This window comes from Cynocephalus volans, chromosome 1 (genome assembly GCF_027409185.1).
Source record: "Cynocephalus volans isolate mCynVol1 chromosome 1, mCynVol1.pri, whole genome shotgun sequence".
Lineage (NCBI taxonomy): Eukaryota > Metazoa > Chordata > Mammalia > Dermoptera > Cynocephalidae > Cynocephalus > Cynocephalus volans.
The window spans coordinates 282,637,263-282,698,210 of record NC_084460.1 but is presented as its reverse complement, the minus strand read 5'-3'; the positions used below and the strand labels follow the sequence as shown (position 1 = coordinate 282,698,210).

General features: G+C 54.3%; 3 protein-coding genes across 3 annotated transcripts; all 3 read left to right on the top strand.

Moving 5' to 3' along the window:
• Positions 1 to 365: 365 nt before the first annotated feature.
• CFAP65 (cilia and flagella associated protein 65) lies at positions 366 to 35,347 on the top strand. The gene is made up of 33 exons (XM_063086555.1): positions 366 to 376; positions 3,703 to 3,946; positions 5,718 to 5,902; positions 9,240 to 9,342; positions 9,852 to 10,018; positions 10,195 to 10,394; positions 10,644 to 10,789; positions 11,306 to 11,528; positions 11,894 to 12,159; positions 13,126 to 13,326; positions 13,542 to 13,901; positions 15,373 to 15,510; positions 16,919 to 17,164; positions 17,756 to 17,980; positions 18,869 to 19,027; positions 19,254 to 19,404; positions 19,805 to 19,933; positions 21,007 to 21,220; positions 21,544 to 21,672; positions 25,742 to 25,918; positions 26,193 to 26,259; positions 26,438 to 26,548; positions 28,682 to 28,873; positions 28,975 to 29,133; positions 30,340 to 30,483; positions 30,682 to 30,795; positions 30,954 to 31,061; positions 32,329 to 32,373; positions 32,586 to 32,788; positions 33,254 to 33,385; positions 33,895 to 34,350; positions 34,968 to 35,105; positions 35,236 to 35,347. Exons 1-33 carry the CDS (start codon positions 366 to 368, stop codon positions 35,345 to 35,347), a joined length of 5,655 nt encoding a protein of 1,884 aa, XP_062942625.1.
• A 10,274-nt stretch (positions 35,348 to 45,621) lies between these two features.
• On the top strand, positions 45,622 to 48,538 carry CRYBA2 (crystallin beta A2). Its single transcript, XM_063079929.1, has 4 exons — positions 45,622 to 45,782; positions 46,517 to 46,658; positions 47,792 to 47,934; positions 48,391 to 48,538. Exons 1-4 carry the CDS (start codon positions 45,622 to 45,624, stop codon positions 48,536 to 48,538), a joined length of 594 nt encoding a protein of 197 aa, XP_062935999.1.
• A 4,437-nt stretch (positions 48,539 to 52,975) lies between these two features.
• Positions 52,976 to 56,982, top strand: FEV (FEV transcription factor, ETS family member). Its single transcript, XM_063086543.1, is given in 4 exon segments — positions 52,976 to 53,266; positions 53,375 to 53,657; positions 54,381 to 54,455; positions 56,399 to 56,982. Coding segments are annotated over 4 exon segments (1,233 nt in total).
• The last annotated feature ends 3,966 nt before the right edge of the window (positions 56,983 to 60,948 follow it).

The following is a 60,948-nucleotide window of genomic DNA, read 5'->3' as shown; positions in this document are numbered from 1 at the left end:
TCGTAGGGAGTGAGGTTCTGGCCCTATGCCATCATGCATGTCGGGGAAGAACAGAAACGACTTCCATTGGGGTGACGAGTCTACCGAGTAGCCTCCTATGAATTAGGTCGTGATTGCAACTAAAGTCATGATTGCTGGGATGTCACGACAACTAAGGGACTATACATGTTATGTTGCTACTAATAGAAGTTACTACTAGCAGAGAAAGTCGGGGTTGGGGAGAGTACTCAAAACTGAATATAGGGATTAAATTTGGGCGGTGCATTCGCCTTCTATGAAGCTTGACTTATTCGGGCTGCCGTCGTTGCCCTGGGATACCAGGAGACGCCGCGCCCTGCGCGTCCTGTATCTATGGAGACGACAACATGGCGGCAGTGTGAGTTCTGAATTTTAGTCTCGGGGTCCCAGGGAAAGGCGCGGGTGACCAGGGAAGGTATCTGTCCAGGGAGACCACCTCCTCCGGGAAGTCGTGGCCAGGGGTCCTCTCTGTGTCCTTCAGAGAGCCCCAGGGGACTGAGACTTGGCCGAGATCAGTCAGACTGGGGATCCGGAAGAGAAAGGAGGAACAGCCTTAAATATATTTTGTCCCCCTTCATTTTACCTAATTTTTCCTTCCTCAATTCTACACGACGACCCGCCACTTTTTCTACTGGTCATCTCGGGAATTTTTAGGCTGGAAATTAGGCAAATAAAGCCGATAGGGCTGGACAGTTAGCTCAGTTGTTCAGACCGGTGCTCATAACGCTAGGGTCCGGGGTTTGATCTGTGTACCGGCCAACCCCAAATTTATTGATTGATTGATTGATTTAATAGATGACCGGTAAGGGGGTCTTAACCCTTGACTTGGTGTTATCAGCACCACACTCCCCTAAGTGAGCCACGGGCCAGCCCTCAACCAAAATTTTTTTTTAAATGAAGGAAGTTGATGATATATTTTTAAAGTTCTCAAAAGAAGAAAATTGGATTAAAAAAAGAAAGAAAGAAAACAAAAACAACAACAAAACTTCACTCGCCCAGTCTCTTCACAATGATCGCACGTGTGTGAGTCTTTTGGAAGAGTAGTTCAGGCTAGTATAGAAGTCATAATTGTTAATTACATTAACAGTTTCGTTTGGTACTTTTTCCAATTCCCGATTTTATTCAAGCTTTACACCAACTTTGTGAAATAGTCAAGATAACCCTTATTTTACAGGTGAGGAGACCAACACCTGGGAAGATGGAGAAACTTGCCTATCCTGAGAGAGTCTGAGGTCGGAGAAGATGCTGGAACCCAGCTTCCCTTGTTCTAAGGGCCAGTGCTCACTCCCCTAAGCCCTGTGACCTGGGCTGGACCAGCTTTCTGCCTCATTGTCTATCATCTCTTCTAAGCACTCTCTGGGATAGTTTCGTGTGTTTAGTGGAGACTTTTTCAGATCCTTGAGGCAAGGGCTGTCAGTAGAATCCCCTGAGGTCAGAGGCATTAATAAGTTGGGGCAGGACTGCAAGACCATCCAGTGACAGAAAAGTAATGGGACTCTCCTCCCTGTCTCCTCAGCTTGCATTTCTTTGATTCCATCTGAACATCCACTTCAAAATTGAAGGTAGGAGCCTTGCCTGTCTTGTCCTGTGTCTACCACAGTACCTGATACATAGTAGGCACTCAGTAAGGGCTTTGTGAATGAATGAATGAATGAATGAGTAAATCTAAGATAGTCCCCTCCAGAGGGTTTGGAGATGTTGCCAACTAGGAAAAACTGAGTCAGCAGAATCTTATGCTTCGAATGTGTGGTGAGGAGGAGATGGGAGAGTGTCTGATGGAAGCATATAAGTTCCTGGGCTGGCTGCTTAGCTCAGTTGATTAGAGCACAGCCTTGTAACACCATAAGTCATGGGTTTGGATCCCCTTACCCACCAGCCACCAATTAAAAAAAAAAAAGAAGAAGAAGAAAGAAGTGTATAAGTTCCTAAAGGATGACCATAAAATTGTTTACTAAATCTGAATACTTTATAACAAGGAGCTGAATCACAAACTTGAAAAGAGGTCGTTTTAGGCAAAATAAATGACAGGTTACATTTAATCATGAACTGCTGTAAGGATTAAAATACAAGGGTACTTCATAAAGTTTATAGAAAGATTCATATTATCTTTTAATTCTATTTTTTCCACAAACTTCCTGAAGGACCCTTTTACCTGTGAAGAACTTACAACACTGCCTGGCATATAAATTCTCAGTAATGTCATTAGAAATTGTTATTTTTGAGACTACTAATCAAAGAAGTGAGGAAGGATACTGAGTAGTCTTAAAAGTATACATATGTTCAAAAAAGGTATTAGAGTGATGCTGTCCAACGTGGTAGCCACTAGCCGTATGGAGCTGTTGCATACTTGAAATATGAGTGGTCTTCATTGAGATGTGCTGTATGTATAAAATGCACACCACATTTCAAATACTTAGTACAAAAAATATAAAATATCTCATTAATAATTTTATATAGGTTACTTATTAAATGATCGTATTTTGATATAGTGGATTAAATAAAATATATTATTATAATTAATTTCACCTGTTTCTTTTTACTGTTTTTTTTAAACACATCACTACACTAATGAGGACTTTTTACTTTTTTAATGTGGCTGCTAGAAAATTTTAAATTACATTTGTGGCTTGCAGTACAAGGGTACTTCAAAAAATCATGGAAAAATAGAATTAAAAGTAATACGAATCTTTCCATGAATTTTTTGAAGTGCCTCCATATATTTTGGAGTGCAGTGCCGTGTTTGGTGATTTCATGGATGATGGCTCTGTACAGAACGTAAAGGAAAATTCGAGCTGAACCTTTCAAAGTGGATTATCATAGCAGTCTGCAAACCACTTTCACGTGTGCCTGAGCAGGGCTGACCATAGTTATAGTGTCTGAGTATGAAAATTGCTACCCTCCTGTATAGGTGGCAAATTCACACTTGGGTGTGTTTGTTTGCTGAAGGAAACCCGTTAAAGGAAGAAGGGATTTGAGGTGATGGATCCAGAGCTAGTCTGAGACACTTTGTGTCCCTGGGAGCAAGGTCAAGCACCCTTTTGAACATTTGGTGAAAGCTGTGGGTGCTCTTCTTGGAAAGCAGACATGTACATACACATGACATCTTGCATATAATGTGTATACAATATTTGCATTTGTATTGCATATATTTATATGTGCTTTCCAGCTGCAATCCATCCAGGGATCCCTCCACTCTAGAGATTGATTCATTTATCCTTTGATTCATTTGTTATTTCAGTGAGTGTTGACTTTGAACCTGGACTGCAGGTTGTGTACTGGAAGTGGAAACTTAGCTGACCGAGAGCCCTCCAGTCTATTTGCCTCTTCTTCCCCCCCGCCCCCATTCCTCTTCTCACAGGAGGCAAGACACATTCAGAGGAGACAAGTAGAGAGTAAAGCCAGACAAGGTGATGCACAGGCTTCCGTGCTTGCATGACACCCAGTGGGGGCTTGCCGAGGAGTGCCAAGTGTGCCTGGAAGGGCATGGTGGGTGGGCCTTATCCCCGAGTCCCAATTTCAGTGAGTCCCTAGGTTCACAAGCAAAGCTCTGGATCTTGTGTCCAGTCTTGTTCTCACCTCACACCTGTTGCCAGACTGGGAAGCAGGCCCTCTCCTCCATGGCAGTGATGGCCATGGTGAGTCTTCTCCATTGTCTCTCCTGTCTCCCTTCTTCTCCCTTCCCAGCTCCAAACTCAGACCTGAATCTGGCAGGGACACCTGGCTAAGCCAGAGTCTTCCCCTGGACTTGTGTTCCTGGCACCTGATGCTCATCGAGTCCCTAAGCCCCATCATGAGGCCCAGGGACAATGGAGAATATATGGTGAACTCCGGTGGGTCCTGCCTGAGTACCAGCACAATGGCCATGGCTTCCATCAATGGCAGCAGTGCAGTCGTGAGTGCCTTCAGCAGCAGCAGCATCAGTGCCCGGGTGAGGATGTGGCTAGGGCGTGTGGAACAGGGCATGGCATGGCCAGCATGGGGTGGTGGGACAATGGGGTGCCTCCCCTATGCACCCCTGCATTAGATGCTGCATAGATGGAGCAGGGAGAAGTTGTGGGGGGAAGAGGGCTCCAGGGAGGAGCAAGTCTGAGGCTGGTCCCACAGAAAGCTCTTTTGGCCTTGAGCCCTAGAACTTTGTGTTCAACCAATGTGTGGATGTTGTTAACTTTTGCAACTCTTGTGGTTCTCTCTGTGTGACAGCATAGCTGTCCAGGGGTGTGACTGTGGAGTATGATTTTGTGCTTGATGCAGTGTGTCTGTGTCATGTGTGGGTGCCACATGCCTCCTTAGATGTGATGGTGGTTGCATTTGCCTCTCTGTGGACTGGGGATTGTATTTGGAAAGCATCTCACCCCTCCATCTGTGCCCTTCTTGGCCTGTTTGCCCTTGGATTCACTTGCTGCCTTTTCCTGCTCTGCTCTGAGCTGGCAAGAGATTGGAAAGTGGGAGGAAGGGAAAATCCAGGGTATTTCTCTTCTTCTGTCTCTGCTTTTGACCATGTTTCCATCAGCAGCCGCATCTCCCCTTTGGTTCCAGTTGCCACCAGACAGGCATCGGTGCTCTAATAACCCCACCTCCTCTAACCTAGGTGTGGTGGCAGCTTCGTGATGTTGCTAACTCCTGGGTTACTTCACTACCTCCTGGTTGTGCATTAAATTCCCTGTTTTAAACACCAAGAGTGGCTTCTGTTTTCCTGGTTGGATCCAAACTGATGCACCAACTGCTATTTGTGTAAATTACTGTCCTTCACCCATGTCACATTTCCTCCATGGGTGCATCAGGAAAGAAAATACTATATTGGCCATCGACACTCTCTGTACATACTGAAAGTGAGAATATAAGCTCCAAGAGAGAAGAGATTTATCAGTCTCGTTCACCATGGCAGTCAGAGCACCCAGCACAGTGTATGGCTCGTAATAGGTAGTCAACAAATATTTGTTGAATGGATGACTACACCCTTGTGTTATGTAATGATATAAAAGCAATACTTGGTCAAAGATAAAATGGCAATGAGTTGAGTGTTCACAGCAATGACTGTGATAGGAAGAGGCACCTGGTTCGTCCTCCCTCCACCTTACTGCCCCAGGAGAGTTTTCCGTCTCCCTCTGTCTTCAGATAGGTAGGAGTCAGCCTATGAAAGGAGTTGCCATTATAAACAAGGTACATTGGCACCTTACATCACTAGCATCACCAGGAGCGGCACGTGGGGAGGCCCCAGAAGTCGGGGCATGGCTGGGGATTGCAGGCAAATTGGCTCCTTTCTCTGCTCTGCCAGCCTGTTGAGGGGTGGGAGAGGGTCCCTGTGGTCTGGAAAAGTGCCTGTGATAGGCCACTCCAGCTGGGAGAGGCTTCTGTAGCGATGGGCAGGGTGGGGAGGAAAGCAAGGGGGAGAGGCACCTGAGAGGGAGAGGCACCTGAGGGTGCACGTGTGCTGGATGGGATGGCCAGATGGGTGGCCCAGGCTTTAGGGGCAGGGCTTCTAGTTAGAAAACTGTTCCAGCGACCTTGGAAGAGATAATGGCTGACTCCAGGGCCTGCATGATTCCCACTGTCTCTCTCCAGACTATCCCCAGGGGCAAGAGGTGGTGTAATTCATTACTTTCTGGAGTTGGGAAGATCTTTGCCTGTTCTCAGGGTCTTTGCATTCTACCCTGCTAATGTGTCCTTTCTTTTCCCTCTTCTCCCCGCCAACGGACCAGCCTGCCAGCCCCATGGACATTCAGATATGCTCCCGAAAGAAGCAGGACAAAGTGAAGAAGAGGGTCATCTGGGGCATTGAGGTGGCTGAGGAGTTGCACTGGAAAGGCTGGGAGCTAGGGAAGGAGACCACAAGGAACCTGGTTCTGAAAAATCTATCCTTGAAAATCCAGAAGATTAAGTACAGGTACCAGTATGACGGACCAGGGACCAGCCCCTGAGCCCTCAAGCCCCCAAAGCAGGCTCTCTTTAAAAAAACATTTAAGGGCCGGCCTGTGGCTCACTTGGGAGAGCGTGGTGCTGACAACACCAAGTCAAGGGTTAAGATCCCTTTAAAAAAAAAACAAAAACCAAAAAACTTTAAAATTGTCATATAAAATTAGAAAAATGTTTAAAATGTTCAGTTTGAAGAATTCTAGAAAGTGGACCAAATGTTCAGATTAAATCATAGAATAATAACAGTGTCTGACCTCACCTTCCCCCATTATGTGTCCCTTCCCTGTCCGAACACTTTTCTTACCCATAAGGATAACCACTATCCTGACTTTTATGATAACAATTTCCTTGCTTTTCTCAAATGGGTGTACTACCTATGTTTGCAACTCTAAATGATACAGTTTCATTACTTTCTTGCAAACTGTATGTAAATGGAAGAATATGGTATACTTTTGTAACTCTTTTATTTTCTTCAATTATATTTGTAAGACTAGCTCATCCCTTTTCGTTGTGGTATCGTGTCCCAATACATGCTTGTACCATAAGAGTTCATCCACTCTTCAGCTGAGGGACATTTGGGTTATTTCCAGTTTGGGACAGTTACCAGCATTCAGGTGTACATCGCTGGTTGCACAAGGACCAGGGGTATTCCAGAGCAGATACATAGGAATAGAACTACTGGGACTTGGGACATGTACATGTTCAGTTTTTGTAAATAAAGCCAAACTATTTTCCAAAGTACTTGTATCCATTTAGATGCCTACCAGCAGCAAGTGAGAGTTCCCATTTCTCCACATCCTTACCAAAAATTGCTATTGTCAGGAGTTAAAATTTTTGCCAAAAATGGTAACTTGTGTTTTTAATTTGCCTTTCCCTGATTATTAATGAGGTTGAGTGGGTTTTCATAGGTTATCGATCATTTGCTTCTCTTTATTTGTGAAATTCATATTCAAGTCTCTGCCCACTTTTCTATATTGTCTTTTCTTTTTCTTTTTTGTGTATAAGTTCCTGTCCTGGATACTAGGACAGGAACTTATCACAATCCTTCATCAGCTATGGGTTGTAAATACCTTCTCTTGCCTTGTTATTTGTCTTTTCCTCTCTTTATTGTGCTTTTGGAAGAATAGAATTTCTTAATTTCAAAGGAATCAAAGTTATCAGTCTTTTTATTTTATGGTTGGTGGTTTTTTTCTACTTTGCTTGAGAAATCCTTTCACTACTTCTGGGTCATAAAGTATTCTCCTGTAGTATCTTCTAAAGACTTCATAGTTTTGCCTTTCATATCTGTCTTTTATCTATATGGAATTGATTCTTGTGAATGGTTTGAAGTAGGAATTTGATGACATGTTTTTCCTCAATCAAATGTCCGATGGTCTCAACACTATTTATTGAAAAGTTCGTACGTTATCTGATGATCTCCCACACCGCTGACACATGTCAAGTGTCTCTACGTGTACAGGCTCATTTCTGGACTCTCTGATTTGTTCTGTTCTTGTGTATCCCCGGGCCGGTACCAGCCTGAATTAATTATTAGAGCTTACAGTAAATCTTGATATCTGGTAGTGTAAGTACTCCAACTTTATTCTTCTTCAAGATTGTCTTGGTTATTCTTGGCCCTCTGAACTTTCATATAAATCTTCAAATGAGCTTATCACACATACCCATAAAGAACTTTTTGAGATTTTGATGGGGATTTAATTGAATCTATAAATCAATTTGGGGAGAATTAACAGCATTACAATATTGAATCTGTCAATCCACGAACATGGTGTATCTCTATATTTACTTTTATGTCTTCTTTCATGTCTCTCAATAACGTGTAAAGTGTAGACATCTTGTACATCTTTAGGTCGATTTATTCCTAAGTATCTGATGTTTTTGATGATGTTATTATGTATGATATATCTTAAAGTTGTTTTCATTTTCTGTTTGTTGCTAGTTTTTTTAATGCCATTTTTAAAACTCGGTATTGTATCCAGCAACCTTGGTAAATCTTCTTACTAATTCTAATAATTTATTTGTTAATTTTTTTCCATGTATGCATTCATATTTTGTATGGAAAATGGCACTTTTCTTTCTTTCCTTCCATCCTTATACCTTTTCTTCTTTTGTCTTTCTTTACTTCACTGTTGAATAGAAAAGTGTTGAACAGAGTGGTTATAGAAGGCATCTTAGTTTTGCTCATGATCTCCAAGTGAAAGGTTCCAATCCTTCATCATTAAGCTGACATTTCCTGTAGGAAAATAAATTTATTTATTTATTTCTTGGTAGACTTTATCAGGTTAAGGAAGTTCTCTCCTACTCCTGCTTGGCTGTGAGTTTTTCTCATTAAACATATGTTGAAGTTTAAAATTTTTCTTCATCGAAATGATCATTCGATTATTCTCCTCTCTTAATTTATTAATTTGTTGGGTTATATCTACTTATTTTCTATGTTATACCAACCATATATTCCTGGAATAAACCCAACTGGTCACGATCGAGCGTATTTTCTATACGTTGCTAAATTCTTTTTGCTAATATTTTGTTTCTAAGTGAGAGTGGCCTGTAATTTTCTTTTCTTCTCCTGCTTCTGTCAGGTTTTGGTAAGAACGTTACGATGGTTTAATAGAGTATGTTGAGGAGAGTTTCCTTACTTTATATTATCTGGAAGAGTTTAAGACTGGAATTATCTCTCCTCACACACTCGGTAGGGCTTGCTGTGAAGCCGTCTGGCCTAGAATTTTCTAGTGGGAAGATGTTTGACTCTATTCCATTTCCTTGATGATTCTAGGTAGGGTGGCCATAAAATGTATTGTATAATTCTTGAGTCCGTTTTAGAAAGTTCTCTTTTCCCAGGAGTGTGTTTATTTCATTTAAAATTACACATGCATGAGCATAGAGTTATTGACAATATTATCCTTATTCATATGCTTAAAGTCTACAGCATCTATCGTTCTGACCCACCCTGGGAATCCACAGCTCTGCCGAGGTCTGTGCTCAGGAAGGCACCCTTGGCACCTCTCTTCTCAGCCTCGGTTTCCCCAGCTAAGTGGTCAGGGATTCAATCAGGGCAGCCCTTCCCCCTCCCTGTCCCCATGGGCCATCCTGCTCGTCAGCGGTACAAGTGCTGTTCCCTTTCCATTCAGAGCGAAGGTCTGCGAGAAGAGGAGGAGGAAGACGGAGACGCGTCCTCTCGTGACTGATGCCCGTGTTTCCCTCCTGGGGACTCAAGGCCCCTCACCTCTAGAGTCTTCTCTAATCTTTCTGTCTCTTCTGCTGCTTCCGAGCTCTGATCCAAAGTGCTCATCCCCTGTTCTCTCCTTCAGGCCTCCCAAGACCAAGTTCTTCTCCACGGTCATCCCTCAGCCCATCTTCCTGAGCCCAGGCATAACCCTCGTGCTCCCCATTGTCTTCCGGCCTCTGGAGGAGGTACGGTCTGCCACAGCCAGTGGGACATGGGAGGGACATGGGAACGGTGAGCCCAGAACAGGAAGCAGGCAGAGCAGCCAGGAGCTCCCCCCACGACGCACACACCCTCCCAGGTAGAGCAAAACTCCAGCTGGGGAAGCCCTCAGAAAGGGCTCAGACCCTGATCTTATTAGACAGAGGGGTATCCCCCGTGGATACGCGGGGGTAAAGGCTGTGATACTGTATTAGCCATCAGAAAGTACTAGAGTCTCTGGCCCCTCCTGTTCCCTCAAAATTTCCTCCATGTACCTTGTTCCCCATGAAAGAGGCCCTCATCTCTGAAACCAAGATAGTGTAGGAGTGCAGGTAGCAGACCCTCTCCTCAGAGTCTGAGGTGGTGGTCATGGCCAGCCCACCCTCGGTGGTTATGTTGGAGTGATGGCTGAGGGTGGGGTGTGATGTGTGGTCCCTGAGTAGCACCGAGGTACCACTGGTTGGCGACTGTCTCTGCCTCTGTCCCCACACTGCAGAAGGAGTACACGGACCAGCTGTGGTTTGAAAAAGCAGAGGGGGTGTTCTGTGTGGACCTGAGGGCCACCCTGCCGTGCCACAAGCTGATCTGCCCACCATCCCTGCAGCTTCCCATGTGTGCCGTGGGGGACACTGCCGAGGCCTGGTTCTGCCTGGACAATGTAGGGTGAGGTTCAGAGGTGGGAAGAGCAAGAACTGGGAAGAGGATCCTGGGAGCAGGAGAGACCAGCACATCCTGGGGGGGCATAAGCAGGCTGCCCAGAGCCTCTGCCTTTCTAAAGCAGGAGCAATGGTCACAGGGAGCCCAGGGGCCCTGACTTGCCCCCCCCTTGTCCCCCTCAGGGACCTGCCTACCTTCTTCACCTGGGAGTTCCCCAGCCCATTCCAGATACTTCCCACTACGGGGCTACTGGAGCCAGGCCTGGCCTGTCGGATCAAGGTGACCTTTCATCCCCTTATCGCTGTCATCCACGAAGTGCAGGCCACATGCTGGTACGGGGAGGGCAGCAGGCAGAAGAGCAGCATCCAGCTGCAGGCTGTGGGTGAGCCCTACCTCTCACCTGTTCCCAGAGCCCACCTGCTGCCTGCCCTTCCCTCCCCTCCCCACCCCTGGCCTGGCCCCCACAGGGCCTCCACCGGTCTCCTGCCCTCCCCGCAGCCCCACAGGCATTGCCCTTTACCTTCCATGATGTTGCAGCCTAATTTTTCCCTGGGACACCTGCCTTCTTGGAGGGGGACTGTTGAGCTGGGACCCAGAGGCTGCCCCCAAGACTCTGCCATCTCTACCCCAGCCAAATGTGCTCAACTGCTGGTGAGCATAAAGCATAAGCAACCAGAGGACCAGGATGCTGAGGGCTTCCAGAAAGTGTTGCACTTTGGCTCTGTTGCTGTGGGCTGCACTGCTGAGAGGCAGATCAAGCTGTATAACCCATCATCGGTATGTACAGGCGAGGGCGGGGGGAGGCAGGACTCAGGAACCCTGGGGTTGGATGCTCCTAAAATCCATCCCCTTTCCAGAATGCTCCCCTTTCTTTCCACACCTTTGGCCCCAAGACTTACATAACCCATGTTCGTTGATAAATACACATATCAACAGCTGTCAAATAGGTGTCCTTCTCTCCTCTCAGTTGGGGCCTGGGCTGGGATATCCACCGACCCCCCAGAGCAACCTGGAGAGCAGCCCTAAAACTGTTTTGACCTGAGGACCACAGCTAGCTGTGATGGTACCTTTGGGAGAGGAAAACGGTGCTCCCCTCTGGGCAGCTGCAGTGCAGAGCACAGGGCCTGGCCCCTTCCTCCTGGTGGAGGAAGCGTTGATCCATGCCCACAGCTGGCTGGTGGGGCACAGGCTGGATGCCAGCTTCCCTCACCCCCTTGACTGGGCACCTCAGTGTAATGCACAGACTACCCCACCCTGTGACCTGACCCCGCATCTCTCCACCTGGCCCCACAGGTGAACGCCCCCTTCAGGATCGAAGTGGCCCCAGACGTGCTGGCCAAAGACCAGGCTTTCTCATGCCCCATGGCCCATGGCATTGTGGCCCCAGGAGAGAAGAAATGTGTGTCAGTGTTCTTCCACCCTGAGACTTTGGACGTCAGGACTATGGACTACTTCTCCATCATGACTTCTGGCTGTGCCTCCCAAACCCTGCTCAAAGTCGTTGGTTTCTGTCGAGGTACTGGTGGCCCCAGGACACTGGACTCCCGCAGGACAGGAACAGCCCACCCTTGGGATTCTAAAGAGCTCCTTGCCTGCTCCCAAGAGCCAGGCCTCCCTGCCCCTCAGTCTGGGTGTCTGCTGCCCCCTGGTGGCCCAGTGGGGAATCGTTTTTGGACACTTGGAGATCCCTGTCCCGCCATCACACCTAGTGATGCCAGAATTCTGCTCATGCTGCCGGGCCCTGGGCCTTTCCAGCCTGTCTCCAAGTGGCACCACCTCCCATCAGCGGGACCTCTTCTGAGACATCCTTGGGGAGGCCGATACCCCACCCCTACCTAGGTAGCAAGGCCCACTCACAGGGACCCCATCTCCTATGCCCAGGTCCTGCTGTGTCTCTGCAGCGCTACTGTGTCAACTTCAACTGGGTCAACCTCACGGAGCATTCAGAGCAGCCCCTGTGGATTGAGAACCAGTCAGACTGCACAGCCCACTTCCAGTTTGCCATCGACTGCCAGGAGAGCGTCTTCAGCATCAGACCTGCCTTCGGGACCCTGGTGGGCAAGGCCCGCATGACCCTGCACTGTGCTTTCCAGCCCACTCACCCCATCATCTACTTTCGGAGGGTGGCCTGTCTCATCCACCACCAGGTGAGTGGCAGTGGGGGGGTGGTGAGGCTGAGGGGAAGAGGGGCTCGCTGGGGCTGATCCAAAAGCCAGTGATGAAGACAAGGCTTGGCGGGCACTCCCCTGCATTCTGGAAATTCTGGGGCTGTCTGCCTGGGTCGTCTCCTCCTCTGGGTCCCCAGCTCTGGCTTTTGGTGCCAGAGCATGGCCAGGAGCACAAGAGGGCTCACTCTGAGCCAGGTGGGTGTGCCAGTCCTGCCCTGACTGCCGCCAGGCCAGGGACTTTACTGCTCCTGTTGCTAATGGGCTGGGGAGAGAGCAGTTTGGACATCACTCCACATAGCTTGTGCAGGGCAGAGAGCTTTGAAGTTAGAATCTGAAACCAGATTCTAACGCTGGTTTGACCCTTGGGCAAGGTCATACACATTAAGTCCTGACCAGTGGGTGCCTGGCCAAGATGGCAAGTGGGGACTGAAATCTGGCCTACGATCCCTCCTCAAGCTGGCGTCCAGCTCTGGGCTGTCTCTGTCCACCTGGAGGAATGGATGACTCTTTATAATTCTCTTGAAAGTGCAGTATGGGCTAGGGGAGGCCTCAGGAGTGGAAGGAAAGAACAGAAGAATAGAGAAGGGCTGGAGGAGGCTGTACCATTTTCTCCTTCCCTGAGGGATGGGGGGCTGAATTCTGGTCTGGCAGTCCTCCTGGCTGACAATAGGGTGGGCAGTAGAAGCCCAGGAGCCATGGGCAGAAGGGAGAGGGTGGCCAATGGCTGAGCATCTCACGGGCTGAGCAGCTGTAATCCTGACCATCCCTGGACTACCGCTGTTTCCCCAGCTAAGCCAGGCAGCTGTTGGTATACTCATGCCACCTGCCACCCTGTAGCTTCTGCCCGCTGTCTCTGCCATTCTGTCTGCCCAGCTTGTCCTCGGTTCAGCCCCCAGCACCCCACCACCCCTCCTATGCCCCGTCACACATGGACAAATGTTGCAGGACCCGCTGTTCCTGGACCTGTTTGGGACCTGCCACTCGGACAGCACCAAGCCAGTCATCCTGAAGCCTCATCATCTCACTTGGTACCGCACACACCTGGCTCGGGGCCTGACGCTCTACCCCCCTGACATCCTGGGGGCCATGCTGAAAGAGAAGAAGCTGGAGCAGGATAAGAACGGGGCCCTGATGATTCCCCCCGAGGTACGATGGGCCCTCCAGAGGCAGGCTACCCTCCCTGTGCTCATGGCCCCTTCTCTTCTCTAGCAATTCTTGGGCAGCCTTGTGGCCCCAGAGCCCTGTGGTTGGGGATCACCAGTGTGGAGCTCTTGCAGCCTTTTCCAGAAAGGAGTGTACAGAGGAGGGGTAGCAGCAGGAAGAGTGGCAGGGGCCCCGTCCACCTGTCTTTCCCCATGCAGGGCCTGGAGGACGTGTCAGTCCCGCAGTACCCTCACATCCCCGCCATGACTGAGTACTTCTTCGACGGCACCAGCGATATGGCCATCTTCCCCCCACCTGTCAGTATAGAGCCTGTCGAGGTAGACTTTGGTGCCTGCCCCGGACATGAGGCCCCCAACCCCATCCCCCTGTGCCTGATGAACCACACCAAGGGCAAGATCACTGTGGTCTGGAAGCGCAGGTCTGACTGCCCCTTCTGGGTGACCCCAAACACCTGCGATGTGCCCCCACTCAAGTCCACGGCCATGCGCCTGCACTTCCAGCCGCCTCACCCCAACTGCCTCTACGCTGTGGAGCTCGAAGCCTTTGCTGTCTATAAGGTACATGCATGCAGATGAGAGGGGGAAGGTGGGTCCTCTGCATGGAGCCTGAGCATCAGGGTGGGGTCACAGGTGGTGACAGAAGGCGCTGCAGCATCCATCCTCTCCATGCCGGGCTGTTCTCACTTTCTCATTGGCTGGACAGCAGCCCCGACTGGTTTGTCTCCTCCCAGGCTCATTTCCCAACTTGGCTCATGTGATCATGTCTCATTCATATGTGGCCTCCCCTCCCCTCCAGGGAAAACTCAGTTGGGATCAAGCCCTTTGGGAGGATTTGGTGCACAGGGTGTAGATTTCTGGGGCTCCTAGCTAGGGCACCTCCTGGCTTCTCATCTTTGAAGTAGATAGTTGTCCCTCTAAAGGAGCTGTGAGCAGGAACCTGGGCCTGGGGGACAGAGTCAGGGGTGTGGATAATTAAGCATATCAGAGGAGGGGTTTCTAACACAACTTTCCCTTAGTCAGGGAACTCAGCTCATAGGCTGTCCCCAGCCCTGTGGCAGCTGGCCCCGAGCCTCTTAGTCCTGGACATGGGTTGCTCCCTCAGTGCCCCAGCCAGTCCTACCCACCCTGCTGTTCTTTCCCAGTGGCCGGGGGCTGGGGCCTAGAGACAAGTAAAGCTATGAAGTCAAGATCAGAGTCACTTACCAGCTCTGTGACATTGGGCAAGTTCCTTACTGTCTCTGAGACCTGGTCTTTTCAACTCTAAACTTGGGGCCATATCTGAACTTTTGAGGAGACTTTCCAAAGTGGAGCCTTTAGCCACCCCTGTTCTAATATCTTAGCAGTGCAGGACTGCAGAAATTAGTAGGAATCAGGCTGTGGATGCCAGCTCTGCTGAGGCCAAGCACATCAGATTTTTAGGTTCTAGGCTCTAGACCTGTGCTGTCCCATACACCAGCCACCAGCCACACATGGCTAGTGAGCACTGAAAATGTGGCTGGTCTGAACTGAGATGTTCTCTAAGTGTAATATACGCATCGGGTTTCTAAGACTGAAAAGAATGTAAAATATTTAATCAATAATTTTTATATTGATGGTGTGTTGAAGTGGTAAGATTTTGGATCTATTGGGTTAAAAAATACATAATATTGAAATTAATTTCACGTGTTTTACTTTTTTAATGTGGCTACTGGACCATTTCAAGTTACATTTGCAGCTGGCACTTGTGGCTCGCATTTTATTTCTATTGGCCAATGCTTCTCTAAGCACATTCCTGCAGAATGAATGCCGCTTTCAGGACCAGCCCGTGCCCCCGCCCTCCTCCCAGGGCTGTCATGAGCTCTGCAGAGAGTGTTTGCTGAGGGCTCAGTCTAGGGCCTGGCTTGCAGCAGGACTGTCTTCCCAGGGAGCCCTTCCTTTCTGTGCTCAGTGTAGGACTCCTGCAGCACAGGGGCAGGGATGGGGCAAGGTGGGGTAGCTCACAGGGTTGACTAGAGGCCTCTGAGCTTTTCCATGGGTCTGGCCCCTGCAGGTCCTGCTGAGCTACAACAACATCGAGGAGGACTGCACCGTGTGCCCATCCTGGTGTCTGGTGGTGCGGGCGCGAGGCCACAGCTATAGTGCTGTCCTTGAGCACCACATCCCTCAATATTCCCTGGATGCCCCCAAGGTAAGCATGGCCCCAACAGCAGTGGGAGGGGCACAGGAGAGCCCTGGCTTCTGCCTTGGCCTGCAGGTCCCATTCTTCTTCTCTTATGGCCTCAGAAACATATCCCATGCCCTCCCTGGCTGTCCCCACCTCCCCACCACCAGTGTGGGGATCTGGGTTAGTCAGGACTGGCTCCTGGACCACAGCACTGGGACCAGGGAGAGTCTGGAGGTTGGACAGCCGGCCCCTCTCTGCTGCATCTGAAATACTCACCTGGTCCTCTCACCCTCCCGCTCCCTCATTTGCATGTGCCCTGTTCACTGAGCACCTGCTGTGCCCCTAGTCCTGGGGGCTAGGCCCTCGGGGTATGACAGCCCACACCAAGAGCCCCTGCCCTTGGAGAATACCCAGCCCTGCTGGGGAGGCAGAGCCAGCCCCTTCCTCAAGGAGTCAGAATTCCCAGTCCCCAAGGCCCTGGAAGGCCCCGTCTGACCTGAAAAGCAGGATAATGTAGGGCTGAAAAGCACAGAGCCTGGGGCCAGGCCACCTTCCACTTCTGGTTTCACCTTTGATGCCTCCTCCTGTTCTTTCAATTGCCACTGTCAGTTTTTTTCATTAGTCTTCTTGTTGCTGGAAAGGTGTCACTGTGGGACAATGTGCTTGGGGGCGTTTCTGCTCCCCCCTGCAATCCCAGACCTTTACCACCCCTGAGGTTCAGCCCAGGGCCCCCCCTTCTGCAAAGCCTTTCCTGACTCATGGGGCTGCCCTTGCTGATTCCCCGGGCCTCCTTCCCTTGGCCAGTTCCTCCCAGAGGTTAGTGGCCTCATGGTGGCCCGCAGGCTCTGGGCCCATGTTGCTCCCATGCTGACTCACATGTGTGCACTGTTGCCCCAGCTGGATGAGAAACTTTGGTCACAGATTGTGGGGCTTGGGTTTTGTAGCCTGCTCAGCTCTAGCTAGTGCCGGCCACACTCTAGATGCCTAAGGAGTGTTTGGGAACTGGATGGTTGGGACTGGTTCCCCTCAGCCACCTCCACAAGAATCCCCTAGAAGGGGCTGCCTACCCCAGAGCTTCTGGACCCGGATCTCTGAAAGTGGTTTCCCAGAGGAGGATTCAAAGGCATCCTAAAGTGAAGCAACTTCTACTCTAACCCTGAGGAGAGGCCTTGGAGGCCGGAGCTTCCCAGGGGCCTGTGGCCACCCATCTCCCTGTCCGGAGGTCTCTAGAGAACAGAGCATTCTGGGGTGCCAGGCCGTGGCCTCCACCAATCCATACTCCGAGGTGTTGGCTGGGCAGCACAGACGCAGGCGTCTTGGATCTCCTTGGAGACAGATCCACCCACGCCCACATATGTGTCCCTAAGCGTGTGTCTCGGGGCTGGAGATGTGAGCAGGGGTCCCTCGCTCTTCCCCTTCTCTGCCACCCCAGCTATTTCCCGCAGTGTCCTCTGGCGAGCCTTCCTACCGCAGCCTGCTCCTGGCCAACAAGGGCTCCATGCTGCTGACCTTCAGCCTGGCCCCCAAAAGCAGCATGGACATCAGCCTGCGGCCCACCTCGGGCCTCGTGGCCCCTGGGGCCCACCAGATCTTCCTCATCTGTACCTACCCCAAGGGCAACTCCTGGAAGCAGCACATTTTCTACCTGCAGTTCAATTTTTGCCCCCAGTATCTCAAGGTAGGAGGCAGGGGTAGGGGCCCTGGGTCTTGGGAATGGGCCATAATCTGGAACTTCTTTATTCAAAGGCATGTTCTGGGGTTGGCCTCTAAGTCTCCCCGAAAGTAGCCGGTTGGAGGGATGCACCCCTCTTCCAGGAAGCAGCATAGCAGGGTGGGAACCCCTCGGCTGCATCTGTGAACACTCTTACCCCTCAGGGCTCTGCCTATTCACCTCATGGGGTCTGGGGCCAAGGAAGGGGTGCAGAGAATCCAGAGGAAGGATCTGGGGCAAGAAGACTCACATCTGCACGTGGTAGAGGGGTGTTTGGGGCCAGGCCAGGGATAGGATCTGGGGTGGTGGACCCATGTCTGTCTGCACGAAATGTTCCATACATCCTCACTTGGTCCCTGAATTCTTTGCAAGAATTATCTCCTGGGTCAGTCACTATCAACTGTGCCTTTGACAGAAGGTGCCACATGCAGGCTGGCAGAGGGCCTTTTGCTGCCCTTCCCAAGGGGGCAAAGATGCCAATCAATGGCTTCTTGGACACGATGAGGGGAGCAGGGCTGTGGGGGAAGGCCAGGGCACTGCCCCTTCTTCTGGCCCCAGGAGGTGGGCATGCAGAGCCGAGAGGAGCCACTGCAGCTGAAGCTGGACACCTGCAGGATCATCTACTTCAAGCCCACCCAGGTGGGCTGCTCCTCCACCAGCCCCTTCACCTTCCGCAACCCCTCGCGTCTGCCCCTGGAGTTTGAGTGGAGGGTCTCGCAGCAGCTCCGAAAGATGCTGGCCGTCCAGCCCTCCAGGGGGCTCATCCAGCCCAGCGAGAGCCTTGTGAGTGCCCTGCGCTGTCGCCAAGGCCTGGGGAAAGGGTTCCTGTCACCTTCACCTTCATCATCATCTCTTATTCCTGCCTTCAGTGGCCAGGCTTCCCATGTGCACCTGCCTGCTCAATCTGCAGTCCCCTCCCCAGCCTTGTGAGCAGATATTTTTATTATCGCCATCATTACCCCCGTTTTACAAAGAAGAATTGAGACTCGGAGAGGGAAAAGCTGCTAAGACCACAAGTTAGGAGGTGCAGAGCTGGCACTGGAACCAGAGTTTCTGAAGCCAGGGCCCAGGGGCGTGTCCACCCTCCACTCATGGTCTCCAAAGCTGCGAGATTGTTGGGAGGGTGGTTGGGAGCAGCTAGATTTGGGGACATATGGGCAGCTATCCGTAGGGCTGAGGAAGGAGATTCCCAAAGGTCCCAGTTGCAGTTCGGAGGGGAGTGCCAGCTGAGACCCAAAATAGACCCCTGTTCCTAATCTAGGGCCTAATAAACAAGTTGGGGAAGCCACACAGTGTCTGTAAGAGCCCAGGGGATAGTAACTGGGGAGATGAGAGATTCTCTGGAGTTGGCCACACATTCTCTGGAGTTGTGTTCACGCCCCAGTTCCCGCCCCCACCAGGAGGTGACCCTGGACAAGTTACCCCACTTCTCTTGAGTATCCAATTTTTCATCAGAAAATAAGGCACGAAAATAATACCACTGACCTTATGGGGATATAGGATTGAGGGGCTTAGGGAGATATCACGATATATGACATGTGTAAAGTGCCCGGCACAGGGCAGATATTCAGAAAGGGTTTTCATAGCTTGACACCCTGCAGTGAGATGGCCAGTAGCCCCGGGAAGGGGGTTCTGGATGCCCCCAAGTAGGGATCGTCTCTGTGACCCCAGACGCTGATATGGACCTTCAGCCCTTTGGAGGAGACCAAGTACCTCTTCCAAGTGGGGATGTGGGTCTGGGAGGCTGGCCTGCCCCCACATGCCAAACCCCCCACCACCACCCAGCATGTGCTCCGGCTGGTGGGCATGGGCATCAGCAGCAGCCTCTCGGTGAGTGGGAGAGCCCTGGCAGGGTGGGAGGAGGTGGGCAGGAGGGGCTGGGGGGTGGGGGCAGGACACAGGTAGGAGGGCAGGGGATAGGAGCCCTTTGGCTCCCCTGGCCCACACCCCTGGACCTGCCCTTCCTTGGGGGATGCTCTGAGGATAGGGGTGGGAGAGCCAGGCTGTGGGCCTGGGAGAGCCTCCTGCCCCCAAGCTGGCTGACTGTGGCCCTCAGGCAAAGGAAAAGGAGCTGGACTTTGGGAACATGCTGGTGAACAGCAAGCAGTCCAGGTTCCTGGTCCTCCTGAATGATGGTAACTGCACCCTCTACTACCGCCTGTACCTGGAGCAGTGCAGCCCTGAGGTCATCGACAATGACCCCCTTGGTACTCGGACCAGGGCTGGGACTGGGGCCAAGGGAGTGGGGGCAGGGTCCTGGTTAAGACTGGTTAACCACATGATAGTTTGGGTCAGGCAGAGCAGAGCTTAAAACCTGGTACTTCCACTTCATAGCTGTGTGACACTGGGCAGATGACTGTCCTCTCTGAGCCTCAGCTTACTCATCTGTAAAATGGGGCTGCTGGTGGCCTCATCTGTAAAATGGGGCTACCAGCATTGCTAGATGGAGAAAAGTGCTTAGCAGGTACCAGTGACACAAAGAAGAGTGGTCCCCTCTGTCTCAGGCTGGAAGGAAGGGTACCGCCCAGGGGAGGGCATCTGAGAAGGAGCAGGAGGAGAGACTGGGTCCCCTCTGCCCCTGACCCCACCTGCCTCATCCCTGAGCAGCTCTACAGCTGGATCGGACAGAGGGGAGCATGCCACCCCGCTCCCAGGACACCATCTGCCTGACTGCCTGTCCCAAGCGCCGGGCCCAGTACTCCTGGACCATCAGCTACTCTCTCCTCTCCCACAGAGGTACCTGGGCCACCTGGCATGGAGAGTCGGTGCCAGGGAAGAGCAGGAGGAAAGCGGGAGAGCTGTGGGAGGCAGGACTTGGGGTGGGGAGGGTGCTGAGGGTCAAATCAGAGCTGGCAGAGTGAGTGGGAGCATGCTGGAGTGTGCCTTTGGCTGCATACCAGCCCCATCTGTCCACGTGGGCATCTGTATGTGTGTGTATCTGAGCTGTGAAAGACAATGGGAAGAGTTAGGAGCTGGGCTGACTTCCTGTGGGATCGTGGACAAATCCCCAGTCTCCCTGGGCCTCAGCTTCCTTCTCCCTCAATGGAGTTGTTACTAGCCTGCTCCGTGGCAGCCTGGAAGGAGTCCAGGGCAGCACGGAAGAGCAATTAAGAGTGTGTACTTGAGCCAGACAGTCTGAGATTGGATCCTGGTTTCAGCACTTATTAACTGTGTAATCTTAGCAAGTTGTTTTGCTGTCCTGTGCCTCAGTTTCCTCATCTATAAGCTGGGGCTAAAAACGGCACACAGGCCAGAAAAGAGGATGAGTTCTGACGCGCGCCACCATATGGATGAAACGTGCAAACATTATGCTAATGAAATAAGCCAGTTACGAAAAGTCACATACTGAATGATCGAATTTATGTGAAATATCCAGAATAGACAAATATACAGAGACAGAAAGTAGGCCGGTGGTCGCCGGGGGAGGACTGAATGCGGAGTGATGGCTAATCGGTACTGGGTTTCTTTGGGGGATCATGAAGGTTTTCTAATACTGGGTAGTGGTGATGGTTGCACCACTCTGAATACACAACCATCACTGAACTGTACGTGCTAAAAGCATGAATTTTATGGTATATAAATTATGTCTCCATAAAACTGTTATTACAAATTAGTTAGAAAACAAATAACGGTGCATGTTAGATGCAGGAATGTGCGTAAAGCTCTTAGGACAGTGCCTGGCACATAGAAAGTATCAGACAAGGGTTGTTGGGAATGTCCCAGAGCCCGAGAGACATCACGACTCCTGCACGGCCGCCCGGGGAGCTGGGTGGCGAGCCCACTCCTCACTTCCTCACTCCCCTCCCCAGATAACAAGGCTGGAGAGAAGCAGGAGCTGTGCTGCGCTTCCCTGGCTGCCGTGTACCCCTTACTCTCCATCCTGGGCGTCAGTTCCACGGGCGGGGCTGAGGGCATCACCCGGAAGCACCTGTGGCGCCTCTTCTCCCTAGACATGCTCAACAATTACTTGGCACGTGACCCCACCCCCCAGGAGCTCACCTACAAGGTGCCCACCAGGCACAGGTGAGCTGGGTTGGGGGTGGGGGCAGGGCCTACCTGCGGATGTTGCGGAGCTTTCTGCCCACACCCCCAGCACCAGGCCCTGTCCGAGAAGCTGCTTCCCATCTCTTTGGGGGAGTGGCCCCCAAATTCTTGCCCTTCCCTGGAAGGGCTGGAGAAGGTAGGGATTGGCTTGAGGTCTGAAGAGCTAGCCCACCCCTCCCCCTGAGTCCCAGATTCTCCAATTCCCACCTGGCGGGGAGGAGTGCCCAAGCCAGCCACCCCCAGGAGGGCCCCACCATGTCCCCATCCCTGTCTCTGAGCCCGTTTCTCTCTGCTCCACACAGCACGAAGCAGATCCCCCCCATCTTCACCCCTCTGAAGCTTGACTTCAATTTTGGGGCAGCACCATTCAAGGCCCCACCCTCTGTGGTGCTCCTGACCCTGAAGAACAGCGGAGTAGTGTCCCTGGACTGGTATGGCGGGCTCGAAGGGGGTCACTAGAGGGCCCGGGAGTCAGGAGCCTGGGGGCTGGAAGGGTGGAAGAACTGCCTTCTCTTGCCAGTGGGAGACCTGGCTGCTTGGTGTCTGTGAAGAGCGGGCCTCCGAAGGATGGGGTGTGGAGGCCAGGGTGGGACTGGGGTCGCCCAGCAGGACTCAGGACTATCACTGGCTGAGATGTGTCAACAGGCTCAGAAGTGGTGGAACTGCCTGATGGAGGCTGGGCATGGCATCTTAGTAACCCAGTGAGTGAGAAACTTTCACTGGGCACCTGCTGCATGTCCTCAGTGTGCTCGACAAGCCTCTGCTCCTCCCCTCCTCGTGCCACCCTCTGAGAAAATCCTCCTCCCCCGACTCTTTCACAGATGGGGAGGCCAAGGGTCAATGAGGTTAAGGACTCAACCAAGTCCACTTGGCTATTAATGGGCAGAGCCAGGTTCAAACCCAGATTTGTGAGCTCCAGGGCCCTGCCTACAACAGGTAGTCAGCGGGAAGTCTTTGAGTTGCTTCTGTGTATCAGGCAGTGTCTAGGCTCTGGGACCCACCGGACAGAGTCCCAGGTTGAGGGTGCTGGGCCTGAGTTGGGACAAGTTAAGGGTCTCTGTTGAGGAAGGCCAGGGATCTGCTGCCACAGATGGACCTGCCACCGAGGGACATGGCTGAGCCACATGGGGTGGCGGGAGGATTGGGGTGGCCACAGAGCAAGCTGCACCTCTCAAATCACATGGGGCCTGGTCTGGAGACCTGAGCTCACCATGTCTGCCCTTTCCTGTGCCTGACTTCCTCCCACTGGGGCTCAGAACTTGTGCCCAGTAAACGTCCCATTCCCATGCCAGGGCTTTTCCTTTTTCTTCCTCCTGCCTCCACCACATGCCTTGATTTCCTAGTAAACTTCCTTTTGATGACATCCAGTTTTGCTCAGTGAGAAGAAGTGTCCCCATCTGGGCCAGGCTCGGGAGAGAAAGCTAGGGGCTCAGCCCAAGTGTGGCAAGGGGCAAATGAATGAAAATGTGCAGGCAAGGGCTCTGTGCTCGGGAACCGCAGGCAGGAGCAGCAAGAGTCTTGGGGCCTGTGGGTGAGGGTGGCATTCTCGGGTTTGCAATGGCCACCCCAATCTCTCTGACTGTCCCCCCTCCCCTCTCTGGTGGAGCAAGACAGAGAAGCTGGCTCGTTAGGTGGCTCCTGTCTGAGAAGGGCTGGAAGCATGAGTCACCGAGGGCTCCTAGCCCTGACTGATGGGAAGCTTGGCAGTGCTGCTGGCCTGGTGGGGACAGCCCAGGGCCTGCCTTGAGCTCCAGATCTGCCATTCACTGGGCTCTTAGAGTGGGCCAGGAGCCAGCCCTACAGGGCTTGGAGGCTGGGGGCAGAAAGAACGGCGTTGGCCTATGTCCTGGAGCCGAGCAAGGTATTTTGGTGGACCGCGCATGTTTGTGGAGGAGCAACCCAGCTCACACTCTCTGTGGACAGGGTCCAGGCTGCTGGAAACTGGGGCGGGAGGAAACCCAGGCAGAGTGCCCGCCGAGCGGGGCCCACCCATCAGGAGATTATTTGAGGTACAGGAAGGCAGTCCGTGCTTCCAGGATTCTAAGCAGCTTGACTCTCCTATGCTTTTTGTGTTGTGTTTCCTTTCAATTTCTTAGAAGGCTATTTTTGAAGATTCTAGCCCGTCTCTGCTGAACTCATAAAGAACAGACGGAGGGTTTTATTCCTGCCAAGACCAGTCAGAAAGGGGGAGTGTGGACTTGGCCTGGAGGCGGCAGCAGACAGGACAGAGTGAGAACCTCAAGTGGGAGGGAAGCTCCCGGGAAGGCACAGCTGCCCCGCTCCCTGCAAGCCTTCTCCTCCTGATGACTCTGCTCTGCTAGGCCTGGGGATTTGAAGAGTCGTGCATTTAAGGGAAGATGCTTTACAGATGTCAGATATGCTGGTTGAAGCCATTTGTTCACTCATCCATAAAGCTTTACTGGGTGCTTCCTAGGTGTAGGCTCCAAGCTGGTCCTCACAATACAAAGGATGAACCCAGTCCCTGTCCCCCATCCCCAGTGCTGCAGGGGCCTTGGGCAGCCTGGCCTCCTGGTGCAGGGTAACTCGTGCTGTGAAGGAGGCACATGCAGCACTCAGAGGGCATCCTAGAGGCTGCCCGGAGAAAACTACAACTAAGCTAGACTGACATCCTGGGGGGAAGAGGCAGAGGCTGCGAAGAGCCTTCCAGACAGAGGGCCTGGCATGTACACAGGTGTGGCTGGAGCGGCGAGAGGGAGGACACGCAGGGATCTGTCATCCTCCTTTGGGCGATTTGGGCTTCTTCCTGAGGGTATCAGTGGGGTGTAAGATGGGGTTTGGGGGCAAAGACATGATCAGGTTTCAAGACCTGTCACTCTGGTCTTGGGGGTTGGGAGGGAGAATGGGTTAGCAGTTTGAGGGAAGGGGACGGTGGGAGGCTGCCACAGTCCTCCAGACAGGGGTGGTGGGTGGAGGGTGGGGGGTGGGAGACCACACTAGAGGACCAGCAGAGGAAAAGGGGTTGGAATTATTTAGGAGGGAGACTGGATGAGGACAGTGAGGGCAAAAGAGATGCTGAAACTATCTGGAGAATTCCAAAATAGTAAGATCTCCAATTTTGCCGCTGATCGGTATCCCCCCAAAATGACAAAAGCAGTTTACTCACTTGTAACAAGGCAAATGATGAAGGGGAGATGGAAGAAAAGCAAGACGCTGCCCAGCTCCCTCTCCACGTCCCCTCTGCTGGAGTGACGAGCATTCAGAGAGTGTTTTCTGGTCTCAGCATCTGCACAACCTCCAGATGCATTTGCACATTTACAGAGCGATTCGTTTTCCCTTTCATTTTTTTTTTTTTTTACAGTAATGGCACAATACTATACACCTTACTTTCTGGAAAATATTTTCACTCAGCATTATATCAATAACATTCCCTTCAGATCAGTACAGATCAATACCTATAGATCTAACTCATTCTTTTTAATAGCTGCCTACTATTCTATCATATAGTTGGATCTGAAGTTGTTAAACCATCCCTTTATTGGAAGACTTTAATTGTTCTCAGGTGTTTTTTCTTTTTTTGCCACTACAAAGCAAGTTGTAATAAACATCTGTGTGTGTGTGTGCGCGTGCTTTTAACCCTGCAGGTTAGTTCCCCAAAATGGGATTTCTCAGTCAAAGGGCATATGCATTTTTTATTCCAATAGATGCTATTAAAATTGCTTCCAAAGGGTCACAGCAGTTCCGTCTCTCTCTACCTATGCTTAAGGGTGTCTGTTCTTTCTAAACGTACCAGCATTGGATGTAACTATTTTTCATGTTTCAGACTAGTTCCTCTTGAGAGTTTTAGTTTGCATTTTCCTGACTCACGATCAGGCTTTTCAGATGTGTATTGGCTGTTTTCTTTCCCTTTTCTAGATGCTTCCTGTTCATATCCTCTGCCCAGTTTGCTGCTGGGGCCATTGCTTTGCCATCTCTCTGAGAGTAAAGGGGTTCTCCTTTCAGTCTGTGACCTCGGGACCCTGTTGTCACTACTTTTGTCAGCTGTTTAGAATGCAGTAACGACTTTACTACAGTGGAAGGCATTTCCAGGGCATTAACTCTATGTGCTGCCCTGCTACCATTTCAAAAGTGCCTGCCCTGCTGGGGCACCTGTTCTCCACCCTGTGCCCAAGCTGGCCCAGACACCCTCTCTCTCAGGGGCCCCTGGTTGGTGCTGCCAGCATTCTTAGAAGCCTCACATGGCCCTTTCCTAGGGGCTTTGTCACTAAGAGCTAGTGGCCAGCTCACGAGTGAGCCCCTCGACCCTGTACCCACACAGGAACCCCACCCTTCATTTCTCATTTAGTCACTGTGGCCCTGCTTCTATTCCTGAGCTTGGGGGGCCATTATAAAATGAGGATCCACAGCTTGCCAAATTGGGGGAGGATATGCAGGGGGCTTGGAGGCCCCATCTGTCCCTTGGGGGATCAGAGTGCCCACCTCTCTGTTCTCACCGACCATCCTTTGCATGGCTTCACTCCACTTGCTTCACACCCTCCCCAGGGCCTTCCTCTTCCCAAGTGACCAGCAGATTGACTTGGAGCTGTGGGCAGAGCAAGCAGAGTTTGACTGCACTGAGCTCCACCAGATGCATGTGCAGGACAACTGCATCTTCTCCATCAGCCCCAAGGCCGGGAGCCTGAGTCCCGGGCAGGAGCAGACGGTGGAACTCAAATACAGGTTCTCCTCCACCCCTGCCCTGCACTTCTGGTCCTGGAGATCCCCTCCCCTGGCCTTTCACTGTGTGACTCCAGGGCACCCTGAATAGCCATCTCCCTGGAAGAGCCACCTTCCCACCTGCAGGGGAAGTCTAATTTCCTGCTTGCCCCTTCCCAGCTCAGGGATGAGTTGCTCCCAGGGGCTACCTGACTCATAGATGCAGGAGTGCATGTCCATTCATTCTCCTACTTGAAACAGGGCTCAAGAACTCATTCTGGACTTGTCTCCCTTCCAGCCACCTGTTCATTGGCACTGATCGCCTCCCTGTGCTCTTCAAGGTGTCCCATGGCCGGGAGATCCTGGTGAGGCCCCAGCACCCTGGTCCTGTCCTGGGTGTCAGGCTGGAGGAGAGGGATCACTGGACAATCAAGAGAGAAGCAGGGAAATGTGCCACCCAGGGAAGATGGGGTTCAGATCTCTCCACTGAGTGCGTCAGTTTCTCTCAGGGAAGGGCATTACCCATGAGCTTTTTATTTCCAGCTAAATTTCATAGGTGTGACAGTAAAGCTGGGGCAGAAGTATGTGCACTTCACCTCCACCAGCCACCAGTTCATCCCTGTCCCCATCGGTGAAACGCTGCCCCCACGGCAGGTCAGTGGTCTACATTACCCTGGTCACCAAGAAGCCTAAGCATTGATCTCTGTGTATCTGTGTTAGCCCTTGACAGGGTGACAAAGACGCTGCCCTCCAGAAGCACCTAAGAGGTGGGGCCAGCAAGTTGAACCTCCAGATTGGGCAACTAGGGGAGACCCAAGGCAAGAGCCTTCAGTTTCCTCATGCCACGCCCAGTTCCCATGCAAAAGTGGAAAATTTTTTCCTCTAGCACAAGGTTCTTCAAAATTCTTTACCCATGAGTCACACTAATATGTTTAATATTATGGAAGAGTACTTCAAGAAGTTCGTGGAGAAATGGAGTTAAAAGATAATACAAATCCTTCCATGAACTTTTTGAAGTACCCTCATATACACTTATACCCCAGTATATGCATAAACATACTATCTAAACAAACCTACACTTATGCTTCTACATACAAAGTATGCTGATATTTTCTTTTTTTTTTTATTCTGTTCCATTTTTTTAAAATGCTGGACATCTTTAAATGATTTACATCTGCTCCCTAATAGGTCTCGGCCACTGTTTGAAAAAGATCACTGATCCAAGAAAAACATCTTTCTAGAGTCTGAAGAACTGAACTGTGAATCCTCAGGAAGCTGTAGACTTTTATTACTTTATTGATTGGAGGGAATCTGGTTCCTTTGATCTGAAAATGTACATTGGAAATCTCCAAGAGGGGAACATATTATTTTCCCACACATTTCACAGCTGTGAAATTTCTATCCATTTAGAAGCCCTTGTATTCCTGGGCAGGGGTCTCCAGCTATTCAGCCTGGAGGCTGAGGAATGGGCTTTCTAGACCTGAGACGGAGTCCCCTAGCCCCGAGCTCTGTTTGCTTCCCCATACCACCCTCTACCCCTCCGGCTTCCCAGCAGCCACACTCGGACCTGTGACAGTGAAGTTGGTTTCAGCTACTGGGGATATGTAGTGCCATTTGCTGAAAGGAGATAAACTGGGAGAAGATATGGTTTTAGAGTGAAGAGTTGGGTTTTGGCCAAGTTCGAGGTACCTATGAGACAACCAAGAGGGGTTGTCTGGTAGAAGCTGGATACCAGATGTCTCAGTCCATCCCGGCTGCTGTAACAAGTTACCATAGACCGGGTGGCTTATAGAACAGAAATTTATTTCTTATGATTCTAAAGGCTGGGAAGTCCAAGATCAAGCCATGGGCAGATTCGGCATCTGGTAAGGGCTCACTCTACTGGTTCATAGATAGCACTTTCTTGCTCTGTCCTCACATGGTGGAAGACACAAACAAGCTTCCTCAGGCCCCTTTTATAAGAGCACTAATCACTTATCAGGGCTCCACCCCCATGACCTAATCATCTCCTAAAGGCCCCACCTCTTAATACTATGGCATTGAGGATTAGGTTGCAATATATGAATTTTGGAGAGAAACAAGCGTTCAGCCCATAGCACCAGACAAGTGGCTCAAAGGGGTGGTCCAGGCTAGAGAAATAAAATCAAGAGTTAAAATCAAAAAATGAAATTAAGCTTACTCAAGAGTGAGCGCTAAGATGAGAAGGGGCCAGGTGTAGATCCCAGTGGACTCTTTATTCTCTCTGGCTCCAGTTTTCTCAGCTCTAAAAGGATGGACTGGAGCAGAAGATCTCTGGTTTCTTCCAGGGCATTCTGTGATTCCCAACCTTTGGAGTTTGTCTTGAGTACCTCGGACCTTCCTTCTGCTCACCTTACCTACCTTTAAGCAGCACTGCCTCTAATGGCAGATGTGGAAAGTAGTAGCCTCACAGGGGATCAGAATGAGATCTTATAAAATGATGAAGGATCTGGGTGGTGTGTACAGGAGCATTTCCCTCAATCCCAACACTAGGGTCCACTTATAATTTGACAAAGTTAAATTAAGGGCATATAAAATAAGCTGTCCTTTACAAATAGGATTACAGATTACCCTAAAATGTCACAGGCAGAAAATAAAGTTACATCTGGGGTGATCAAGCCATATGGGAAATCAGAGCTATTTAGGGAGCTCTGGGACTCTAAGGGTGACACCATGGAGATCAGCCCTCCCACAATGGACAGAGTCCCAGGCTGTCCGGTTTGCAGTCCTGAGCTGGTGTGGAGCTTTTTCTATTCCTGCCCTCTGCAGATTTATGAGCTGTATAATGGTGGTTCAGTGCCGGTGACATATGAGATCCAGACCAACATCCTGTCATGGGTTCAGGAGAAAAATTTTGATCACCCCATCTTCTGCTGCCTCAACCCCAAAGGGGAGATCCAGCCAGGCACCACTGCTCAGATCTTATGGATATTCTCACCTATCGAGGCCAAGACCTACACGGTGAGCAGCAGCCCAAAATAACATAGGGTGGGGGTTGGAGCTGGCTCACCCAGCAGGCCTTGCTCTGACAAGTCCCTACCCCCACCCTCTTAACTTGCCAGGTGGATGTGCCCATACACATCCTGGGATGGAACTCAGCCCTCATCAACTTCCAGGGAGTGGGTTATGACCCCCATGTCATGGGGGAGACAGCACCATTCCACAACATCTCCTCATGGGACAACAGCTCCATACACTCTGGGCCGATGGTTCCTGGACAGGTGTGTGGAATGGGAGCTGGGAAGGCCTGAGGTCTTGGAGGGGAGCCTTAGAGCTATGGTGGCCAGTACAGAGGGATGAGGAGGCTGCGAAGGAAATGAGATGGAGCTGAGGAGGGAAGGATGTGGAGGTGAGGCCTGCAACCAGCCCTGCTCCAGATTTAGGAAGTGGCAGCAGCTCCAGGAGAGGCTTACCCTGCCACCTAGTGCCCACAGGTGTTTCTGCTCAAATCATTCCACCTGCTGCAGGGCCCTCCATCCCACCCTCTTCTCTGGGCATAGAGATGGGGGTGTTTGAAGGTGTAGAAAGAAGCCCTCCCTTTCCAGGTATTATCTTTATAAAGAAAAATCCCTCTCCTAAACCTAGATGGATTTTGCTAGGAAAGGTATCTAGGGTCAGTAACACTGCATTTAGTTCATACACTCCTCAGTGTTAGGAGGTCTGGCTCATTCATCCATCCACCTACCCGTGCACACATTCATCCATCTACCCATTGACTCACATACCCATTTACTCATTTATGTATGCATCCATCCATCCATCCATCCATCCATCCATCCACCCACCTACTTCTCCATCCATTCATCTGTGTACCATCCACCCAATCACTATCGACACTTATATCCACCTGTCCACCCTTCCACTCAGACCCTCATTGGACTCCTACTCCATGATGAGCACTATGGAGGCCCTGGAGACACAAGAAAGAGCCAAAGTCCCTGCCCTGGAAGCACTCAGGATCTGGACAAAGAGAAAGTGCCTTTCTCAGGCTATCCAAACATCCCTACAACACAGCTCCTATTCTGTGCCCAGTGAAGATGCCAACACCTGGACATGCATTCATTTACAAGTATTCATCAGAGACTCAAATTATGTTGGCTATAGTTCTGTCTTCTCTAAGTGAATTCTTATTTAGCCCTTCCAAGCCTATTTTAATGGTTGAAATCATAGGCTTTAGAGTGAGACCATGTGGGTTTATTGGAGCTATGCATGTGAGAGACCTTTGGAAAAACTGTTTATACTCTCTGAACCTTAGCAGCACATCTGTCAATAGTAGCACCGGTATCATAGGGCAACGTGAGGATCAGATGCATATGGAATACCTAGCCCAGGGCTGGCCTGTTGGAAGTTCTCAGGAACTCGTAGAAGTTGTATGATTATTGTTTCTTCACCTCCCAAAGCTGCTGTTATGTTGTCTCTACCAACAGAATGTCTTCTTGTCCCAGTCTCATATCTGCCTGGGAAACATCCCTGTGCAGAGCAAGTGCAGCCGCCTGCTCTTCCTCAACAACATCTCCAAGAATGAGACAGTCGTCTTTGCCTGGCAGCTGAGGCCTTTAGACTTTGGGGAGGTGAGAGTCCCCTGTGCCCACAGAATCAGAACCTCCAGCAGGGCTCCAGACTCTTGCCATCCCACCCCACCCAATCCCTGTCATCCCATCCCATCCCATCTTGTCCCAGCCTCTCCCATCTCATCCCATCCTACCCCATGCCATCCCATCCAATTCCATTCCTGTGAAACTCTGGGGACTCCTTCCCCAAATCAACAGGTGTCTGTAAGTCCCATGATAGGGGAGGTGGCTCCTGAAGAGACAGTCCCATTTGTGGTGACCCTGAAGGCTTCAGTGCATGCCAGCTTCTACAGTGTGGACCTGATATGCAAGGTAGGGACCAGCCCCAGAGATGAGGTGGGATGGAGCTCCCAGTCCTGGGAGATGGGGTGGGCTCTGAGATCCCCAGATCCTCAAAGAGAGGCAGGAGCCAGCCCTTGGAAAGGCAGAGGATCCACAGCACAGGCCCACTCTCCCTGCCCTGGGCATAGGTGTATCCACAGAAACTCATGAAGCAGTACCATGAGGAGATGCAGGAGTGGGAGAGTGAGAAGGTGCGGCAGGAGGTGGAGTTCACCATCACAGACAGGAAAGTGGAGGTGAGGAGTGATGAGGGGGCCTCAGACACCCAGATCCTTCTGACTGGCCTTACCAGAGGGGACAGAGGTGGTGGGCCAAGGTGGCCCTCCATGCAAAACTGGCCAGCCTGCCCTAAGAGATTAGATTCCACTCATTGGTCTCAGAATAGCATCTCTACAGCTATCCGTAGAGACTCTGGGTAGGGAAGGCTGGCTGACCATTCCCAGCTCATGTGCCAGTATTTAATGAGTGCTGACTATGTGCTGGGCACTGGGGACACAGGGGAAACAAGGCAGAGCTCACCTTCTGATGGAAGACACATAGTGAGTGAAGGCTTTGGAAACAGATAGCCCGGGTTCGGTTCCTGGCTTTGGCAATTTCTGGCTCTGTGATCTTGGTCAAGTCATTTAACATCTCAGTTCCCTCGACTGTAACACGGAGGAAATGTGACCTCTGGGGTTTGCGTCCTGGTGATCCAGAGGCAGGGTGTAGATGAGACAAGACTGGCCATGAGTTGCTAATTGCTGAGGCTGGGGGGCGGGGAAGGGAAGACTCTTTGTAGCTGTCTCCCCCCTTTTGTACATATTTGAAATCTTCCATATTAAAAAGATTAAAAATAAAAGATAAAAAATTTTAATGCGAGTAAAATATCTGCTCTGTAGCATTGTGAGGATTAAATGAGTTAATATGCATGAAGTGCCCAGAACAGTGCCTGTCACCCAGTAAGTGGTCACTAAACATGGGCTGTTAGTATTTGCTGGGGGAGACCAATAAAAAACACGAGACAAAACTTCCATCGTGGTTCCTTCCCCAATTTCACAGCCTCCCCCCACGGGCATTCTCGCTCGTCAGTCACCTGTGTCCACCACACTGGACCCCCAGGGAGGCACCGCTCCGCTCAGAAGCTCTGGCCCAACTGTGAATACAAATGACTTTGGGGGCCATGGAGAAGGGGTTTCTAAATGAAATCTTAATAAGGGAGGCTGTTTGCTGGTCTCACTGAACCATAAAACTCCAGGGCGTTAGGACAAACACCCCTGGGACAGCCTGCCTATGTTGGTGGCGTTTTCTTCGCTTTCCTTCACGGGTAACCAGGTTTTTCTTGTCTGCAGGAAGCATTTCCCTATGGAAGGTTTTGGAAGAGGGTGTGACTGGGAGCTGGGCAGGACTAAGAGGGCAGTAGGGCCTGGCATTGGTTTCAGGCCCTCCATGGGTCAGAGGAGCGGTTAGAAAGGAAGACCCCTCAAGGCCTCTTGAATCCTCAGTGAGGGTCTCTCTGCTTCACAGAGAAGGGCATATTGTACAGCCTGTGAGCCTGTGAGAAAGTACAAGGTGAGGCCACAGCCCCAGACCCGTCTTCTTGGGATAACTTGGGAGGGTCCTTGCCCGATCCCAGATACATCTCCAAACCCTGGTGCAGCTCCCAGAGGGGAGGGATGAAAGTGCCAATGGCCTGGTGTGGGGAGGGGGCTAGGTCAAGGGGCCCGTCAGTGATGAGGATGTGGTCCCCAAACCCTTGTCACCCATGCTTCCCCCTTCCCAAGACGCTGCCCCCCATCAAGAACCAGCAGTCTCTCAACCGGCCTGCCAGCTGGAAACTGCATATCCCAAAGGAGGAGACATCCTGGCCATGTCCCCAGCCGCCAACGCCAGGCATGCTCTGCTTGGGCCTCACTGCCCGAGCCCATGCCACCGACTACTTCCTCGCCAACTTCTTCTCAGAGTTTCCCTGCCACTTCTTGCACCGGTGAACTCTCAGGGAGGCAGGGTTCTCCTCCCTTTTCCTCTACTCTCTGTCCCCTCTCCCACTCCAGCGCAGGCGCTGCCCAGACCCAGCCCTCGATGAGGGGTTGGAGCAAGGGCAGTGGCAGTGGGACTAATTGGACACCACTGGGTCTAGGGGGCCCCCACTACTGCTTAGGCCATTATGGTGAGGAGGACAAAGCAACCAGAACCCCCTGGGAAACCCACCTGGGCCTTCTTCCCTCTTCCTTGTTCCTTCCTTTTCCAACTTGGAGCCTCTCTAGCTCCTGTAGACTCTGAGGGTTGCACTTGGTTCCCTGGATGCAGTAGCACTACATTTGGGTTAGGGCTGGGGGTGCCTCAAACTCACCTGTGTTCTCATGACTGGGCAGCTACTGCTATTGCTTATGCCCCCAACCCCAGCATGGTGGCTTGTCCAGGCCACTCAGAATGTCATTGCCTGCCCCAGGGAGCTGTCAAAGAAAAAGCCCACCAGGGAAGAGTCGGAGACTTCTGAGGAAGAATCACGTAAAAACAAGTGGGCCCCTGTCTCCAAGCAGGAGAAGCAGCTCCTGGTTGACTGCCTCACCACCATCATCAGGTAACGGCCACTCACTGGGCCCTCACCCCCAACCTCCCATCTTTCCAGTTCATTCAACCAAAGCCCCCTAAGTTCCAGCCCTTCTGTTCTTGAGAGATAGAACTTCCTTGCAAGATCCCTCCATGGGTGGCCCCAGACCCCCCAGGACAGTACAGCTCTAATGGAGCTGGCCAGAGGGGTCCTCAGGCTGAGTCCTGAGTTCTACCCTGTTCTGTGGCTGGTAGATGAGGTCTGCAGCCAGTTCACTGTCTCCCCAGGGCTCCTGCCCCTCATCTGTGCAATGCTGACCTGCTGGCTCTGTCTCTGCCATGTCACGTTCACCTCTAAGAATCCATGGGGCCCAAAGATGCCTTCTTCAAAAGAGGGTTGGGAGGGGCAGCTGACCCAGGGCTCCCCTCCCCCCCAGCACCAGCTTGCGAAAACAGTAGGCAAGAGCCACCCCTTAGGGAGCCCCACAGCCAGGGCTCTCCAGGGGGCTGTAAGGCCTTTTCCTCTTCCCTGCCACCCAGGGGCCTGCTGGAAGACAAGAACTTCCATGAGGCTGTGAACCAAAGCCTGGTGGAGCAGGTGCCATATTTCTGCCAGTTCTGGAATGAGCAGTCGGCCAGGTCCATGGCCCAGCAGAGCAGCCTGTTTTTAATGCCAATCATGTCTCCATCCTCCAGCAGCTGGGATGGAAAGGGCAAGGAGCAGGAGAAGGACAGACCTAGTTTGGGGAAGAAGGAAGTGGGGGAAGAGGAGGAGAAGGGCGAAGAGGAAGAAGAGGAAGAGGAGGAGACAGAAGAGGAGGAGGAGTTGGGCAAGGAGGAGGAGGAGGAGATGGAGAAGAAGAAGTTGAGCTGGATGGGGATTGAGGCCACAATGCAGCCGGATTCCCAGCAGTCCCTGCAACAGCAGTGGCAGCAGCAGCTGAAAGTCATGGCGAAGGAGGAGCAAGAACTGGATGAGAAGGCGGCCATAGGAAGGTGAGCAGCTAGGCCCAGGTGAGGGTGGGGAGGGGCTGTGTGCAGGTTTCTAGGAGGCGGTGCTGAGTCTGGCGCCCAGCCTGTGTGGCCTCAGTGGGAGTATTTGCAGAACAGCACAACTGAGCTTTTTTTTTTTCTCTCTCAGAGGGTTGTTAACATTTGTCAGCACACCACTACCAAGAGGGTGGTTATGGTCTTGAGTCTCTTAAATGGGTTTCTAGAGCCAGAAAAGAAGTACCTTCTCTTCTGGTACTGCCTTCCCCGAGGCCATCCTGTGCATGCCTTCTGCCCTTGCTGGGATTCCCTCGGCCCCACCCAATACCTTCTGCACCCTCTCCTCACCCGCTGCCTCTCTCCAGACCTGGCCCTGAGATGCGGACTATGTTGCCAGGGTTTGAATCCCACCACTTCTATCACCAGCACGACGCTTGGCAACTCGGTCTCTTTTAGCCACACTGTAAGCGTCTGTAAAATTGGAACAAGGATGCTACATAGTATTGGGAAGGGGGGAGTTACATGAGAATCTACATCGAGCACGTGGGTACAGAGGAGGTGCGAGGAGAACGTGCGCGCGGGCTGTGGCTGCGCTCCGGTGAGCTCCCCCGCCTCCCTTGCAGGCTCCCGGCCTTCGCCAACCTGCAGGAGGCGCTGCTGGAGAACATGATCCAGAACATCCTGGTGGAGGCGAGCCGCGGGGAGGTGGTGCTCACCTCGCGGCCGCGCGTCATCGCCCTGCCATCGCTCAGCATGCCCAGGTGGGGGCGCCGGCGCCAGCGGCCACGCGGACTGAGCGGGCGGGGCGCGGGGGGCGCGGGGGGCGCGGGGGGCGGGCAGGTTCGGCCCAAAGGCTCTCCCCCATTCCTATCTAAGCTTTCTATCTTTCAGGATTCTGACCCCGGACCAGGTGCTGCCGACAGAGCTACCCCGCCCGGTGGCGCCCCTTCCTACCGACTCTTTGCAGAAGCCCATGCCCAGCCCCTCCAACATGCCGACCTAGGTTCCGCCCGGCCCCCTTTCCATCGCCCCGCCAGTAAAGCATCTAGCGTTTTTTCTTTATCTACTTTGACTTTATTTCCCCTACGCGGGGTAACGCGCGCTCTGAGAGGGACGGATGGTGCGAGCGACCGGGGTGGACCGCCGCGACCCGGCGGGGATTTAGGGGCTGGGAGGATGCGCCGCGGTGCAGCTCGGTGGGAGTTCTCGCCACTTGCTGCCGGGCGCTGGACCCGGTCTGGCCAGTGGAGGGAGCTCCGGGCGGGGCCTGGCTTCCTTTGCCCCAGTCTAGTCTGGTGTACAGGAACTGAGTGCCAGGCCTGGTCAGAGAAGCAGGTGGCCTCGGAGCGGGGCGGCCACCCCTTCCCTTTCCCCAACGCCTCTGCTCCAAGGCACGGCACCCCCAGCCTTTTAGCTTTTGCCCGACTCCTGGCATTCTGCTAAGAGGTTGGGAAGGAAGGGGAACTGAGGCACGCAGCGGACGGCCAGGAACCAGGCGCTGGGGCGCGATCGAGGTGACCGCTAGACAGCGGGCCACAGCCCTATTAAGCGAGTCCCACTGTGAATCAATCCCCAGACCAGGGGATGTCCCGCCTTCCCTTAGATACCCCCCTCTCTGTTCTCCCTAACCCCTGTCCGGCAGCCTCTGTCCTCTGCTCCTCCCTCCGTACCCCCCTCCCCCCAGTAGGTGGGTGGAAAAGTGACATCTGGTGTTGTTCCAGAGGCGCCCAGGTCCCCGGTGCCCTCCCCTCCACCCCCGCCGCCAAGGCCTCAGAGGAGCTCCAGTCTGAGAGCCCGGGCGGGGGAGGGCAGGGGGCGCTCCGCCTCTATGAGTCAATATTTGCCCCGAGCAAACCGGCGCCCGGACAGGTGTGAGTGTGAGTGTGTGTGAGTGCGTGTGCGCGCGCGTGTCTAGGGGCGGGAACTGGACAGGCGGTATAAGAGCGCGCTGAGCCCGGGCTCCGGCACAAGAAGCTCTGGGGCGTGGGCTGGGGACGAAGCCAAGCAAGGGCTGGGCACGACGGGGGGACCAGGAAAGGCGGGTGGAGGGTGGCCGGGAAGGGAGGGGCGGGCCAAGCGCGCACCTGTGGTGGCCGCCGGGGCCGCCGACGTGTCACCGCAGATGCGTGCAGGTGAGGGCGGCGGCTAGCGGAGCGCTGTGCGGCGCTGCGCGCGCGGAAGACCAGGACCAGGGGGAGATCACCGAGGGCCACCGCCGGGCCCCGGGCCCTCCGCTCCCGCCCCGCGACGAGCCCCTCGCACAAACCGGACCTGAGCGTTTTGTTCGTTCGGCTCGCGTGAGGCAGGGGCGGTCTCTCAGCACCCTCCCCGGGGCCCGGCCCGATCGCCACGCAGACACCTGCCGCCGCCATCGTCGCCAACATACGGGTCGGAGAGGCCGCGCCGCTCCGGGGGAGATGCGGCTCCCATCCGGCCCCGCCCGCCCTGCCTGGCCCTGCCCGCAGCTCCTGGGCTGCCCGGGGAATACGGGCTGAGCAGGCTCCACCGGTGGCGGAGGGGACTGTGGCCCGGAACAGAAGGCCTTCTGGAGGTGCAAACCCGGATTCTAGTCCGGCTCTGTCCTGGCGACTTCTGTGGCCTTGGGCAAGTCATTTCCCGGCCTCTCGGTTTTCCTATTTGTACAATGAGGGGGTTGGTCTGGCCTCCCACAGGGGCGAGACTTTTCCAGCCTCCATATCCTGGTTCCTGGGCTTCTAGCCATACTTTGGAGCCCCCTGACCCGGGAGGATGGAAGCCCTCAAGAGGCTGGCGCCAAAGCTGTGAGGCGTAGAAAATCTGGGTAGGGTAAGCTGAGGGCCACTATACAGACTCAAATCTACTCCTCCAGATCTTTTTGGTGCTGCTGACATCCTGAAATTTTACTCACTGCCACCCCCCTGGTCTCTCTTTCAGTCTAACCATGTCTGAGAGAGTCAGACTGATTGAAAAGGACAAACACAGGGTCCCCAGCCCTTGCCTGACAGGGTCCCCAGGCACAGCAGTTCACCACCTTTCCCAAACTTCATAATCCCACATCCTCTTGTTTCAGTCAGCTGAGCCCTTACCTTAGCTCAGGCAGGGTCCACACACCATTAGCCACAACCCAAACCTGGGACAGACCATCCGCCTTTCCAGTTACCTGAAGTGCTTAGATCTGACGTGGGGTAGGGGGACAGAGATTGTCCCAGTCCCCTGGCCTCCTGCTTGGAGAGCAAAGAACTGAGGGCTTCACACAGTGCATGGGGTCAGTCTCAGGCCCTAGCTGAGTCCCTGTCCTGTGATTCCAGGTGTCCTCCATTCCCTTTCCCAAAAATTCATGGTGATGCTGAGCTAGCCGCAGGGAGAAAGGCAAGTCATAGGTTGGGGGTGGAGGAAGGCTCCTTGAACAGCAATGTGGAGCCCCAGATTCCACTTAGGGTGAGGAAGCATCACGGTGGGCTGCACCCCCCCCACAACTAAACAGAGGCAACCCCAGGGTGATGGGAACCGGGGTCTGAAGTTGCTCCAAAATGGATGTTCCTGGAGGCGCTCGCTTGTCCCCTCCACCACTACCCACTCTACAGCCCCACCCCACCCCCGCATCCAACTACCCGCAGACCCCACAGGATTTGCTGAGTACATGGCACAGAGAGAGGGTGGAGGGGATGAGATGGCGCTGACAGCTCCCAGGCAGGTCTGGGGAGAGGGTGGACTTCAGGTGGGCTTTTCATGGGTCAGTCATGGTGCAGGGGAGGATCCATGGGTCCCCAGGCTGGGGTGTGTGCAGCCTCCATCTCAGCCTATCTGACCAGGCTTCTGTCCTGGAGCCAGCCTCTGCTCTTTGCCTGCCACTGAATGATTTACCTGTCAGGGGCCTGGCGTGGTGCTGGCATGCCTTTCCTGGGTATTTGAGGGGCTTCCCCTCCCCTCCCCCCATCATAACAAGGGGCTTGAGCTCCCCTCTGGCTGGGATTTCAGATCTTGGGGCTGCACAACAAAGAGGTCTGCTCCTGGAATGATCCCCCCAGCACACACACATGCACACACACACACACACACACACACACACACATGCACACATGCAGCAGTCCTTGGGCGGAGGGCAATAAGAAGAATGATGCAACTCAGTGGGCTAGGGTCTGCCCTGATGACCAAAAGCCACTGCCCTCCCTCCCCCTCACCTCCCAGGGCCCAATTTCCTAGACCTCCACCCTCCCCCAATCCCCAAGACCCACATTTTCTGGCCATTACCAAGGATCTGGCCTCTCTTCCAGGTCCCTCCTCCCATGCCTGGCTGGGGGCGGAGTTTCCAGGCGCCAAGCAGGCCTGCAGGTGCGGGGCTGGTTGGGGGGGGGTACTCAGCAGCTGGTGTGCGAGGCGGCCCCCTCCCCCATCCTGCTCAAAACCAGAGCCTGCTTCCTGTCGTCCCTGTCAGCACCCTGGGTGGGGGAGGGAACAGGTATGGGGGAAGTGGAAAAGGAACCAAGCAGTTGGAGTAGGGCAGAGGTGGGACTGGGAAACAGCTGAAGAAAAATGGAGAGGAAAGAAGATGAGAAAGAGATTGGAGAACATGGGCAGAAAGACAGAGGGACAGACAGAGGGTGCAGCCCAGAGTGGTATGAGAACCACAGGGGAGACCTCACAGCCCAGCGAGGCTGCAGACACCTCAGGAGACAGTGAAAGCAAGACCTAGAAAGAGACACAGAGACAGAGACAACCAGAGAGAAACCAGAGAAGCAGAACACAGAGAGACATTGCGAGACAAGAAATGTACACTGCAGAGAGATTTAGGGGTTTGAAGACTTGGGGTTAGAGGTTAGGGTACCCACAGGTGGAAGGCACTGTGTGTGTGGAAGAAGGAGGACAGCCCCCGTCCCATCCCACATGGGGTGGGACATTACCCCCAATAGAGGATAAAGAGGTGGCTTCTACTGGGCTGCAAATGGGGATGGCCAGGGCTGGGGGGATGGAGGTGATGCCTCTGTCTTGGGAGATGACATCAAAGGCCAGAGATTAGGAGGGACAAGACTCAGGCACTGGACAGACACTGGGGGCTGTAAGCAGCAAGGGGCGTAGAAATGACTCCATCTCTCCCTGTTTCCCTCTCGCCACAGCTGGACAGGCCAACAGCTATGGCAGGTGCCTGCCTCTACCCACCCTGCTGGTTCTGGCCCAGCCTTGGAACCTCTGGGCCTGGGAGGCTGCCCAGGGTCTCTGTGAGAGTGGGGGGGGACCTGAGAGTGGAGGCACTGGCAGGGGAGGCTCACACCCAGGTGCTAATCCCCATCCGGCCAAGGCAGTACCAGAGCCTCACTGACCTTCTTGGAGATTAGTCCCCATGGAGACCAGGGCAACTCGCCCCCTCACTCTGGCTAGGCCAGGTGGGTGGGTGGGTGGGTGGGGCAGAGCAGAGACTGGAAGAGAGGGGAGGAAACCTTTCTGAGCCATCACAGGATCACAGCAGTCAGGGCTGGGAGGCCTCTCCAGGATCAGCAGCCAGCTTAGTTTACAGGTGAAAAACAGAGGCCCCAAGAAGGGGAGTAACTGGCTAAAGGCTACATATGGAGCCAGGAAAAGCACCGGGACCAGAAGCCAAGTCTTGGGCTCCACTCTCAAGCTTTTTTTTTTTTTTTTTTTTTTTTTCTTGGAGAGCAGAGGCTTGAGCAAAAACAAAGGAAATTGGGATACCCCCCCCCCCCAGCTCACCCAAACTGAGATCAGAAGCAGAGTGGTTCAAATGGGGTGAGGCAGAAAGGTACCCATCCTGAGTATTAGGCTGGCTTTCACAGGGCCAGAGTGGGAAGGGGGATATGGATCCCAGAGCCACACTTGCTGTCCGGACCACTCCCCCCAGCCCAGGCCAACTCCAGGGGTTGTGGAGAGAACCACGCAACAGAGCCAGTTATAACCACAACTGCAACCAAAGTAACAGCTAACGTTTATTGGGTGCGTACTGTAGGCGAGTTCTGTGTTTTACATTCATTTAAATCTTCGGAACAGTCTAAGACAAGTATTCCCAAGGCTGGCCAGTTAGCTCAGCTGGTTAGAGCACTTGGTGTTATAACACCAAGGTCAACGGTTCAGATCCCAGCACTGACCAGACACACACACACACACACACACACACACACACACACACACTCTCCCATTTTACAGAGGGAAAAACTGAGGAGTGCAAGTTCATCTAACTTATAAGCAATGGAATTTGGCTGTGAACCCAGGCAGCAGTGTGACTCTGTAGCCCACTCTCTTAACCCTTTGTCTGTATGATCATGGGTGGGTGGCTGAGCTCATGCCTCTCTGGGTGACCGTGGAGTAGGTATGTGTGCAGGTGGAAGTGCATGAGGGTGTCCTCTTGTGGGTATCACATTCAGCACGGTGCCTAGCACATAGTACATCTTATTAAATATTTGGGGAATAGGTGAGTGGACAAATGTCTGCCCATGAATATGACACTGAGGTGTGTATTGAATACTAGAATGAGACTATGCACACAAGATGGCAGTGGGATTTGTGCCTGTGACTGTGTGGATGGCTGTCTCCGTCTAACTGGAAATGCGCGTATGTGCGTGCCCTGTCCCTGCTGCCGCCCTGTGTGAGCCTTGTGGCTTTGTGTCCTGGTGTGTGGGTGGTGATGAAAGTTGCCTTCCATCTCTCTGGAGGGCAGCCAGTTCCCCAGCCCCACTGAGGGCAGAGAAGAGGGGCTCTGTTTCTAGTGGGATGGGACAATGGGTCTGTGTGGGTGGGGCTCCTGAGCGGCCTGAGCTGGGCTGGTCTAAGCACCATTTATCTCTGTTTCCCTGGAGACCAGCCCTGCACAGCCCCAGGGAAGGTGCTCATCGGCCTGTTCCTGGCTCCAGACCTGGGGTGGGGGTGGGGACTGGAAGAGCTGGGCTGGAAAGGAGGGACAGGCAATGGGACCAGAGTGGGGAGGGCACCATTCAAAGAATTTGCATCTTTGGTCACCAAAGCACTGGATGATTTCCTAGTGAAATGAGGGGTCAGGTGTGGGAGCAGACCGACTTGAAGAGAGGACATTGGCCATCAGCACCTCTAAGCTGCCCAGCAGTACGGAGAAGTCGAGCTGTTCACGGGATGGGGCTCTCCATGAGGAAGGTGTCACTTCTCTGGGGATTCTCAGGGCCTTTACCTGGGAAGGAGACCTGTGTGGAAGCTCAGGATTGGGTTGGAGGGTTTCTTTGTAGGATCTACCTGTTCCCACATGGGATGGGGGTCTGGTTGGGATCTGCGGGCCTCATTGAGGGGACTCAGGCTTGAGCCTGAGGGTTTTTCTGTGGGATCATAAGGGTCTGTAAGGATGGGTATTTTAGTAGAATCATGGAGCAGGGGCAGGGGGGTGAGGTCCTGAGGATTTCTTTCTGAGATTCAAAAGTAAATATGAAATGAAGATCTGGGTGGGGTTAGTCTGTGTATGAGATGAAGACCTGGGTGGGATTCTCGGAGGGTGATGAGATCCCTATGAGATCTTGAGGTGTCTTTGAAGTATAGATCTGGGGATGCTGGTTTTTTGTCTACCTAACCATGCCTGAAGGCTGAATCTGTGGATGTGGAGGGGGTTGGGGTGACAGTGCTGAGCTGGCAAACAAAGCCACCTGGGCATCCATCCTTCAGGAAGCTGTGAGCACAACTGATCAGGGAAAACAAACAGGAACAGCTGCTGGGGGGTGGGAGGGGGCCAGAGGGGGAGGCTGGGGGCTAGAGCTGGACCAGCCTGGTGGGGAAAGGGAGACCGGGAGAGGGTCCATAGTACATAAAAGGGACAGCAATCCCAGAGTCCCATCTGGCACACCAGGCAAGGCTGCCCGAGAGCCCCTTCCTTGCTGCTTTCCCTCAGTGGCTCTTTCTTCTCTCTCCCTTGGTGACCATGAAGCCCAAAGCCAGGGAGGGGTCTGGGAGATGTGGGGACCCTGAGAGATCTAGAGGTCTTCCGGGCAAGTGGCTGTCGGTGGTGTTGGTGAAGGGTGGAGGGGGTGGTGCCCATTTCTGAGAGAGTTGGTCGAAGGCAGCTAGAACTAAATGCCATGGGTGGGGGCGGTGGGACCTACATACGATTTTCCTGACAAGGAAACCGAGGTACAGAGTAGGGGAGAGGCTGGCTAGTGCCAAGATCAGAACTTCGCCTGGAAGAGGAGCGGAGGCCCTTTTCACACACAGGGTGTTCACCCCAAATCCCATTCAGACTACCAATTCTAACCCGGATCTCAGCTGCACCACCTCCCCTCTGCCCCCCTCCCGGAACCCCGAAAACGCACACCCTCTCCTGCGGAACACTGTCACCTGACCAACATCTGGATTGGAAACTGTCCTCGCAGGTGGAGCCCGGTCCTCAGGGGCATGCCCAGCCCCCAGCCCCAGCTCCGCGTCAACACAGCGTCCAGTCTCTGACCGACACCCCCGCACTCTCCCGACTAACTGCAGGCCCCCGCGTCACGGACTGCGCAGACGCACAGCCTGGCGCACTCGCCACCCGCGGCCGCAGCCGCGGCCGCTCCCGACCCCAACTTCCCGCCGAACCCCCCTGCCAGCCTGCCGCGCAGGGCCAGCTTTCGGGCCAGCGCGGCCTGCCCGCGCCCCCTGGTGACCGAATCCAAAATTGTGGACGGAGATGGAGGGAGAAAGGGGGGGGGGCGAGATCTAATTTCTCACCCCTCGCCCCTGCCACGGCCCTCCGACCTGTGAAGCCGAGGGCAAGGGCCAGGACGCCAAGGGCCCAGGACTGGCTCTGGCTTCACCGCGGAGTTTAGATTTCCCTCATTGAGGTTTGGGGGAAATTATACCCTATTTATGTTTGTCCAAACCCCCTCTAGGGTAGGGAGACAGGGGACTAGGCATGGTTCTGACCCCACCCCCAAGCAAACCTGGCTGTGGCTGTCCCATCTCTGACCCATATCCTCCTAACTTGGACTCTACCGTCATTCCCAGTTCTAGGGCCCTGTTCTTGGCACCCACCTTCACACCTGCACGTTGTGAGCCCAACAGCAATTCCCCACCAATGAAAAGGGAGGCCCGAGGGAGCCTCTGCCAGGCCCTAGAGCCTGTGCTCCGCAACTAGACTACAGGCGGTGGGAGGCATGAGACAAACCATCGTCCCCACTTCCACCGGAGAATTTCCTCTGCACCACTGCCCCTGGACATTTGGCCCACATCTGACCACCTAGTTCACTCACTTGTTCAAGAAGTTTTATTGAGTGCCTACTGTGTATCCAACACTGTGCTAGGTTTGAAGATAACAGCTGAAAACAAGACAGACACAGCACCTGCCCCTTGAAACAGAGCTTACACTTTAGTCATTCGTATACTCATAAACACAAGATGCAAAAGATAACTTTACAGAGCGGTAAATGCTATACAGAAAACAGGGTGACGTGATGGACAGTAAGAGCGCCAGGAACAGCATCACCGAGGAGGTGACAGAGGAGCCAGCATGCCAAGATCTTGTGACTAAGGCACTCTGGGTAACGGGAACAGCAACGGCAAAGGCTGTGAGGTGGGAATGAACAGGGTGGAAGGCCTCCATGGCTAGGCTTCCAGAAGCTGGGGCACCACATGTGGCCTTCAAGCCCTGTCAGTCACAGAAACTTGGGTGGATAGTGGCAGAACACTGGCTTTGGATTAAAAAGGTCTGAGTTCTATTCTTGCTCTGCAACTGGCTAGCTGTGTGAGTTTGGACAAGTCTCTGCACCTCCTTGAGCCTCAGTTTCCACATCTGTGCATGCAAACCTGTCTCACTGGGCTGTTGCGAGAGTTTATAAGGGACGCATCTGGCTCATGGGAGCAACAAAATACTAGTTCCCTACTCTCTTACCGTTCACACTTCTGCTGGAATATCCCCACCTACTCCCACCACCATTAAGGAGAACTCACAATTTTGCAAGAAGCCTTTGTGTCTCATTGATCGCGACAGTGGTTAGAAAATTCTGCTGCTGGTGGTGAGGAAATTTCCTCCCTGCAGCTACCCCTTGGGATTCCAAGCCTTTCCCCCCTCCTTGTCTCCCTCCCCTCCTCCACCCCTCCCTCCACCACACGTGGCACTGGGATTGTGGGAGTAAAAGCCTAGGACCTTCAGTCAAACGGGTTCACATCTCAGCTGGGCCACTTAGCTGTGACACCTCGACCACGTTCCAGAACCCTTTTGGGGCTCTGCTTCTTCATCTGGAAAATGCAGGACAATAACAGCGCCCACCTCACCCGGTCGATGTTAGAATTAGCTGAGATCACGCAGTGAAAGCCTGGACAGAAAGCCCGGCCTGAACTAAGCGCTCAAAAATCAGCTGCTCCCTCTCAGACAGATGTCGGGACCGGAGCTCCCAGACCCTGGAGCTCTGTGGGGGGACCCGGCAGCATCGCGGGTTGGCAAGACTAAGGTTGTGACGGTCTTCCTACCTACCGTAGTGAAGCCACTCCCTTGGCTCCTATGATTCCTAAACGCTTTGTAAACCCGCGCTCCCTCCGGCGGTGCTTGTTTCCTGCGCTCAGCGCCGCCTGGCGGTGAGTCCCGGTCATCGCCTTCTCTAGGCCCCTGGGCACCGGAGCGGAGAACTCGCGCCCGGGAGCAAAGTGGCCGCGCTGGACTGATCCTCCAAGGGAAAAGCGTACAGAGCAGCGCGAGGAGAGCCGTCCGCCGAGAGCCTTCCCTGCCTCTGCCCTAGCGTCGCCCAAAAGAGAGGCCTCGACCTAGGGCTGGAGAAGAGGTGAGGTTAGACTCTGGGAAGAACTTGCGCTCCGCGAGTCAGGACCCGCCGTCTCAGCAGGAGACCTGGTACCTCCATCCCTGAGGGTCTGCGCCAGGAAGGGCGCGCTCTGCCCGGAATCCGGGTGCACCCTGCCCGGCTCGGGCCCGAAAGAAAGAAAGTGCGGAGTCAGCCTGCGCTTCGGCAGGCGCGGGGTGTGCGCCTCAGCACTTTCTGTTGTAATCGGCGCGGGCTGGGGCCAGATCGACGGCTGCGGGGGAAAGCCTCGGCTCCCCGGGGGTCACCAGAGAGGATCGCAGCCTCCCTGCTGACTCAGCTCCCTCCCCCTCAGCGGGGGCGAGGCCTGGGTATAAAGCCCCGCACGCCCGGCCCGCGCGCAGCCTCTCCATTTTCCTTGCGTGCCGCGCTCCCAACCCGGTGAATACCCGGCGCTGGGGCGGGGCAGGGAGAGATGAGGGAGAGCCCCTTGCAGCCGGGGTCCTGCCTCCGGGTCCTTGTCCCCCTACCCGGCTCGGGCAGGCTCTGGCTAGGCAGCGGGCTCTCGAGATGCTGAGCGCGTGGTCCCGGCCTTTCTGTCCGCAGCGGCATGAGTAGCGCCCCAGCGCCGGGCCCCGCGCCCGCCTGCCTCACGCTCTGGGACGAGGAAGACTTCCAGGGCCGTCACTGCCGGCTGCTGAGCGACTGCGCCAACGTCGGCGAGCGCGGAGGCCTGCGCAGGGTGCGCTCGGTCAAGGTGGAAAACGGCACGTGAGTGATCACCCGGCCGCTGCTGGTTTCCCCCGCCCAGTCTCGGAGACTGGGACCTCAGCCCCCAGCCCTGGAAACGCTGAGAGACCAGCCAACATGGGAAACCCCTCGGCTTCCTCCCAAACTCCTCAACTGTCGCAAGACAAATCATGGGAAAGTGTATCCTCGTGCGAACTAAAGAGACAAAGGCGAGAAGCCACCCCCTGTGGGGCCTCATGGGACCGGCCTGAACCCCGAAGGGGTTTCCGGTGTAGTTATGTCCTTCTCGGGTTTTTTCTCTGTGCAGTTAGAGGACTCTGCGCTTCGTTTAACAAAAGAGGCCAAATCCTTTTCGCTGGCCCCACCTCGGTCTCCTAGAGCCCAGCCTGGGGCCCTAGGGAGAGCTGAGGCCTCCGTTGTCGCTATAGCAGGCGACGGGGGGTGGGGGAGTCTGATGCAGACCCCTAAATCCTCGAGGTAGGAGCGCTTGATCAGGTGATCTTGGAAAATTCCCTCCAACCTGGGGACCCTGAGCAGGAAGCCTGGGCCCCTCAAACCTCAGGCAGCAGCCAGTTTGGGGACTTCAGCCTCAAGAGGGGCTGGATTCCCCATGCGATGGGTATGTCGGGGAAGGGCCTGGGGTTGGAGAAAAAAGCGGAGTTTCTAGGTCTTTTCAATCACAGCAAGCAAGGGGGAGGAGGAGGAAGGAGGAAGGCTGGGGCAGATGCCCCCTAGCTCTTCTTCTCCTTTTCCAGTTGGGTGGGCTTTGAGTACCCCGACTTCCAGGGACAGCAGTTCATTCTGGAGAAAGGGGACTATCCTCGCTGGAGCGCCTGGAGCGGCAGTAGCGGCCACCACAGCGACCAGCTGTTGTCCTTCCGGCCAGTGCTCTGTGCGGTGAGCACAGCCCACCCCACCCCCTGCCTCCTAACCCCAGGCCCTGGTCCCACCACGGCGCCCCGGAAACGCCGTCCACCCCCTGCACGGGTGTGTGTAAACAAACTCCTAGATGGGTGACAGTGGCATTACTTCCCACAACCAGAGGGGTCTTTGAAAGTTGGGATTGTGGGCGTAGGCCAGGAGCCTGGAAATCAGAACCACGGAGAGCGCCGAGACCTTGCCAGCCCTGGGCGCCCACTGGTCCCTCGCATCCATTCGTCCACCCGTGTGAGCAAGAGCCTCTGTCATCACACAGCCCTGTGAGGTCAGGGTGGCTGCTGTTAGCCCCAAACACAGGTGTGGAAATGGAGTTCAGAGGGGGAAAGTGACTTGCCCAGTGTCACAAGGGTTAACACAGAGATGAGACTAAACTCGGTCCAGGGATCAAGGCTGAGAAGAGGGTCAGTCTCAGTGTGTACGTGTGTGTGTGTGTGTGTGTGTGTGTGTGTGTGTGTGTGTGCGCGCGCGTGCGTGTGTGTGGGGTTTGGGGGGGTTGGTGATGGTAATGAATTAAATACACTGAAGGGAAAGATCTTGCTTTCCTTTTGTGCTGACTTAGGTAATGGCAAGGCCCGGGGCTAGGGGTGGAGGGCAGAGGACCCAGGCTAGCGCCGCTTTTCTGTCCTAAAAGGTTGAGGAACACTGCAAGGGTTTAATGCTTATGCCTGGCCTGTATGTTCTCTCTCTGCCACCCAGTACCCCTTAGATGGGCCCTACCCTGTAGGGTGCTGGACAGGGGGTTGGGTAGACAATGAGACCCTTAGGGAAACTGTCTTGATTAATGGCTGGATATAACTCAGGACCTCCAACTTTCCTCCTGCTCTCTAACCCTGACCTGAAAGGATCTCTGGGAACCCCTTGGTCTCACCACCTCAGCCCAAAACCATGGGAGAGGCCAGGAGGGGGGCCCCTGAACATCCCAGCTTTCTAGACTGACTGGGAGCTGAGGGGGTGAACTCTGGGAGTGCTTGGGGGGCCTACGGGGCTGCACAGCTTGTGTTGGGCAGTGGGGTGGGAGTGGGACTGAGATTTATCTATTAACACCCCTTTGGAGGGCCTGATTTCTCTGGCCCCACCTTTTTGTGTCTCAGAACCACAGTGACAGCCGTGTGACACTGTTTGAGGGGGACAACTTCCAGGGCTGCAAGTTTGAACTCAGTGATGACTACCCATCCTTGCCCTCCATGGGCTGGGCCAGCAAGGATGTGGGTTCCCTCAAAGTCAGCTCTGGAGCGTGAGTCCTGGGACTGGAACAGGGGAGACAAGAAGAGCAGGGAGGGACTGGAGACCAAGGAGGAGGGTGGGGAAAAGTGATTGGGGGGCAGCTAAGAGACATGGTAAAGAGACATACTGAGGACTTGAGTAATGGGAAGAGAGGTGATGGAGGCAGACTGGGAGGGAGAGAGGGTGGCGGTAACAGGAGCATGGGAGTCAGGAGAACAACATGGGCATAGAAGAAGGGATTGAAAACATGGGTGAGGAGGCAATGGAGGCGGGTAGGAGGCCAGATGAGGAAGGTGATAGGAGGACTGGGGGCAGGAGGCAGGGCAGGGAGAGGTCCACATAGGGAAAGTTGAAGCAATGATTTTGGAGCTGGGGATTGGGAGTTGAGAAAGGGAGACTACTAATGGGGGGCATAGGTGGGGGGGTGGAGAACCTACTTGCCACCCCTGTTCCCTCACTGGCCTAGGTGGGTGGCCTACCAGTACCCAGGCTACCGAGGCTACCAGTATGTATTGGAGAGGGACCGGCACAGCGGGGAGTTCCGTAGCTACAGCGAGTTTGGCACACAGGCCCACACTGGGCAGCTGCAATCCATTCGGAGAGTCCAGCACTAGTTCCATGGCTCCAAATACCTGTCCTGAGGACCCTCAATAAAGATTCCTGAACCTGCCTGCCCCTCCTGCCTCCTTCTTCGTGTCTTGCTTTGTGATCTCCATCCTCGTCCTTCCACGGGTCCCTCCCTGCCAACCTGACACTCCTCCTGCCAACCTGACACTCCTCTCAGGCTCCAGTACCCTTGACTATTGTTATAGTCCGTTTTGTGTTGCTATGACAGAAACACCTGAGACTGGGTAATTTATAAAGGAAAGAGGTTTATTTGGCTCATGATTCTGGGACAGCTGCATCTGGCATGGGCCTCAGACGGCTTCTACTCATGGTGGAAAGTGGCAGGAAGCAGGCGGGTACAAGCAGATCACATGGCAAGAGGAAGCAAGAGAGAGAAAACGAGAGAGAGAGAAGGTGCCAGGGTCCTATAAACAATAAGCTCTCGCAGGAACTAATAGAGCGAGAACTTACTCATTACTCCCTCCTCCCCCAGGGAGAGCACTAATCCATTCATAAAGGATCCGCCCCGATGACTCAATCAGTTTCCAACACTGCCACATCGGGGATCAAATTTCCACATGAGTTTTGGAGGGGACAACACATCCAAACTCCATCAACTATCAAGCATGAACTAGCTTATGATGTATGTGGGTAGGCTCTTGTGGGGCTGAGTGGAAACTGCTGTTAAGAATCTTGGCGGATCCTGCCCACACCTCTCCTTGATGAAGGCCCACCAGCTTGGGCCACAGGTACTGTTAGCTCAGATGGCACCTTTGCCATCCTCTGGTGGGGTGAACAACTCCCACAGCAGAGCTTATAATTGGGTTTCAACCTCTACACACCCACTGGGCCAGATACCATCATGCAGGGCAGGATTTCCTCTACCCTATGCAGAAGTTCTGTTGGGTTCCTCTCTAGTTCCCAGAGCATTTTCAGCCTTTATCCTCATCCTGGTTCCCTACACAGCCAGAGAAGCCTTCAAGCCTCTTTCAATAGTCCCCTTTCCTCCATTTCCAGGAGAGGAAACAGTGAGAGCTCTCATTGCCTCCCAGCACCTTCTAAGGGAGAGACTTTCTCTCTCTGAAGCCAGCTCCCAGAACCTTGAATAAAACAGTCCCTTGCAATGGTGTTAAAACACCAGCATTTACAAAGCATTTTCATACTCTTCTACTCAGCTTCTCCAAACAACCCCCTCTTTACCCTTTCTCTCCCTCCCTACCCTTCAGAGGACTGGTGAGCTAGGAGAGGCTACCCCTCAGCCACTGACACAGTGAGCCTGGGTTCCGGGGCAGGAGGCAGAAGACCCACAGCCATGGCAGGGCTGAGTATGGTAGCAGCCATCGGAGTCCCTGGCACCCGCATGGTTTTTTTCCCAGTTCCCTCTTTTTCCCAGCTGGTGATAACCCCACCTCCACAGAGGCAGAACCTCCTGAGGCCGTTGAGACCTCCCTCATCCTGTCCTTTAGGGATTCTTGTGCTTTCAAGCCCCGAGTAGACCTATCAGGAGTGAGGGTTGGCCCAGATCATTGTTCTAGCCCAGGCAAAGCAGGACAATGTTGGAAAGCAGTGACTTGGACCTGAGAAGTCCCCAGGGGTCCAGCTATGCAAAGCCAAGCAGCTGCTCCTTTGAGAAGAGCCCTGGACCACAAGTCAAAATACCTGGGGCTCAATCACATAGCATCCTTGAGCCTCAGCACCCTCACCCATAAGCTGGGGCTGTTGATCCCTGCCTTGTCTATCTCATGGGGTTGTTGTGAGGATTCAATGAGAAATCTATGAAAATGTGGTGTTAGGAAAAAGCACTGGTGCAGTCAATGTAGAGCCCTCCTTCCCTTGCTTCCCCCCATGGATCCTAGGGTTGGGTCAAGGGACCAAGGGACAGAGCTCTAGATGGGGCATGAATTCTGCTTTACACTTGGATGGGCTCTAGAGTGAGTCCATAGCCCCTGTTTTATTTGGTCCTCCTAGTACCCTCCATTCTTCACCTATTTCACCAGTGAAGAAACTGGAACTCTGAGAAGTCTTGATGAGGTCACCCATTTAAGTGACGACAAAGACAGGATTTGAACACAAGGTTCCTGACCCTAATCCAGGTTTTTAAGTGAAGGCTGACCTGAACTGTGGCCAAAAGTCTCAGTCCTCAGTAGAGCCCCAAACTTCTTTGGGCCCCAGAGGAGCCTGGGATCCTGGCTGGTCACAGGCTCCTCCCTGTCCCCTTGGGGGATGGTAATACCAACAGCTAAATGTATAGAACCTGTTCTAAGCACTTAACATGTATTATCTTATATAAACCTCATAATTCTGTATGGCAGGCATATAATTCCCATTTTACAGATGAGGAGACTAGGGTTCAGTACAGAGGTTATGAAACTTCTCCCAAAGTCACACAACTAGGAAATGGGGGAGCCAGGAGTTGAAGTCAGAACCCAGACAAAATGGCTTTAGGGCCCAGCACAGCCCACTCTGAGAACTGGTATTTGCCTTTGGCTAAGCTGCTGTCCCTCAAGGAAGGTCTGTAGTCACTGGGAAGAGTCAGTGAGATTGCTTCAGGAACTAACGATGTGACCCTGAACAGGGCACTGGTCTCCGGAGTTCAGTTTCCCCATCTGTACAGTGAAGGAGTTGGAGGAGCTAATATTTGCTGCAGCCTTTGCAAGCATGTACCCTTTAGATTTTTCTAGCCCCAAGGGTCAGGTTCTGCTTCCCACATCCATCGGCAGCTTTGGAGTGGGAGTCACAGAGGACAGTTTGGGCCTCAGTGTCTTCATCTTTCTATCCTCCTTCCACTTTGGGCAGACTGGTCATCTGCAGAACCCCATGGTACTGGCATCCAGCTGGGTAGAAGGGGAATGGAGAGAAAACTGCCAGGGACCCTTCTGTCGGCCTCTGCCCCATGTGCACTCGTGGCAGGAGGGGATGGGGGAGGTGGAGACCCAGGTAGGGTGGAGAATGACCCTCCCCACATACCTCAAACTTTTCCCAATGTCCCACCCCTCCAGCCCCAATCTTGTGCTGCCGGTCTCTGCCCAGCTCAAAGCTGGGATACCTGGGTAGAACCCCACTCTGAGAGCCTCTGCCTCCACCTCAGCCTCCCACCAGGAGCATTAAGTGGGTGAATCTCAATGCCTCCCAGCTCTCCCAGCTCTTACCTCCTGCTCCTTAATGTTTTATATGGATAGCAGGTTAGGGAAGCAAGAGGGCACCAGAGGGAGAAGGACTGGGATCTGGGACCCACACTCAAGGCCCTCCCCTCCTTCAGAGCAGTAAGTTTGGTCCCCAGGAAACATCCTAACCTCTCATCTTTGCTCCCACACAATTCCACATTCACATCCTGAAGCTCACATCCCTGCCCCTCTAGGATCCTCTGGGGTCCTGGGATCCTCCTTCTCCCCCAGACTCTGCCACCCACAGTCCTCCCTGGCTCTTTTGCACCCTCCACCAGTGAAGATGAACACTCCAGCAGTTATAGCAAATGAGGATGAACAGGAGGCCCTGCAGAACCCCAGGAGTAGGACTTCCCAGCCATCCCCAATCAGGCATCCCAGTACCAGGGACCCTACAATAGACCTGTCCACACCCAGGCCTCCTCACCCGCTGGGCTCAAGCAGTGAGAGAGAGACCCACTGGGTGCTACCTGGCTGCAGACGGTGGGCTCCTGGCCCAGGGCCGCATCTTCAGCTGGCATCCCTCCTTGGTCTGTCTCTCCAAAGCCAGGAAGTCCCACGGGTAGCCAGAGACTCTAGGCCACCTGGGAATCACATCAGCATCTTTACATGAGTTATAAAAAGGTGCCCCTTTCTTGGAGTGGATTTCAGCCTTGTACAGTACACAACCCTGTCTTAAACCCTCTACTTCCACAGCCTGGTTCAGGGATAATCAGGATGGGAGCGGTCATGAGGGTGGGTGGCAGACTGGGCATGGGGAAGGATGGGAGAGGAATAGGCGTAGCAGGAAGTGGCAGGGGGATCTGGAGTCTGCCAGGAAAAGCCAGCACAGACTATCAGGTCTTCGGAGACCGCCAGTAGTCTAGGCCACAACTAATTTGTGGGGACTGAATGAATAAGAGGGGAGGGAGAGGGATGAGGGAGAGGGAGAGAGGAGAGTGGAGGGCAGATGGGAGCAGCAGAGAAAAGAGGCAGAGACTAGACGTAGGGAGAGACCTAGAAAGGGGGCGGGGAAGAGAGAGGAGGAACAACCCACCCGAAGTTGCCAGGGGAGATGCCCCAGGCCTGGACCTGAGGCCCGGGGGCCGCAGAAAGGCAGGAGCCGGGCGAAAGCACGAGGGAGACGGGAAGGGGTCGGGTCTCTAGGGAAGCAGAGAGTGGGAGGAGAGGCGGGGAAGGCGTGCGGGGGTGGAGGGGGCCAGAGATAAAGGGAGCAGCGGCGGCAGGGCCAGGAGCGCAGCGACAGGCGAGAGGGAGGGAAGCGGAAATTTAAAAGTGAAGATGCAGATAACGCAGCCTGGAGACGGGAACCCGGGTGGGGATAGAGAGAGGAAAGGGGGAGAGTGGGCGGTGAGGGGGGCGGAAGAAGGGCTCCGGGGAGGGGCTGAGGCCGCGGGGTCCGAGGTGGGGCCGGGGGCCCCCGCCGCATCACTGTTTGCAGAGAGTCAGGGAGGCGGAAAAGAAACGCGCTCGCGGCCCCCATCGGCGAGCGTGGCCAGGGCCCATCCCCCGCGCGTCTCCCGGGCTGCGGGCGCGGGGGGCTGCCGGGTGCGCTTGGCTGCGGCGCGGCGCGTTGGAGACTTTATTGCGATGGGACGATAAGAGGGGCGGGGGCGGGGTCCGGGGGACCCGAGGCGGCGGCGCTTTAATTAAAACGGAAATTGCGGCCCCTGCCCGGAGGGTTCCAAGCGGCCGGGTAGCTGGGAGCGTCGCTCCAGGGCCCCCCTCCCCGCAATCCCCAGCCACACCCAGGCTGCCCCCTCCTGCCAGGCCCTGCCGGACCCGGCGCCGTCTTCTCCTCCCTGTCACCCGCAGTCGCCTCGGGCGGGGATCGGTGCCCCGGAGCGCAAAGCCTGACGCGTCCCCTCCCCCCCGCACCCCCCATCTCCCACCGCCCAGTCCCCGGCGGCGATGAGACAGAGCGGCGCCTCCCAGCCCCTGCTGATCAACATGTACCTGCCAGGTACCAGGGACCAGCCCGGGGCTGGAGGCACCAGGACCCGGGGGCGGGAAGTCTAGGCTTGGGCTTGGGAAGAGGGTGCTGGGGTCCAAAGGAAGGGGATACTGTCCAGAGACTCAGATTGCTGGAAGGGATGATTGCAATTTAGGGCATTGGGGGGAACTTAAAAGGTTTCAATGTGGGATTTAAATGACTCGAAGTGAGCAGATTGGGAGCCTGGGAAGCCAAGGGCAGGAGCTCAGGGGCCCGAAGGAGCCTGGCAGGGGAAGCAGGGATCTTCGGCGCGGCGGAGGCTCTGTCCTCGAGCCGTGCGCGGAGGCCGTGGTTGGCCGGGCGTTGCCCCTGCGCCGTCACGTCTCCTCACCTCCGTGCTCCCCGCGTTCGCACCCGCCCGACCCTCCAGGCGCGCTCCTCTTCTCTCCGATGGGCTCCGCGCGCTCCGGCTCGGTTGGCGCAATCTCCACTCGGCTTTATAAGGCTCCAGCCGGCCCCTTCGGAAAGCGGATTTCCTTTTTCCTGGACGCGTTTCCTGACTTGGGCGCTACGGAGGGGCTCCGCGCGGCGCGCGCCGGGGCCGAGCTCCGGGAGGAGGAGCCGGGTGGCCCGGGCCCGCAGCCTCGCATCTGGGGACTACGGCACCCCCCTCCAGCTTTGGCCCCGGGCCCTTTCGGTCAAGCCCACAATTTCCATCCGGGTTCGCCCGGCTGTTTTCTTTTGCTACCGCAGATCCCGTCGGAGACAGTCTCTTCAAGGAAGGGAAGAGCCCGGGCTGGGGGCCGCTGAGCCCCGCGGTGCAGAAAGGTGAGCTGGCCGGTGCACTGCGTGAGCGAAGGCGAGGGCAGTGAATGAGGAGGAGGGGTGTTGGGACAGGGACCCCAACAGGAAGGGGCCACCGCCACCCGGACAGAGGGTGGAAGCGATGTGCACCCCGGGTTCTGGGAAACGTAGGGTTCTGGCCTGATTGTCAGGGAGGCTGTGGGGAGACATTCACTTGGCCTTTGGCCCCTATACCTTTCGAGTCGCAGGGCTGGACTTTCAGGCGAGGAAAGACGGAGAGGATCCCGGCCCCTGGCCCCCGGCCCCTCGCCCCTGGCCCCCAGCCCCCGGCATTTCTTTCTGCTGCATATGGTTTTCCAGGCTTTAGGGCTGGGGCTGATGTACTTGGCATCCTTTCCCTGTGGGCAGCTGGGGTGCAAGAGCGCAGCACTGCCTGGCAAGGGGACCCGGAGAATTACTCCCCTGTCATGCTGGGTTGCCCAGTCATTAGACCCCGACATAGTACCTAGAAATCGACGCCGGCCGATTTCTGCCGGCCAAATCCGCCGGAAGATTGCGGTTGTTCCCAGGTTTGCCGCCGGCGCTCCGCGGGTAACCAAATTGCCCTGGTGGCTGCTGGCCCTCCAAACAATGCCTAGTCGCTAGTCGGTACCCTGGACCTCATCAGGTTACAGTAACCACAAAAACGAGGTTGGCAAGTGCTTTATCCAGCAGGGAACACGACGCCCACCAGGAACGGGTTTTCAAGCCTCTGATGTAGCTCCACCGTCGGTGCCAGGTGCACATTTCCACCTAAACCTTTTTTGTTTCTGACCCTAAAACTCAATGCCCCGACCTGCCAGGCAGCTCTTCGCTGGGCTGGCTTGGAGGGATTAGTTTAAAATTGATGGGGGGGGGGGGGGGGGACCGCGTCTGGATTCTGAGCGAGTGGTTGAAAAAGAAAGGGGTTCACCAGACTCGATTTGTGGCAAGAATCAGATAACTTCGAGGAAAACCCGTTTTATTCTAAGTGGGAGTGGGGGTAATTGCATCATGATTTTTTTTTTTTCTCCGCTTTGCTTGAAACTCCAAGACAGGGGAGCGGGAATACTGGGGTCCCCATTCACTCACCACCCGCATATCCAGGAAAACCTCCTTGCCACCCCCAGCAACCCCGAGATCCGAGAGAGATCGGCCAAGGACGGGAGGAGGCCGGGAGACGAGCACAACCGCTTCCCGTCCTATCTCCCCTCCTCAGGGCTATTCATCAGGCCGCAGGGAATTATGATACCTTTGCACACAGGGAATCCCGCCTGTTCCGAAAAAAAGAGGCTGAACCTGTGCAGTGCCAGCAACCCGAAGGCTGCTAGGATGGGGAGCCTCTGAGAGCCTGCCTTTCCTCTCACGTATAGGGAACCACTGTCCCCATTCCTGTCTGATGTGATGTCCTAAGGAAGCTAGTGACACTCCACCTCGGGCTGGACCTGTCCAATTGTACGCCTTTGCGGGCCGGGGACTGGCTGGGCCTCGCACAATCGTGGCTGGGGTCGTCCCGCTGTACGCCTGTCCATTCCCTTCTGTATCTGTAGACGTGGTCCAGCTGGGATGGGACAGTCCATCACCTGCCCACGGCTGCCCGGAGGAGAGTAGGGCTGATATCTGGCCCTCGCTCACCTTGGAAAGCCGAATGCCTTGGTGCGCCCCTGCCTCCACGCGGAGGAGGTGATGCTGCCTCCTCTGTCCCCAATTTCCACAAAACAGGAGTCCCAGGCGCTCCGTCCTCTTAAGTGTTTCCATTGTGCAAAAGCTCCGTAATGACTAGAGACCTTTCTGCTGATCAGCCCCTCCTTGGCCAGCCGCTCCAGCTGCCCGCAGCTGCACAGCTGGACGTGTCCTTCCCCTCCCAGATGCCGGTTCCTGCCTCCCCTCTTCCCCCCAGTTCCAGCCTTCCCCCTCCCGCTTGTAGCTGACCGCCCCGCTCCCCGCAGGCAGCGGGCAGATCCAGCTGTGGCAGTTTCTGCTGGAGCTGCTGGCGGACCGCGCGAACGCAGGCTGCATCGCGTGGGAGGGCGGCCACGGCGAGTTCAAGCTCACGGACCCGGACGAGGTGGCGCGGCGCTGGGGCGAGCGCAAGAGCAAGCCCAACATGAACTACGACAAGCTGAGCCGGGCCCTGCGCTACTACTACGACAAGAACATCATGAGCAAGGTGCACGGCAAGCGCTACGCCTACCGCTTCGACTTCCAGGGCCTGGCGCAGGCCTGCCAGCCGCCGCCCGCGCACGCCCACGCCGCCGCCGCCGCCGCCGCCGCCGCCGCGGCGCAGGACGGCGCGCTGTACAAGCTGCCCGCCGGCCTCGCCCCGCTGCCCTTCCCCGGCCTCTCCAAACTCAACCTCATGGCCGCTTCGGCCGGCGTCGCGCCCGCCGGCTTCTCCTACTGGCCGGGCCCGGGCCCCGCGGCCACCGCCGCCGCCACGGCCGCGCTCTATCCCAGCCCGGGCTTGCAGTCCCCGCCCGGGCCCTTCGGCGCGGTGGCCGCCGCCTCGCACTTGGGGGGCCATTACCACTAGACCGGGCGGCCGGATGTGGCGCGGCCTCTCCCGCACGCCCAGAGCCTCGCCCCGTCCTATCCACACCCGGGGAGGGGGCCCGGATCCTCCCCGACGCTCTTTTGACCCAGAGTTTACTCCACCTGCCGCACCCCGTCCCGGGGAAAGGGACCAGAAGCCTCCCCGGTCTTCTCTGACACCGGATTCGCCTCCGCTTCAGCCCCAGTCCCCCGCGAGGGCAACCGCGGCCCTGCCCCATCCTCTAACTTCCCTCTTCGCCTGAGTGTTGGGGTCCTGGGAGGGGGCTCCCGGACCTCCTCTCCTCCTCTGTCTTCCCCTGCCCCCTCTTGCACTTCAGGCCTGGTTCCTCGCAGCCCCTCCGTTAGGACCCCTCTTTTTCGAAAACCAAATCTTTTCTCACTTTCTCTCTGCCCCACGGAGCTGCCCCCGATCCCAGCAGTGGGGAGGCCTCTCACAGTCCTTCTTTTTCCCAGAATCTGAGCGGGTTTGGCAAGGGCCACTGCCCGCATGACACTTGCCCCGCCCCCCTTCCTCCTGTCCCCACTGTCTGGCAGGAGGGCCCCGAGTGTTTCTTTTCCCTTCCAGCCCCATTAAAGCTCCCGAGCGCCCCGCTGCCTCCTCTCTCTGTTCTTTGCTGCACCGAACCTTTTCTTTCTTTTTTTTTTTTTTCTGGGGAAAAAAGGAGGGAGAGGCTCAGTCCAGGCCAGAGCAGAAAGGCCTGCCAGGGAAGAGCTCCAGAGGCCGAGGGCAAAGCAGGCTTGGGTGCTGGTGGGTGGGCTCAGCCTAGGAGGGAAACTCCCTGCTGTATCTCCCGACCCCCGTCGATCCCAGCGCTCCTGCATCCACCCGCCCGTCGCCCCAGCCCCTCCCAACTTCCAGCAGGCACCACGTCCCGCCTCCCCCGTCTCGCCCATTCTTCCACCTGCCCCCCACCTCCTCCCAGCCTTCATCCCATCTCAGTCTTCCCTCGGCCGCTCCATTTATCCGGTTCCCCACGGTCGTCCCATTCCCCACCATCACTCTCTGCACGCCCCCGTCCTACTCTTACTCCAACCTTCACTCGCACTCACAAATCGTCTTACGCCCACCCCCACCCCCTACGCCCGCAGTAGCTATCGCTGTCTTTTCTCTGGATCTGCCTCATTTTCCGAAGGGCTCTCCCCCCAGCCCACCCCCACCCCTCCCGCGCTCGCGGCTCCCAGCCGGGGCTGGCCGCCGCACAGTCCTTCTGGCGGGTGGTGCGCGCCCTCTGCTGGTCGGAGGTGGGTAAACCAGGGCCAGGTTTTCCACCTGAGCCGAGGGAGGCTTCGCGCGCCGCGGCGTGGAATTGAGTGCCTCACCACGCTGAGGACCGGGGGACCCGGTCGCCTCTGGGCCGCCTTTGGTTTTCAGAGAGGAGGGTGAAATGGGGAGTCCTGGCCCTACATCCCAGGTCCGGGCGCGAGAAGTCTGGGAAGTGGGTGGAGTGGATCGGTCTCCTGGCTGGGCCCTTTGCTTCACCACCTAGACCTCTCTCTGAATTCTTCATCCACCGCGGCTCTTTTCCCGCCTTTTTCAAAACCTCTTGGCAGGAAGCAGGTTTCTCTTAGAAGGAAAAGGCTTCTCTTGGACGATAACAACCCCGGGGAAGATGCCTGAAGTGATAGGCTGGACTAGAAGCTGCACTCCAAGGCTAGCTCCTTGCTCGCCCTTCCGCATGGTCCTGGTATTTCCCAGGGGCATATCTCTTCCTGGACCATAGGTTCCTCCTGGTAGCTGCAAGAATGCCCTGGCCCCTCAAGGCAGTTGAGGAGCTTTCCCTGTGCCCTGTGGGCAGGAAGGGGAAATGCGGTTGGAAGGCTGCACAATCGGTGTGGGGGGCAGGTCTGAATGCGCCTCCCAAAGAGTGCTGATGAACTCCTCCAGGTCCACCCAGGGCAAGAGTGTTTACTCATTTTCATTTTATTTTTCACTCTATTTTTTTCTGGTTCTCCATATAACACACACTCAGCATAGAAAATTCAGAAAATACCAAATTAAGGCCTCCATTAAATATTGGTGGCTGGGCCGGCCCGTGGCTCACTCGGGAGAGTGTGGTGCTGATAACACCAAGGCCACGGGTTCGGATCCCATATAGGGATGGCCGGTTGCTCACTTGGGAGAGCGTGGTGCTGGCAACACCAAGTCAAGGGTTAAGACCCCCTTACCGGTCATCTTTTAAAAAAAATAAATAATAAAATAAATAAATAAATAAATATTGGTGGCATGAAGAGTATAATGAAGCATGGGGAGAAATCACCTATCGTCCCATTACACAGAGGCCACTACTAAGAACTCTTTGTCTTAATCTCTTTCCTTTTCTCTATGCCTTTTGACATTTAATAATATCCTGCTTTAGTTGCCCACCTTTCTGGTATAAAGATGTTCCATGTCATTATGCCCTTTAGGCCTCATGAGGTGGGAGAGTGGGCTCATGTATTCCAGAGTAGATGCGCCAGGGGAGGTGTCCAGCCTGGTAAAGGCCTCAGTGACTTGCATGGAGAGGCAGAGGGCCTCCTTACAGCCCTGTTTGCAGGGAGCATGAAGCTGGGATGGAGAAGGGAAGCACTAGAGAAACAAAGCCAGGATCCTGAAAGATCTGGGCTGCTAAGAATTGCACGCTGACTGTAACAAAGCAAAATTTCCTAGTAAGAAATGTAAAGCCCTGCTCTTAGATCTTTAAATGAAATGACAGGAGGATAGAGTATGAGTCATGGCCAGGGTGGGTCTCAGCAGAGCCTGTGTGTAAATTAGTGGTGTCTTAGTTAACAGCAACATTAAATGGGAGTGTGTAGGGTGAAACGCAGAAAACTTGTGCTCTGAGGATGTATTGATAGAGCTATGGCACCTCGGATGAAAGAAGTGATCCATGGGCCGGCCTGTGGCTCACTCAGGAGAGTGCTGTGCTGAGAAAACCAAGGCACCGGGTTCGGATCCTATATAGGGATGGCCGGTTCGCTCACTTGGGAGGGCGTGGTGCTGACAACACCAAGTCAAGGGTTAAGATCCCCTTACCGGTCATCTTTAAAAAAAAGAAAGAAAGAAAGAAGTGATCCACTTACTTGGATAATTTTGCCTCAGGACTATTGTGCACGGGGTTAAATAACACTTTCAGGAGAAAACCGAATGGAAGACACACAATGTGTTGGACCCAGGAAGTGAAGAGGAAGAACATGGGAAAAGCAACAACAAAGTGAGATGTAGTGTGGAAAACCAGCTGGGGCAAGGGGCCTGGGAGGTGGCCTCATTTATTCACAGACTGTCCTGAGGGAGAGGACTTGGATGCATGTGACCGAGGGTAGTACTGGAACACGTGGTTGGAAGCTACAGTAAGACAGATGTCACCTTGATCTAATGAAGACTCTCTGCCATGGAACATGTGAGGTGAGTTCTCTGTCACCAGTGTGTTCAGCAGACCCTTCCAAGAGAACCTTGAGATTCTTGAAATCCTGTGAGTCAGTAAAGGAGAGATTTCAGCCATTGTTGGGCAGCTGGGGGAGATGTTGGATTAGGGGGTCCTCTTACCTATAAAATCACATCCTTAAAGCTCAACTTGCCCCATTGTTCTTTTCTGTACACATAACCAATTGGGGAAGCTAAAATATAGGACTGAGAGCCAGAAAACCTGAGTTCTAGTCACAGCTTGGCAACTAACTTCCTATGTGACCTTCAGATAATCAAATCTCTTTTCTGGGATTCCATTCTCAGTTCATTAAAATAATGAGGCTGAACTAGGGATTTGCAAATTCTGTTCTGTGGAACTTCAGGGGTCACCTAGGTTCTCTCTGTTCCAAAAAACTAGAGTTGGAAAATGTCTGTCCAAGGTGATCTATAAGGTTGAATCCAGCCTTGGCATGCTGTGGCTGGATAGCCTCTTCTCCAGGCCATCTCAGCTCTGGTAGCTCACCTGTCCTGTATTACTGTGGTCTTGGGGTGACTCTACTCCAC

Bases quoted from the DNA above. Each gene is read 5' to 3' on its own strand.
- CFAP65 (XM_063086555.1), top strand. The intron at 21,221-21,543 runs GTGAGCTGGGTT...TGCTCCACACAG, and splicing joins AAGGTGCCCACCAGGCACAG to CACGAAGCAGATCCCCCCCA. The intron at 21,673-25,741 runs GTATGGCGGGCT...CACCCTCCCCAG, and splicing joins GGAGTAGTGTCCCTGGACTG to GGCCTTCCTCTTCCCAAGTG.
- CRYBA2 (XM_063079929.1), top strand. From the start codon at position 45,622: ATGAGTAGCGCCCCAGCGCCGGGCCCCGCGCCCGCCTGCCTCACGCTC. The intron at 46,659-47,791 runs GTGAGCACAGCC...TTTGTGTCTCAG, and splicing joins TCCGGCCAGTGCTCTGTGCG to AACCACAGTGACAGCCGTGT. The intron at 47,935-48,390 runs GTGAGTCCTGGG...TCACTGGCCTAG, and splicing joins CTCAAAGTCAGCTCTGGAGC to GTGGGTGGCCTACCAGTACC.